This window comes from Sycon ciliatum, chromosome 5, assembly GCF_964019385.1.
Source record: "Sycon ciliatum chromosome 5, ocSycCili1.1, whole genome shotgun sequence".
Lineage (NCBI taxonomy): Eukaryota > Metazoa > Porifera > Calcarea > Leucosolenida > Sycettidae > Sycon > Sycon ciliatum.
The window spans coordinates 23,570,370-23,636,435 of NC_088647.1; the positions used below are offsets into that span (position 1 = coordinate 23,570,370).

Genomic DNA, 66,066 nt, shown 5'->3' on the forward strand with positions numbered 1-66,066 from the left:
GGTCCACCGCAACGTCCCGCTGGGCCTCAAAGAGTGGGAGGGAACGATGCGCCCACCACTGAAGAACCCCAACAGCCAACACGACCAGCTGAAAGGCGCCCAGTAACCGGAGGTAACTATCATGCTTTGTGCCACGTACATGTACAGATTTCTTTAGATATCCATCGCACTTCAAAGCAGCTCGAATTCAATGGACGCAAATCACGGAATCTTCACTGTGACACGAACGCAAGCACCGGGGGTCCATTTGAATGAGGCATTATACTTCTTAGTGACCTAGTTTTGTGTGTAGAATTTCTTCTTTGGGGCAGTCTGCATGGCAATTATGCTGAATTGGATATAGTGGATTTAATGATGAAGTCATGGCTTGAAATTGTAATACCGTGTTCTGTGCCCTTTCCACTCAAAGGTGGCCGTTGCTCTCCCAATCCGTGCAAGAACGGAGCCAGCTGCCGGGCGCGATCACGCGACCATGTCTGCGTGGGCTGCAACCGAGCCGTGTTCGGCCGTGGCAGAGACTGTGAACCAGGTAAGCCTCGATCGGACAAAACACAGTACTGAAGCAAGTTCACTAGCTTTCGCTATCACTCACTCCTTTACTGTTTCTAGCCCCCTACTGGCATCATTTGGACACTGAAAACGGTTGTAGTAAACTACAAGAAGCAGCAGTTGCCTTCAGTGCTGATTATTGTGTATACGTCTGGGTGTCCTGTATCGTTTGTGAATCCAGTTGAGAACGACGCCGGCCCGTGGGGACAGTGGGGCGATTGCAGCCCGCGCAACGGCTTCCGCCGGCGCCGGCGAGACTGCGTCAAGCCAGTGTTCCTGGGCCAGCAGGGTCGCTTTGTGTGCAACGCGCCAGTGTCCGAGACGCAGTTCTGCGCCGTTGGACTGACCACCAGTCCACGGGCAAGCAACCAAGGTAACCCTTCATCATAGTGGAAATGAGTTTCAACTTTTACTTTGTTAGCTGAATCTAAGAGCATCTACATGTACATGTATATACTTCTTTCGAAGTACTATGAGTGATTTCATCTTAAATTGATGGACGGTGTTGCTGCTGCTGCTCCTGCTGCTGTTGTTGTTGTTGTTGTTGTTGTTGTTGTTGTTTTTGTTGTTGTTGTTGTTGTTGTTGTTGTTGTTGTTGTTGTTGTTGTCATTGTATAGATCTAACGTATATAACATTAGGTCATACCAGTTGCTAATTTTTGAAATGCATTTTTGCTGTTGCTGCCGCCGCCGCTGCTATTGTTGCTGTTGCCCGCACAGCTCCAGATCCCTGCTCCAGTCATCAGTGCAGGAACGGTGGCCAGTGTGAAGCCTACCAGTACTCCGACAACTATCGCTGCGTGTGTCCAGCTGGTTTCGGCGGTGACCGTTGTCAAGCAAGTAGGTTACTAGGATCAGTTTAGTAATTTGTATGGTTGCTATGACTACTTTGTAATTCAAGCAGCCAACATTGCAAGTCTACAAATTTTCGGCGCGTATAAATTCCGGCCTCTCAGGGCTAAAACACATCTCGGCCTCATTAAAATGTCAGCCTTTACTGCCTTTACTGCCTGTATACACTGTCAAACTGAATCTTGCAAAACAAAATTCCGGCCGCCATAAAGTTTAGGCCAAAAAGCGCAGGCCGAATATAGCCGAAAATAAATAAACGCCGAAATATTTATTGACGTACAGTACATGGATCCCTGCTAGCCATTGCTCTTACACGTCTCTACAGCTGTCCCCATAAAGGCTCTGAATAGTGCATAGCTGAAACCGGCAAGACATGCATCACCACTGGCCGTTCCTCTTCCACTTTCTCAACTGTAGCCAATGGCAACTTGAGTTCGGAGGTCCGAAGAGGTGATATGGGTTTCTATTTTATGTTTTTGAGTGCACATGCTTACAGAGGAATGGAAAGAAAATAACAAACGATGAGAACCTAAATAAATTGGAAAACAGCGTGGCACTTGGTACTAGTATACGAGCGAGTCGTCGTCGTAGTTTGTTAACTCAGTAGATTATGTGCTGCTGTCTTTGTGTCACTTCCTGGGATAACAGGGGAGAACACCGCGCTTGCAGGCCCATGGGGCGCTTGGAGCAGCCGCTGTGTGTTTGGCTGCCCGGGCCGGCGCTATCGCAGACGCCAGTGCCGCAGCTTCAGCCAGAGCTTTGGCACGCGCCGTTGCCTAACCTCCACCACGCAACTGGAGCTGTGCGATCGTGAATGCAGGTATGGTAGCCAAAATTCAGCCGTTGATATTGATGTATGAGTACAGCCAGGTGAATCTTGCTCTTAGCAACTAACCAATACATGACCCTGCGGATTGCCGAGTCTCTAGCCACACCATTTTCCATCACTGAGCACCAATGAGGTTGTCAGCAGCTTAAATCCCGGTGGCAGATGTGATAAAGTTACAGGAAAAATACAAATAACAGGTCTCGGTATGCCCTTTGCGAGAGCATGCTACAACCGGTCGTGAACACTAGCAGAAGACATTTAAAAAAAACCATAGTCAATGCTACATCTGATGTATAAATCTGATATTGCATTATGTGTAGAATTTGAATTTCAGGACATGTTCGCGCAAACTGACTTCATGAGTGCCTTCCTTTGCCTCTGATTGCTCTCCAGCTAATATCCACGCACGAAAAGCCCGGATCGAGTGTGTGCGCTCTGCACGTTCATGCCGGCGGTGATAAGAGCGAGCAGAACATACAGTGACTGAACAAGCGTGCAGGCAAGGAACAGACCAACATGTATGGCCATGCACCCTGCCAGCGTTCCACCCGGATGTGATCTTTCGCGAACGTGTACTTCTTTGCACGCAAGCAAAGATCAGGTGCTTGGGCGTGTGTGTGTGTGTGTGTGTGTGTGTATGTGTGTGTGTGTGTGTGTGTGTGTGTGTGTGTGTGTGTGTGTGCGTGTGTGTGTATGCATGGTATGCATACACACATGTAGCATGCATGCAGGTGATGTTATCCTGGTCCATCGGCATACACTAGTGATTGCTCTTCTACTTCACTTCCTTCGAAGATCCTGATCCTAAGTCCATGCAGGATGGGTACAAAACAAATTCCTCAGCACATCCAGCCTTATTCTAAATTCCATTTCAATTTTTCAATTTTTTTTTAATTAATCCTGATTTGGGCTGGTTTTCAACAAATTTCACAGTATTTGGCTTTTTTATATCCAGATTTCATAATTAGCGCTAAGTGGTGGTCTGTTCGCTCGCTTGCCTGCGAACCATGACGCCCCACAGCAAATTTCACAGTATTTTGGTTTTCAATTTCATTTCCAGATTTCATAATTAGAGCTAAGTGGTGGTTTGTTTGCTGGCCTGCGAACCAGGATGCCCGGATGTCGCGGCGGCGGCGGCAGGGAACCAGAGCTTGTGCGACGACGGCGATCACAAACGCTGTGGTGCGTATGTGACCCAACGCACATGCAATGGCTCACTTTGCTGGCAGCTAGCTGGCCGGCCGTTGCCACCTTGTAGTTTGGCCATTGAGCATAACTACACTGTATGATAGATAGCCAGTGGCTAGCAGTGAGGAACTGCCACTGGCCATGTACGTGTACGTGAAGAAAAGAACAGTTCGCACAGTCCAAAATTGCAGTGCTATAATTGGCACCAAAGAAGCCCCCCCCCCCCCCAATAGTGCAGCTGCTTGGCACCAGGCATTCCAAAACCCAGTCCACTAGCTGGGTTTTGGACATGATGGCCATGCATGTCACATTGTCCTGCATCACAAGCACTGTTACTACCAGGTACTAGTACCATTGCCATGATTATAGCCATGCTCGTTTATGATGATGATGATGATCCCGGCAAAACTGAAAAATGAGGGCGGAAGTCCCAGGAGGCTAACAGGTAGTTCAAACATCCCAAACATAATGCATGAGCCCGCTTAGATACAACGACGTGTTGGAGGGGGAGGGGGAGGGAGGGGGGAATAAAAGTTTGAAGCAGCTTTCCTTTGCCCTGGCGTTGCAGCAGTCAATGCAATGTACAGTGGAAGCATAATCTGTCAGCTTCATCTGGATACTGCACGAGTACTATAAATAATACAAGAGCAAACTACAGCGCACGCTGTATCCGTAATTCCGCACACTTTGTGATGGGCAGGACAAGAAGAGGAAAACGCGACGACCACTGCCATCACATAGACTACACAACTAGTGCATGCTCCATTATACAGAAGCCTTGCTTGGTAGTTTAACATGTTTTTCGATTTTGACAGCATGTTACAAGCACTACGCGTCCTCGCCATGTAACATGCTGTCAAAATCGAAAAACATGCTCCATGTTGCAGTGTGGTCGCACAAGAAGTACCGTGGCTACAGGGTACGTTTGCCTGTTGCCTTGGAGGGGGGGGGGGGGGCTCTTTGATATCAAAGTTCCGCTTTCTATGCAGGAAAACACAGTGAAACGTCCATATAGCGTACCCCCAAGGGCCGTGAAAATCAGCAATACATGTATTGCCGTGTTTACAGGTACTCTTATATCTATGTCCAATGGCTGGTACAGTGAACTGGGAAACGCTTGTGCCGGCTTTATTTCGCGATTTGCATGCACAACAAATTTGCCTAGAAATGTTTGCGATAGGAGTCAATTTCGCAAGGTTTTTTTACATTTCATTGCGTTATCTTTCTAGGCGTACTGTAAGACATGTTGTTATAATGAGTCGCAAATTTAACGATTGTCCAAAATTCACAGGTTAACGAGAAGATATGCTAACGATCTTGCAGTATTCCGGCATAACCAAAACACAAGATATAAATGAAGCAGTATGGCCTCAACGGATCTTATTATAACGAAGAAATGTCATCCGTTAAAACGTTAGATTTACTTCCTCGTTATATATACATGTCTTACAGTATCTGCATCTGTCGCTAGGGTTTATAGGGTTTACCGGGTGTTAGCGGCCGTCGTGAGTTCCCTTCGGGAACGGACACGATAATTTACTTTTTTATATATATATTTTTACTGTACAGTAAGTGTGGGCACGTGCATAGGTAGAGCTTCGTGCCTTGATTATGTACGATACGATTATACTTCGAAATAGGATCCGATCATCAGCACATCCAGGAAACATGAATGGACCACCTTTAAGTACCGTACTTGCGACAACGCGTACTTCAAGTACAGCTTCTTTTGCACTTTCAATCTCCGGCGGCTAGGCTATGCATGATGGCATCAGTGAGCCACAATGGCGGAGAAACACTACAATCATGTAGTGTCTCACAAAGCGGACAAAAAAGTATGTCTGCAGTGGGCCAAGGAACCATCAACTTGCACACCCCTGGCTGTGTATGTTTGCTGCTGTCGACCTGGCGAAAGCCAACAGCAAACGAGAGTGGGTAATACACGTAGCACACACCTCGTGTGAAGGCAAGCACTAACGGCCCACAGTATAATCATCACAGCACGTTGGTCAGAGTAAAAAATTGACTGGTCATGTCAGGGTCTGAAGGGAAACAAGCGGAATGTCAGCAAGGTAAATCAATACGAGTTTCGGACACTCGGACCAACCAACATCAAGAAGCACATGTGCATGCATGCACACAGGAGGAATATTGAAGAACTGGATAAAATGAGTGAGAACGTGTGCATTGGGTGCTGGGTCGGGGGAGAGCGCGCTGGGTGAGCGGAGAAAGCGGAGCATGACAATACTGGGGTCTGAGCATGTGTTTTTTATGTTCATGGCTGGAAAATACCAACGGCTGCAGCGGCAAAAGAAAGACTGTGCATTCCCATTCACTCGCGCGCCAACACAAACCGTTTGGGGAAGCGGTGACGAACAATCAGATGCATGCAAAAAAACCTAGCGATTTACAGTCGACTGACGGGCATGGGAACAGCAACCAGCGACGGTAGCGGCGGCGGGGGAAGTCGAAAACAGAAAACGTAATCTCGGTGTTTGTAAATAGTGTCATCTTTGTTATTGTTCTAGTCAACGCTCGGTGCTAAACTGTGATAGCCGTTGCTGCTGCTGATGCTTCCTTCACGTTGATCGATGCTGCTAAAAAACTACACGGGCAGCTGATTGCGTAGGGTGACATCAGGTGAAGACTAAAGGTGGGGATGCACGTGCTGGGGCCAGCCAATCAAGGACAAGGCGCGGAGCTGACGGACAAGAAGCATACCACACTGCGCATCGCAATGCCGTGGCAGCCGGACACTGGGGAAGAGCAACCACGCCTAGGATACTGCCCTTCCTCTTTAGCTAAGCAGCAGCCGCCACCGCCGTGGCTTTTCGATTGCAAAAAAAAAGAATTAAAAACAAACAAGATGTATACGGCACTCGCAGCGAGTGCCGTATACACCAGAGAGAGAGAGAGGGAGAGAGAGAGAGAGGGAGAGAGAGAGAGAGAGAGAGAGAGAGAGAGAGAGAGGGAGAGAGAGGGAGAGAGAGAGAGGGAGAGAGAGGGAGAGAGAGAGAGGGAGAGAGAGGGAGAGAGAGACGGAGACACAGAGAGAGAGACAGAGACACACAGAGAGAGAAGCCTGTACAGTTTATTTAGTTCGTGCCGGTCGCACTTGCTCCTCAGCTTACCCACAGCATCCACCGCTACTGCTCGGTGCCTCGTCCTCTGTGATCTGTACTCCTGCACTGGAGCCCCCTACCATCGGGCCAAGGCCACCTTGCCGTGCCGGCCTATCTGCCTTGGCCGACAGCATGCGCTTGGTCAGGTCCAGGAAGACATCGTCGATGCCACGGTTCAGCTTTGCAGACGTGCTAAAGTGCTTGGCACCCACTGATGCTGCGTACTCCTCTGCCTCCTCCTTGCTGACGTGACGGTTCTTCTCCAGGTCAGACTTGTTTCCGACGATCACTAAGCTGATGTCGTCTCCAAGCATCTTTCGGAGCTCCTTCACCCAGTTGCGCACTTTCTGGAAGGAGTCCTCATCGGTGATGTCATATACAAGTAGAGCACCGTTGCTATCACGATAGTAGATGGGTCCCAGTGCATGAAACCTCTCCTGGCCTGCAGTGTCCCATATCGCCAGGGTAACACGTTTTCCTCCTACATTCAGCCGCTTCGTCAGGAATGATGCCTGCAGTGTTGTCAAATGCTTGTCATTGAATTTGTCTTCACAGTACCGGAGAACTAATGACGTCTTTCCTACACAGCCCTCACCCAGCAATACAATTTTGAATTGGTTATTATCACGGCCAGCCATCCTCGGCGAGGTGCAGTGCACTACGAATCCCGTCCTCAGCTCACACTGCTATGTGATCAGCACACAAACAACGTCTGTAACGTCGACAATGGCTGTACCACCAGGGGAGGCCACACGAACAACACACGTTGATTACTCAGCGATGTTCAGATAACAGTTGAAGGTGAATAAAAGAGAGGGAGGTGATCAGCTGCTTCCAAACCTGGCAGGTACTGATGAGCAGTGCTAGCACAAACTACAGTTACTGGAATATAACGCTTTCGGACACAAGCAAGCCTCCATCCAACGCGATCTCCAACAACAGGATCAAGGAAAGTAACTCCTATTTCGCCTTGTTCATTTTCTTGGTTTTCATAAAAAGAAGAAATCATGACATTTACCGGTACTACTTGTGCAGCATGCCATATGCTAGCGCAGATCTGCAGAGGCTGCATGCATATGCAGGCATGCAGTGTCGCCGTAGTCTTGTCACTTGTCAGGCTTGCGCTTGTGCGTGTGGGTGAGATCTCTTTGCAGAAAATGCGAAATGCCAAAAATGACGACGTAGATCTACGTGACGATCGATTTGATGACGCATCTACACGTGATCGACTATGAAAGAGTAACCATGACAAATATGGTGGAGGAGATAAATGCAAGAACTCGTGACCGCTCTACTGTGTAGGGAGTCGTATATATACGACTCTCTGGTGTAGACTGTGTAAAAAAAGTGCCCGCGCGCCTGCCCGCAAAAGTAACAACGACTGCGCGTGTCGTGAGTACTTACAAAAAAGTTGTAGTTATACTTCACGCAAGGCTAGTACATGTATACAGCGCTAGGCGCTATGCCTTATGCATGTACATGTACAACTGATTACATGGATTATTTCCCTGGCTATTTTTTTCTTGCTTTTTAATTTTTATGGATAGGCAAAGGGAAGGGCGAATGTTGGTCAACAAACAACTAGTTAACTGCAACTGGTGGTGGTCGTCGTTTCAAGAGCTGCTACCCAGTGTGGCTTTGCTGCTTTGGAGAGTCGCTAGTGAATGGTTTTGGAATGAGGCTGCCCCGCACGGGTCGAGGCACAAGGATAATAGACATAGGTAGTCTTTGAAAACCGCTTTTCACTGGTGCTACAGCTTCGGGCTGGTAAATCATGGTTCTCATTGGTGGAAAGATATACAAGGACAAAACACGGCGAGGCCCAGGTCCTTACAAATCACGCTTTGTTGACGTGGCGAAAGAAGCAATTCCTCAGCATTTGACTTTCAAGTATTTCAGCGGCCTGCTCTTTTTTACCCTGGTGCTCTCGACACCCCTTTACTATGGTAAACAGTACTTGTACGAGAGAAAGGTGGAGATTGCCGAAGAACTCAAAGAGGTGGAGCACAGGAAGATGCTGGGAAGAGAGGCGCTGAAAATGCAGACTGTTCCCGCAGGATCCAAAGCACGGACAGCGGCTGGCGATCCGAAGAAAACTACAATGTAGCTGAGTTTGAGAGGGCTGCTGTAGCGGACACGGCGCAAACAGCCCGTGTAGTAAGCATGCCGAACAAGTCGACACTGGAATCATCCGGGAGATGGTGAATAGTGAACTGCCACCCTCACGAATACTTCATTCAAGTGCATGATTGATTGTACATGCCTACGCGATGATGCTCCCAGAGTTGAGCTTGAGGCAGCTGGATGGAACACCCAGACTTTAATGGCGACAAACAAACATGCCAGCCGCAGCTTCGGAAGTTATTTGCACCGTCCATCTACAGAGGCAACCGTTATGCCATGATCAACATGCCGCACAAGCACTGAACCCGGCTGTGTTCTTGAGTCTGTTTCCCTGTATGACGCGATCTGCAAGGAACACGGATGGTGGCTGTAAATCAATGCGGCCGTGGCCTAGCCGCGACCATTCGAGCATACGTGATCTCGCTCCTTATATGTTGGTGATGACCCAGTTCAAGATGCACACAGCGCGAACAAGCAGAGCAAGAATCGAACATTTAATTTAAAAAATGATTTAATTTATTGACATCCGCGGCGAGCCGGCCACTTACATGTATGTACAACAGCAAGGGAGTGCATGTAGTCCAAACTGCTGTGCCGGCTGTTGTAAAGGATCCGAGGAGGAACCGCCATCCATGGCCGTCACGAAAACTCAAATCGCGTCCGAATCGAACATGCTGAGTTGTAATGCCGGTGGTGGCTTCAGAAGCAGGAAGCCCAAGTCTCCCAAGTCTCCCAAGCCTAGCAGAGTACACTGTGATGCACACACGTCGTCAAGAATACGTACAATGCTGAGTCCCATGGAGTTCTCACCGCTTCCGAATAATGTGTGCACTGTACCAGCCTGCCTTTATGAATTCACTGCGCACACGTTTCTCACAACTACCGGTATGCCGCTGCCACGCAGTGCCAAACAGAACAATAATTATGATGTGCCTGTGTCAGACTTGTGAGTGAAGTTCATGCAATGCCCTCTCTCTGTCTCTCTCTTTCTTTCTCTCTCTCTCTCTCTCTCTCTCTCTCTCTCTCTCTCTCTCTCTCTCTCTCTCTCTCTCTCTCTCTCTCTCTCTCTCTCTCTCTCTCTCTCTTATTATCCATAATTTCACAGAACTCGACCCACCCACTAACAAAACATTTTCGTGTAAAAGATTGGTAATAATGCGCAAACGTTTTCTGTCGTCCCTGAAACGAACATTGTTCATTTCGTACTTGGACCCCTCCCCTCCCTCTGTATCGAACACAGCTTGCTATGCTGGACGACGAAAATCGCATGCATGTACATGTCCCTTTCCTTACACAGTGTCGGTCGACTTGCGATTTTGGCTCGCACCCCCCCCCCCCCAAAAAACGAATCATGTTCGTTTCAGGGACGACAAAAACGTTTTGCGAATACCCTAACCATTCCCAGGTTTGCTGAATTGTTAATTCCTACTACGTACACGGTGACCAGGAACCCACATGAGATGTCAACAACTGCATGCATGACGACTCCCTGACGAACACACTTGGCTTCTACGCTGTAAAACTAAATCAGGGACAAGTACACTCCGTCTCAGCCAGCACGAGTACATACGGGTGCCAGGCCCAGGGTGCAACGTGCAAAAAAGCAGTACAAAATTAATGTACAGCTGCACTATGCGCAATGACGTAATTTGTACCATAAACACCCCACATGTACGTAGCCACCTGGTCGTGTGGGTGTTTAACAGTGCATTGCTGAATATCGAATGCTGATCACATGCACAGCTTTCTCAGTGTACGAGTACTACTCACATGCATTACTGTACTTATCTTCCATTTTTGGCGAGATCCGATCCAAAAGAAGTGCAAAGCTGGTGTCTTGGACGACCATCACTGAATTTTTGCATGTGCACAACTGGTATGTCCAGCAGCAGTTTCCGAGTTTGAACCACCTGGGCCATGGAAGTCCAGGCGAGGCGGCGCAAATATGCACTTTCGGTCAGAATTCACCTACAAACTAAGGCTCTTTCGGTCAGAATTCACCTACAAACCCGTTGTCAATGCTTTATACATTACCTGCAATCATTCACACTGGCATCATGCTGAAGCATCACTCACGAGGGCCTAGGGACAGATATTCAATGAATCGTTTTTCTGGGCATCAATCAGATCTCATCAACCATGGCGCTGGACATGTACATGTATATATCTGGTCATAGGAAAAATATACAAGAGAGTCTCGGAAGCGAATAATCAACCAGTATGACGGCGATGTCAGAATATAATGTGCTGCAAGCTCAACAGCATTTGTTGTTAAATAATAATAATAATAATGGACACGGTACCAACTGTCAAAAAAGAGCAACAGCGATGAGCGACGACAAGTCACAGGGTAGAGGAATAAATAGCAAAAAGGAAGAAAGAAGAGGAGACCGGTAAATACTTTAAATTCGTCAGGACGTACGCCTGTTGAGAGAGCTAGACGGGGTGGATATCACTCAAGCCTGCGTGGGCGGTGGTGCACTGCAGCATCGGGTAGTTGCACAACATGACAGACGGACGGGAATGACGCCTGCATTCTCTCCGAGCACTACGGGGTAATGAAAATATGAAACTAAGCTAGAGCAGGGAGGGGAGGGAGGAATGCAGCGTTGGAAATCCGTTTTTCGCTCAGAAACAAACCCAATAAAATTCAACACAGCGGGGAAAGGGGTTCAAGCCAGCTGGGTGGTTAGCAATGTTATGTATAGGGCTCTGTATAAAACCACCAGAGGAAATGACAACTCAGACCTAGACATCGAGAAACACAAGAGAAATGTTGGCTAATAGTGCAAATAAGGGGACAAGGACAAAGAACGGGGCGAACTGGTAAGTTGCAAGGCAGCTATACTAAACAGGGGGAAACACCACGTTGGGCTTGGCTCACCAGGACCTATAACCTGTGGACAAACTTTAGGCCGAGATCATCGGGAACACCAATGTCACGCAGGTCACGGTCGATCGGCTTGTAGCTGAAGCTGACGGGCAGCAGCTCACTGATGTCCAGCATGAGCTTGGACGGGTCGGAACGGCCCTTGAAGTGAGCATTGACAGCCTTGATGACAGTGGCCGGCACTCGCTTCTCAAACTCGTTGGTCGGCGTGTACATGGTCAGCAGTTTCTGGATCTGTGCAGATAAACCAGCAGTGGTGCATGGGTTAAGACATGTGGAAACTGCACAGCATGCAAGCAAGCATCACCTCTTCGACTGTAATCCCAAACATAGCATCATGCCCCCCCCCCCCTCCCCACACACATACACACTCAGACGCCATGCCCACCAGCAGTACCGGGCTTCCAGTTCCCGTTCGAGGGCGACAAAGCTTACCTGTACAGGGTTGAGCGAATGGCAGAGCTCGATAATGGCGTCGACGTCAGACGGCGACTGCTTGTTGATCTGCAGCAGCTGTGCTGCCTGTGTGATTGGGTGCAACTGCTTGATGGCACTGGTTGGTACCGTCAGACGCTCGTACGACCATTCCTCAAGCTGAGAAAGATTGTAGCTAAACAAACGGGACAGACAAAGGAAGTTCTTAGACTGACATGCTTGACAAAGAAAGTAGTCAGACATGCTTTCTGTCTCTGTCTCCCCCTCTCCCTCCTCAAAATGGCCACAGACTGTGTACCCATGTCTCTATGTGCAAAAAGGTGCTTGTATTGAGTCGTCACATGAATACATACAACCCCTCACTACTTATAAAACATTGACTGGACAGTTGTGCAAAGCAACATAATGGAGGAGAGCGACTTACCGGATCTGTGGTCCGCGTGACAAGTGGCAAAGGTCCTTGCGCAGCAGCATGTTGTTCAACATGTATGCGTTGATCATTGAGAATATCTACAGGAGGATGGAAGCAACACATAGAAGTGCGATACTCAGGTAATGCTAACATTCAAGAACTGACGAGAAGGCTGCACGAGACCACAGCAGCAGCATTGACACATGCCAACACGAAACCGTCAAGTCAGACCACCAGCACGCACTGAGGCGGCTAGAAGCTAGCGGTTAGCAACGGGATGCAACAGTGCAGTACTGGCGGCGAGGAACATACCTGTACATAGACCTGGTCAATGAGATCCTTGTCCAGACAGTGGTCCACCATGTAATGGAGCAGAGTGTTGAACTGCAAGCGACATAAAACAGCACATAGCAGGACGAGGTTTACGACCGGCACGGGTTGTATGCAATTAACACCAATCAAGCTTCGCTGTGAACATAGCCAAGCGAAATGATCCGCTGTTAGAAGTGTGCTCTATGCTACGAGGCATAGTGAACGCATACAATAATGCTTCGCTGGTAAATGAGACAGCTACACGAAGAACATCATTATAGACTGGTGCCTAGATAAACACCCCAAATGTGTGCATCTCAACATCAAGCCTCTCTGCTGGCCATTCGGACCGGAACTCACCTCCGCAACAATATCGGCAGGAGTGTAGGCTGGTCCCTGCTCCTTGCCACGACGCAGTCCCATGGGCTTGGATGGCCACATGCCAGGTATACCGTGCTCCAGCATACCAGCCACTGCACAGTCAAATACACACACGATGCGTAAAGTGGTAAGAAAATATGAAGGAGAAAAGTGTAGACATGTGCTCATGTCATACGAGACACAAACACACACACATATACTGATTCCCACCCCGGTTAGATGCAAGTACAGAAGTCCACAAAATGTCAAAAATAGTCAGAAAATCAAACCCTCCCCCAACACACACACACACACACAGCTACTCACCGATCATAGGCTGAATCTTCTGCTGCACCAACGAGACAATGTCTTGGTAGAGGAAAATGCACAGGTCATTCAGCACCATGCGGTAGTCGGTCAGGTCAAAGTTGTTCAGACACAGGCTAGCCAGCAGGTGATCCTCTGACAGGAAAGTCTAGTAGAGAAGACAAAAGAGTGAGGTAAACACACAGGTTTACCAGGAGCCAATCCTCTCGAGGACACAGAATAAACAACATTAGATGAATAGTACTGGGTCGCAGCACGGCTGGGAAAATTCCTTCCGCTTCCAAGCAGGACTTGAACCTGGTACCCTCTGTTAATTGGGAACTCGTGGCATGGCACGAGGGTAACATGGATGCAGTTAATGAGATTTCGGTCTTTGACCACTTTGTGGTGGGTCTGATCTACTCACCTCCCACCGCTTAGGCGCTGCATCTGCGCCTTGATCCTAGAGGGTGGTGGCGTTCCTACAGATGCGGAACCGTGAAATCTATTTATTTAGAATAGTACACTACCCTGACACAGCACACCAATACTGTGACTTGTTTACTGATACAGAACAGCACACAGCACACGCATGCTGGCTCGTAGCTCCATTTACCTGGATGCAGAGAAGTGTCTGCATGCTCGGAATGACCATCCCAGTGCTATTTCAATGCAGAATGCATGCAGAGTGCATCCACTGCACATTCGCTCACCCTTTCTCCCGAATACTGCTTCATGTAGGTCAGCAGTGACGATGTGTTGCTCAACCAGAACACCTTGAGAGAGACATCCTTGGGCTGGTTCTACGTAGGCAATCAAGAGCAGAGAGAACAGAGCACAATTTATAAGATACGCTGGAAAAGATGGAGACTGAGGGAACACAATGAAGGTCTGTATTGTACTCTAAACTGCAGTCAAACCTGCCAAGGCAACCACTCTGAAAAGGCGACCACCTGTCCCAGAAGACCACTGCAGATAGGACCAAGGATACTATTTCCAGTCAACTGGCCCTGGACAAGGAGACCACCTGGTAACTTTTTACACAGTGCAGCAGAATGTAGACGAGGTTGGGAACAGTAACAACGCGAGCCCCACGTCACCTGAGCCCTGTGCAGCAAAAAGGATATCCATGGTGACCAACTGCAAAACATCCACCACCAGCACACAAACTGTACGTACCTTGACCACCTTGCGGATGCCGCTGATGGAGGTGGTCAGCAGGCTCTGCACACGCCGCTCGTCGTTGATATCGTCCAGGTAGCGCAGGCACATGAACAGAATGGTGGCCGGCAAACAGGGCAGCTTGTCCACCATCTGGCCGGGCTTCATCTCAAGAATGAGGCGCTTGATGAGGCGAGGCTCATCCGACGGCTCATACTTGAGCAGACCCTGGAACTTGGGCTGCGGAAAACAAGGAAATGGAACACACGCACGCACAAACAGAATGAATACTGCAAAACATGCCACTATTGTATACCAAACGCTGCGTACTCAGCGGGGATGTAAAACGAAACAGGCAAGGAAACAAAAACATTGTTCATAGTCATTGCAGGCACAGCAGACAGGGTACAGTGTGGTGCTAAAAAACAAGGGTTTGCACACCTCAGACCTGCCCATCGTAGAAGCGATGATAGCGAACAGCTATGTTAGACATAGCAACTTGTGCTGGGATTACACCATTCAACAGCTTGCAAGGCTGATGAATTGACCGCCACCAATTTTAGCCTGGTCTACACCACAGAGCTGATTGAAGTGGCACGCGCGCGCGCGCGCACACACACATTAATGGAAGCACATAGCAAACTCACTGCCCGTGTCACTATGCTGACCATGCTGTTAGATGATCTCGCACTGGCTGCAATAGCTGCACACAAACATACACATGCACACCCACCAAATCACACACAGAAGAGAGAGAGAGAGAGAGAGAGAGAGAGAGAGAGAGAGAGAGAGAGAGAGAGAGAGAGAGAGAGAGAGAGAGAGAGAGAGAGAGAGAGAGAGAGAGCAGGACATCAACCAACTCTTAGTATACGAGTAGCAAGGCACTATCAAAGGAAACAGAATTTACCGGAACAGTGGAAGGCCGTGGGTGTACAACTTATTACAAGCAAGAATTGGTCCCATCGCAAACAGTTATTAATAATGCAGACACGCACGCTCAAACATTGTGAACACACTATTACATCATAAACAAAAGGAGAGGGCACAGTGCTACATCCCACACCACGGCAAGCCACCCCGAAACCCGATTGATTGCGACAGAACACCAACACAGAACACAGAAAGCCGCAGCGCGTTGCAGATTCAGGAGTGCCATGCTAGTAAATGCAATGCAGCCGTTACAACACATGAGTTTGGAGTGCATAATGCACCACCACCACCACCACCACCACTACGCAAGTACAAAAGAATCAGTGTCACTCACCGTGATTTCGATTCTCGGCCATTGCCGTCAGACTTTCTACATCGCTTCCAGTACTGTCATTGCGACCGGTGAGGCGAGACTGGAGTCTTTCAACCTCCTCTTGAAGATCCTGGACAGCACACAACACACCATCAAGACAAACACAATTTATGAACATTTGCACAATATTATTACAGGTCTTCTCTGTATAAACTGTTTGCTTCCCAACAGGGAAAACGCAGAAATGTTCAAGGCAACGCAGACGGCGACCCTTGCCAAGCATTGTTCGTACCTGGAAATAATCGTGTACCTGTCATTCGAACGCCATGTTCCAGGGTGTCACACAAATCATACAATGAAACTACTCTGCGCTCCAAAACACAGCAGGCGACAAGCACATTCGATCGAAAATAACAGGACCACCGAAACTGCAAACTGCACGAGAAGCCCTGAAGCATTATAATGATTTTTCGCGACGTAGATCTACGATCTTCCAGCAGATCAACAACAAGATATACGCAGGAAATCGGCGACACTCGTAGCTAGCCGCTGCCATCGCGTCTTAAACTTCACAGATAAGATACGAGCTCCGGTCAGCTAGCTGCTAGAACAACTCGAAGAATCTGCCCTCGTCTTGGTCAGTACTTACATCCATGGACCAGACGTTGCAAGAAGTTTTCTTTACAGCAACTCCAGACATTCTCCTGGCCATACGGCCTGCTTCTAAGTTCATATCGCTCTCAGCCATTCTTTACCGTCCACAGCGAAACACTTCCCTTGAGCACTGGCACTGGCAGTAGGGCCCGATCGAACAATAACCAAGGTTTTCAAGGCATACGAAGCGGAAGATCAAGAATGTATGAACACGATGAACGGAAGAGCAGTGTCACTATCAGCACAAACACCCCCGCGGCCCCGTCACTGCGTCAGTGAGTAGGTCCACATGGCATGGCCCTATCATCATTCTACTGAATCTGTGCCGAGTGTGCATAGGACTCGCGTGAGTCACCTGTCACAGTGTCAGTGTCACGCTGTTGGTATGCTCGATGCACCCTGATTATCATGATGATCCGCAATGACTAGAGATCTACATGCATGACCGAATGAGGTCTGCACCCCCCCCCCGGCCCGGCCCTTCCTTGCCTTGGCCTTGCAAGCTTGCCAGAACCCCAGTAATATATTTTTCGCCCAGTGGTGGAACCATGACAAGTAAAGACTCGTACAATGCCAGTCATCTGGCCAGCTGGGAGCTTCAAGTAAATTCTAAAAAATCGCGTGGTGAGATCAAAAGTGTATTCAAAATGGTGACTTGCCACTTCAGCACCACTGTTTCAGCGGGATACATTTCAGCGCCAGCACTTCAGCGCATGATTTCACAGCGCCAGCTTCTTCAGCGCCATGGCTATCAGCGCGGTAAAGTACAGCGCCAGCAACTCAGCGCGAAAAAGTAAGGTGCGGTAATTTACAGCAGGAAGCAGTTCAGCGCGATCACGTACAGCGCGATACAGTAGAGCGCAAAGACTATACATGTACTTGTACAGTCATACTCATAGTCATTACAGGCGATGTTTATACATACATACATACATTGCTCAATCATACATTGTATAATAAAACGGCTCTGAGAAACATGGCGCTTAGATCTGTGGCGCTGAGAAAGGTAGTACTGAAGTATATGGCGCTGAGATATTCGGCGCTTATCTGCTGGCGCTGAAGGATACGTAGCTGAAATTCGGCGCTGTAAAATTCGGCGCTTAGGTTCACGGCGCTGAAAAGGTCGCGCTCACCTGGTTGGCGCTGAACTCGAGGGCGCTGAAATGGCATGGAATCTTCAAAATGATACCACTATACTAGTACTGTACAAAACACATACAGCACTATCATTGGATTTTCTGTCAAAATCGGAACTCTCTTTTCGCCAAATTTTCAAATGAAGGGTGAATTTTCGGACAGTGTCCGATATGTCGGACGACCTGGCAACACTGAGGGTGCGTTTGGTTGGTACGATCTAGAACAGGATCGAACAGCAGGTGCACATGGAGCAGCCTCACGCCAACCAAACGGTACTCCAGAAACAGAGCACATTTGTGTGAAAAATATGCCAAACTTGGTGCATTCTTCAAAATGTTTATGGGTCACCATGGTCACTGTGTACGGTACGACGAGTCCAACCCCAAAGCGTATGCACGTGATCATTTGGGACCAAAATCGATGTTCCCGCCACGTTTCACTGTGAAAAAGTGAAACAGCTCGGTCTGCTCCGGCCTCGAGGCCGGAGCAAGCAAAACATGTTCTGGCCGACCCAGAACAGGTGCAGTAATATCAATCGATAAGCTGCACCCCGTCAGCATTTGTTCAGTTCTTCACTTTTTTTACACAATCATGGAGAAAATACTAACAGGAAAAACTGCAGAAAGCACAGTGTTGATGACGTGCTGCATAGCGGTAACTTACCAGATTCTCCGACGTGAGGCGAGTGACCTCCTGCTGCAGACGAACGTCGATGGTCGCTCCGACGGACCGGGGAGGCTCAGTTGACGACACACTCTGCACAATGCACGATCATACATCACAGTTACATACTTGAAGAAGCAAGAACGAAATCATCCGCAGTGTCTAACAGAATAATTATGTTTGCCGGATTGTTAACTGTCTGTGATGCATGAACGAGTTAAAAAGATACCAGTCAGTGAGCACCAAGGTGATGATTGCTGCAGATGTCCCCACATAGTAAACAACTTTTTTAAGAAGGCGTGCGCTTATCGAGGTCTAGACATAGCACACAAGCTGAAAACCCATACTGCGAAGTACATGTACAGTAGTCGGATTCGAAATTTAAATACGTCATCACATTACGCGCGGGGCTTACTTGTCTCTCCAGTCGAGTGAGGTCGGCTTCGAGCTGCTTGTTTTGTGCCTGTGCCTGGTTCAAGGCATCGAATGTCTTGTCCAGTTCGTCCTGAAGAACAGCATTGGTCTCCTTCAGCGCAGCGATCTGGTAACGGTACAGAAATACAAGACACAACGCGGGGTCAGCACAACATTTCTTGATTTTGCTACAATGAAAAAAAAACTGGAGATGCATCCATACAGACAAGAGAAGGGAAGTCATGCTCCAGCTGCAAGCACGTACTCCTTCAGCCACACGCCATACAATCACATGTAGACGAAAACACACGGTGTAGATACCATATGTTTCATACAAGGTCTCAAATCTAAGCCACATCATCAATACATGTGCTAAGTACTTCAATACAAAACACATTCAACTACCATGCGGGCACTGGTGGTGCATGAATAAAGTGCATCGCCCCAGCTAAAAAAGTAAAATGACATGTAGTAGGTTGCCATGACATACGCACATATTAACATGGAAGCCAACAAAAGCTTTGCATAGAATGAGCAGTGGTTGATGACAGATGGTGACAGAAGGAGAGAGAGAGAGAGAGAGAGAGAGAGAGAGAGAGAGAGAGAGAGAGAGAGAGAGAGAGAGAGAGAGAGAGAGAGAGAGAGAGAGTGAGTGCATTTGGCAACAGCAAGCAGAGCCAAACCTGCTGACGGTAGAGCTCAACCTCCAGCTCGATCTGCTCGACAGAACGCCGCGACAAACCCTGCCACGTGACGATGGCCAAGAGTTGTGTGAATGCAGCATATGGACCGTGGAGCGCAAGGCATGGATCATGACAGGACACACAAATCACGGCATCAAAATGGCAGCAGGGCAAAGGCCAGTGGCATGGATGAGAATGGCGCCCACAACTACGACACAAACATGGGCTCGGGGAACGCTGGTGGCTATACAAGCCTGCAAGCGTGCGTGGCAAGACTGGTGACTGAAAGACTACAGTGCAATCCAAAGTTATCCTTCAGTTCATAACTAAATCGCTGGAAGCACAATGTATGAACATAGAGCCAGTTAAGTGGATGGTTCAGACTTGTCGAACATTGCCCCGGAAGCCGGTCAACCTGCGGTAGATGGTATACATGTGTCCGTTCTCAACTTTCACACACATACACACACACACACACACACACACACACATACACACACACACACATACACATTCTGATGCGCACTTGTAGTGGCACACCCACACACAGACAAACAGACACACAGCAGCAGTATTTAGTACCGACCTGCATGGGTACGTCGAGCTCCGAGCCGCTTTCGCCGGAGTGTGGCACATCACGCTCATGTTCCTGGAGCACAGCAGTGATATCCATGGTCGGGTCACGGCTCAGCAGTGCCAGCGTCCGACTACGCAAGTCTGAACGCAGGCTGTTGTTCTCACGATTCAACTGCACCAAAAGACAACCAGTGAAAAAGCCATGAGCATGGAACGGCAGAGCGCAGTGAGAAGGATTGGGCATGCAGCTATACGCCCATTGCGCAATGACATAATCTGTTCTGCGAACACCCCACGCAGCCACCTGGGCATGGTCGTCTGGGGTGTTGAACAGTGCATCCCTGATCCCAGTGTGCTCACATGCATTACTCATATTTGGCAATGCACAATGGGCTTATTGCAGATGCAGCAGGCTGTCAATACTTGCTGCAGAACCAATACATGCACACGGCCCGACTGCACTGTGTTACTTCAACAATATGGAGGGAAGCAGGTCCTACTGATGGATGCAAAAGTCATACAAGTGTAGTCGACTGGCCAAGCACAACTCAGCCCACTCCTTCGGCAGCTGAAAAGTCAACCGTTCATCTCAACTGAATTGGTGGCAGTCAAAAGGCGTGCCATGGGTGCTGTGTAACTAAAAAATAATAATAATAATCCAGCCAGCTGAGTACACCAGGTCGATGGGGAAAGGGAAACACAACGCACACTCTACTTGTGCCTACAATGGCCCTGCATTATTTTTTGCTGACTGTCAAAGTTGGTCTCGAGGGTCTTCCTGGGAAGGGGGCAGGGGGAGAGATTAAAAAAGGAATCTTGGAAAGATAAGTCAATTGGCTATCGAGCCGCCTGACGGCCTTGAAATCCAGAGACACTGATTGTACTTGAGTACAGCAGATGTGTCCCAAGATGGAAGCAATTTCCAAAAGCTACAGAAACAATCTACTGACAGCTGATGGTTTTTGAATCCCTGGAATCTTGCTTGACAACTAAAATTTGGTTAAACGGAGAAAAGAACATACCCGGTTGAGCTCGGTGGCCAGTTGCTGCACTGCAACAAGCTCGGCCTCGCCGGAAGCCTGGTCGCAGGATGACTCGACGATGCGATTGCGGAGCTCAGAGAGATGCTGCCGCAACTCCTCATTCTCCTTCTGAGTGGCAGAGTTCAGGTACTGGAGGAGCGGAGCAAAACAGACGGACACGGCCACACAGATCAGTGGAGGTGCCCACGGCACAACAGCACAGATACTGACACATGACGCACATGCACATTAAACTACAATACAGATTACACAAGCAAGGCAGGAATTTCCATACCCAGCTTCGACCCAAAGGTGCAGGCCCGCCGGAACCGGTCTGGTCGGTCAGGCTATCACCGGATCAACTAATATTACTTTCAGGCCACCAACACGTGCTGGCTACTGTGGAAGGCACGTGTACCCGCCATATCATACACAAAGCGTGAAAGGCCCCGTTACTACCGGACCAATCAAAAACTGCTTCCGGCGGCACTGAGGTGCTAGTCAACACTAGTGTAAGTGATAATACGGATGTAAGGGTTTGGAGACGCTCGCAAACCAGTCCCAATTATCTGGTGTAGAAGTCAACACAGCGTGTCACCACTTACGGCTGTAAGATCGCTCATGTTGAGTTCACTTGCATTGGCACCACCGCGCACGTTAGCCTGGCCGCCGCATAGGGACATGGTCTGACTGCGTTTGTTGCTCTGTCGACGCTTGGACGTCTCAGACATGACGGACGAGATTGACGCCTGGCTCGAAATGCTGTTGCGCGCCTTCACTGGCGTGCCTGGGGTATCTCTTTCCTGACGCAGCTCGTTCATGGAGGCCTGCATTTCGGTGACCTTGCAGCTCAGCTGGTTACGCTCACCCTCCAGCTGTGACACACGTGATTCAAGACGCCTTACGTTCTGCAAGGCAAGTACCGTATGCGTGCATAGGAACGAGAGCAAGAGAAAAGAGCGAGAGAGCAAGAGAGCGAGAGAGAGAGAGAGAGAGAGAGAGAGAGAGAGAGAGAGAGCGAGAGAGAGCGAGAGAGAGAGAGAGAGAGAGAGAGAGAGAGAGAGAGAGAGAGAGAGAGAGAGAGAGAGAGAGAGTTAGCACATCATTCGTGTAATGTTCTTGGAGAGGGGATGAGGTGAGAGAATAGCTAAAGTGGCAGCCATAATGGTCTGAAAGAGCAAATGCTATAACAGTTAACCGTAGTACGTGTATAATATCCAGATACTATAGATACTAATAAATGCACATCATGCGCTAAATATATACATGGATGGCAACTGCTGTCAGAAAGCATCCAGCCACAGATGTTGCATGAAAATCAGGGCAACCGCGGGCGTCCGAACTTAAGCGCTCGTGTCCATGCCACGTCACTATAGTACCCACCTCTGCATCAGCGTTCATGGCTTCGGCAAGGTTCTTGCGAGCGGCTTCGCTCGCCTCCTTGGCGGCAGCTTCGTCGTTTCCCTCGGCGAGGACGTTGGACAGCGTTTCCGTCAGCTCCGCAACCCGTCGCACCAGGTTAGTGCGCTCAGTCTCTAGCTCGGAGATGCGCGACTTCAGGCGGATCATGACCTGGCGAACCATATTAGTGCAGATCGTAAATGCATGCCATTAGACCAGGTTATAAGACTAGGCACGAGCTATTGGTTCAGTTCGGTTGATCAAGGACCTGTATCAAGATGGAATTTCCGTGTATTCCCCCAAAATAGTCCCGTTTGTATCAGAAACTAGGCTTCAGCTGGATTTAAGCCCCAAACCAACTTACATATTGTATAGTTTGAGGCGTGGGACCTGCTTTTCCATACACTTCGCTATGATATAGCTGTTCTAATGTTGCAAAAGCTACCCAATTTCTAACGTAATGTCCCTTGGCTTTCAACCTCACACGTAGCAAAGAAGAAAATTGAAATGGGCAAAAATGCAGGATGTACATTTCTTTTCACTCCATCTATCGTTACTGGCATAGTACTGGCTATGCAGCACTCGCGATCAAAAAAAAAAAGCAGAAGAAGACATCTACCTTAGGCCGTGCCCAGTCAAGTACCTGTTGATTTGATCGGCAACCTTATAAAGCATGCACAGTGGAGCACCGTGACTCACATCCTGGCCGCAATATATAGACTACAAAAAAACCCACATACCCAGGGTGCATTAGTGTACTTCCTCCGCAAACAAACAAAATTGGCGACCCTTTTATCCACATGCTAAGACAGGTGCGTTGGAACCCAATAATTTTGTCCTGTGATTTCCGAAGCAATGAAATATGGGCAATTTGGGCCCAATTTCCTTTAAAATTGAGGGCCCCGGGGATCCCCCGCCTTTTCACGGTTGTACCAAAGTATACCGTCCGACGCCTCTGTAAGGTATTGTTTGAGTCTTCCTCAGAGTCACCACGGCTTGATTTCTTAGAGCCCAGTTCACCATTGCAGACAGGTCGATCAACATCATGATTTTTTTCGTTTCCGCACAAAGTATGAAAATGAAGGCAATGATGACTATTGGTATTGGGAAATGCTGCGCACATACCTCAGCATCTTGGCTCAAAGACCTCACCAGATCCGGGTGAGACTTGTTGCTAGACTGATCGCTGCTGGGAGACACAGGTGCTGGGTCGCTGCTTGTGCGGCGATCGTCGCTGGTGGAAAGGGTGCTGGGATAGGGCGAGCGCGGGTACCCCGCACCCTCGTGAATGGAAGTGGTAGATTCAGAGCGCTGCAGTGCAAATACACACAGACACAAACACACACACACACAACAAAAGAAGACAACGAGTTTGGCACAAAGAGTCAGTAAAGCTGAGCACAGAATTGAAAGTAACGTGCACACATTCAAACCACTAGCTAGCTCCACGTCCTGAGCAGCATGGGGTCCAGTGGATCGTCTAATCCCCAGAGGAGACACAAATGCTCTCCTACTGTTGCAATATATAATTATACTCCATGCAGTAAGTACACTAGGATGCTCATTGTTACGAAGAGTACATACACAAGAATGCACAACTCCTATCTTGAGCTACGATGGACTCACAGCCTGCAGAGTTCTGGGTCTATTGTGATATGTTTAGCTGAAGTACCAACGTTAGTTTGATCAAGTGCATACTTAAAAGCAGGCCCTTCAGTGTTTGTTAAAAAACTGGGGTGTTAGTTCATCAGGTCCAGGCTGCGTAGATTCCGGCCTGCAGCGTGTTGCTCTGCTCGGCCCATCACAACCACGGAGTAATGCAGAGCTCACTGACTTGTCAGTCTGAGCACTCTGGCAAGGTATGTTCGGGCCTGGTTTAAATCTGGCTTTGGAAAATTTATTTTTCATTGCTATCAGGTTCGGCCTCATTTTCTCTGTGCTGCGCTGATGAGTTCATAAAGGACGAAACAGTTCTGTCCGCAGATTGAGTAAAAGTTATGTACATAACCCCCAAGATTGTACGACTTCAGTTATGGGGTCTGCGATGGCAGAACTTCACATCAGGTGACGAACCCGTACACATTATTCGCACCCCATATAATTATATGCATGATGGATGCAGGGTTGCACGCACTCTGCTTTGGGTTCAATTCTCTTGTGGTCACTTCGCCTTGCACTGTTTGTCAGCATAACCTATAGAAACAGGTCACGTGATGTGAAGTTCTGCCGTCACAGCACTGGATAGAGACTATGCAGACAGGTGTACACTCTTGGGGTGAAGTACATGTACTCTTGTTGACATCCAAAGCAAACCATGAACAATACCGTAAAGTACCGTTGATCCGCCCCCTCTCTAATTCCCGCTCCCTGTCGATGTTCTACCTGTGGAGCGACTTCGGCGTATACAACGAAATACGATGTTGAACCGACGCATGCACTGCTGTACACAATATGTGCCAATCCAGGATGAAAATATGCACAATTCAGCACATCGAGTCTGATCCTCTACGTTGTTGTACATCGTACTGCACTCGACAGCCTTGATCCATTCAGAAAAAGATGGACTTCTAGCTTTTGGCCATAAATGGGTCAAACGTTGAGTTTTTTAAGAATTTTTTTCTGCAATCCCCTATGGAATCCTCTTCCAATTATGTTTCTGAAGTCTATTTCTCCAAAAAGCAAGCGATAGCAAGAATAGGATTTCGGCCAGGTTTTGCCCCAAGAGCACTGAATTGGGAAACCCATCAAAATCCAGGCCGTTTGACCCTGCCTGCAACAGTGCATTGTACAGTTCGAACCCCAGTTCAGGTATCCTTTTGGTCCCTTTTTCAAATTTCACAGCACTGCACTGTGCACGATAAAATCTTGAAAAATCGCCTAATACGGGAGCTCGCCAGAGCCAAGGCCCATCTTTTTGTGAATGGACTGTAATTCCCGCCCCCTGCCGAGAATCCAGCTGGGAAGCGACATGGCGTGGGGGGGGGGGGGGGCAGATCAACGGTACAAACTGACAGGCGGGGGGGGGGTCCTGACATGCCTGGAAGACAGTACAGTCCTACATGATTTATACTGCAATGCCAGTGGACCAATGGCCGCGTACAAAATGAGATACGTGCAGTTACATTAAAACCCATCATATCACGGCGATCACTCGTCCCAGAGGACCACTACAAATAGGATCAATGGGTGCTTTTTTTGCGGATACCGAGACCGCCTGTACGCAGGGATCACATTTGGAAAGTCTCTTGAGTGGTCACCCAGGACAGGTGTCATTGTAGTTCGTAATGGACTTTGAAGAACAAAACCCTGTGTTCAAGTGAAAAATACCGGACACACCTCCTTGGGGATTTGCCCAGCCGGTCTGGTCCGCATACGTGGTAAAAGGATTGTTACAAACCAAACTCAAGTGCTTGCCAGCGTCCCAGAAAAGCATAGGCATACACCTGGAACATGCAAACGCCGACTCACCGAGATCATCTGGTTCGCCTGCGCATACACCAGCTCCTCTTGCAGATTCTCAAAGCGCTGTTGCAGGCGGTTATGCTCCTTCAGATGGTGCTGGTGGTGGCGACGCTCTTCGTCAAGCTGCGCCTTCATCTGATCGACTGACTGCTGCAGTTCGGTGTTGTTGACCTGCAGCTCGGCCGCCGCCGCTTGCATGGCAGCCCCGGTGCCCAGGCTCTCCCTCCGGTTGCCGGCCATGAGCGCGGTGGACGAACTCTCGCGCGACAGCGGGTGCTTGCCGACCGCCTGAGTGGTAACGACAGCAGGCGGCTGGTCGTGTAGCTCGGTCACCTGCACCTTGAGCTGGCTGATCTCGGCCGTTAGCGAGTTCTTCTCCTGCACGGAGACAAAACAAGTACAGGATGCGCGTAAGTAAATCTGTGAGTAAATCTGTCGAGTGGATGACTGACGATCAACAAAATGTACCGTGACATCAACACCAATGCCAATTCTACACACACACGCACGCACGCGCACGCACATACACACACACACACACACAATGAAATGTGTGTGTGTGCGTGTGTGTGTGTGTGCATGTGAGCACCTAGATACACTGTGTATGTGTTTTAATCAGGAGTATGACGTACTTCTTGATGCTCTGTGACCAGACGTTCATTGCTGGCCTTGGCGTTAGACAGCTCTGTCTCGGCTAACTGCAGCTGCCCGCGCAACTTCGTCAGCTCCTCCTCGTGCTGGTGAATGATAGCTGATGAAGCTTGGTTGCTGGAGGCTTGCTGTGATGTGGACTCGCGTAGCTTGTTGAGTTCATTGTTGAGCTGTGTGTTCTGCTTCTCCATGTTCTTGGCCTCACGAGACTGAACAGATACAAGGAAAGAGGGTCAACAACGTGTGAACACGGAGCAACGGTACTGCAAGAGTACTAGTGCAATGCAAAGAAGAATGAATGTGCTTACTACATTTAGGAGCACGTGAAAACAGTGGAAGTCAAATAACTCAGCACCTTCCAGCATTCAGCAAACAGTAGTCAATTGGCACGTGGAGATGTTCTTAGACTGACACGCCTCTGCTTGTGTGTGTGTGGCCTGATTTACTGCACGACAATTGTGCTTGCTGTCACATTCCCGAGCCTCACCTGGTCGTCGACCTTTTGCTGCAGTTGGATAATCTTCACTTCCATACCCTTGGTTATCTCCTTCAGCTTGCCAACAGAGCGAGCCTCCACCTATGCAAAGAATGCACAAAGCAGGCATAGATTTGTGACCGCCTCACAAAAATAATTTACCGAAGTAATTCAGACGGATTCAATGCAATGCAAACACAGGCTCAGTCATGTGATAGAGACCGGTGGTGCGTCCTCTGCAAAAAGAGTGCAGGAACGGCAAGATCGTTTCGCTCAAGTCCATGGTGCAGGTTTACCGCAGCATCTTGCAACAATACAGCACCATATCAAGTTTGCGCAAATAGGTCGGTCCAGTTCATTCTAGTGCTGTAACAAAAAGCACTCAACGGAGAAGACGGACATGCCCCTGTAGCCGGTGAAGCGAAATCAAACAAACAAACCCAGACTGAAAAGTAAGGCACACTGCATACCTTAAGCTTCTTAAGCTCCTGCTTGGCTTTGAAACGTCTCCAGCAGGACTGCAGCAGAACGATGCCGCGCATCGTGCGCTTGTACTTGATGCGCTGCAGCCAGCAGCGGATGTTGGCCTGCAGCACGGTGGCCTTGGTCTCGCGAAGGCGAGCGCGGAACGCGCGCCGTCCAAACATGCCGCGTGTGTAGCGCTGGATGACCTGGATGGCGCGACGGGAGCGCGCGTACTTCTTGCGCGCCACAAACGCACGGACGCATGTCTGGATCTGCGTTGCCGCACGGGTCTGGCGCATGTGGTGGCATTGTCTGAAAAGAGGTGACGCACAAACACACGGATGCACACACGGACACACACACACGCGCGCAAGCACACATACAGCGAAGGAAACTGTGTGCTGATACTCCACAACAACGTCAATGACTTGCACTCCAGCAAACGAATACGCAAGTATGATAAATTGATGGTGAGCGCTGGTAAACATGTGAATTGCCACTTACTGTCTTGCCAAGCGTCCACGCAGGCGTGCCTGCACGTACAGAGCCATTCTGCGAATGCGCACGTACTTGCGGCGATGAATGAACGCGCGCACCGTCTTCTGGATGACTACGCCGGCCTTGTTTAGCTTGTCTCCACGGAGACGCTCCAAATAGGCCACCTGTGCCAAGAACACAACACGATAACAGTGTGGAAGTGGCCTGTCGAGCATTGAATGCATCCATAAGATTTATGCCTGGCTTACACTGCCAAATTATACAGATACAAATAAATGAGATGTGTGAGTTGTGTCATACAAAATTCCGGAATTATTACAAAACCGGCCAAGTGAACCTGGACTTTTACAAATCGGCCATGTCAACCTGGAACAGCTACAAAATCAGCAACTTGAAACTGGCAATAATGAATATGCATCAAACAATTTAAAAAAACATTTGCAGAAATGGAGCATCACCGACAGGTGCAGGAGGGGATTACATCAGGAAATGAGAAACTGGACAGTGCCATGGAACGACACTAACACAGAAAAGCAGATACGACGACGGCACCGGACAGACATTAGGGAAAAAAGAACAGAACTATATCAACAGCCTCGTAGAACAGTACAAACATGGTTCTCACCTGTCCTGCTCTGAAGAAGACCTTGTTCTTGCCAAACTGATACTTGTCTTCATCCTGCGCATAGCATAGCACCAACACGAAGACAATACGTTCAACAAACGATTCTTCGAGAATGCCTAAACCAAACATATAACCAAGGGGATCCCAGGGGTGTCTGAAGGTATTCTTCATTGCCTGGGGCCTTCCCGGGTAAATTGTGGGCCCGCATAGCCAATCTTTCAATGCTTCAAAAATCACAGGATAAATGATCGGTGGGGCTTTGGCTGCAGGTTGCACCTGCCGCACAGGTTCCGACGCCCCTGGAAGCCTACAAAGAGTTACATTCAGAGAGAATTCAAATCGTCCCTGATAGCAGCTTTTTATTATTTAAATTTCAACCCCTTTTGTCAGCATACTGCATTTGCTTATGGGAAAGGAAAAAGAGAAAGAACAAAAAAGATGTTGTTACTTGTAGTAGCAAGTAGTCTACACGAGCGATTCTTACCTGAATCAACATTTTGACAACAATCTCAGTGCTGGCCCGTGCGTCACTTGGCTTGAGCTTCTTCTTCTCGCACAATGTACTGTAGCGCATCAAAAAGTCACGATATGTCCACCTGTAGAACACGCACACGCACAAACACACACACGCACACATACACGCACCATTATCAATGTAACGGAGTTCAAACACCTGTGGATCTCACAACCAGCACAAGACAGCTGCCATCACCGTGCTGAGCTGAGGTTCAGGATTGACAGTCCTAGTGTCAGGGTTACAAGCTGAGTCTGCTGGGTTATTTGGGCGTATGCAGTACGTATGAATACGCACACAAACGGCACAATGTGAACGAAATGTACGCTCCGCCGAAGCACATGCAGACAGCTGCAGTCACGTCCGTAGTCTTATAATAAACTCTTATGGCATGTGGAGGACGGGACATGTGCATGACGTGTTTGCAGCATTACCTTGAAGGGTAGCCGGCAGAGCTGATGCGAATGGTTTCCAGCACACCACAGGCGCGGAGCTGCTCAACAGCGCGATTCGGTTCAAATCTGAGCACAGGAAATAATTGAGCACAAAAACACGGTTAGATTCATTCCCGCGCCGATACACTTTCATACAGCAAAAACTGTGTCAGGTGACCACTGTAATCAGAGGTCCCCTGTCTTGGGAGGCCACTGTAATCAGAGGTCCCCTGTCTTGGGAGACCACCCCCGTGAGAGATCAGTCATTGCAAACCATGCAGACAATCCATTGATTACTGACTTTATTGTGAAGAAGGACCCTGCCGTGATCCTAAAACAGCCAGATTTTACAACAAAACTTAGCAAACAGAGTCTGAAGCCAAACAGTACTGCGCATGCTGATTCAAGGAACACAAAATCGCATTCGGAGATGTTGAAGTTCGCCGAAAACACTAATTTTGCCCAAAAAACTGAAAACTAACTGTTTTGCAATACTACCCGGAAATGCGATAGACCGGCAACGTAGATATGACGAAGAGGCAGAGATGGCGTACATCATATTTGCAAGCGCAGAGAATACAGAACACGAAGGCGAACAAAAGTCTCCACGTTCTCTCCATGATTGCCACCGCCAGTGCACTCAACTTACTCGAAAGCGGCCTTCAAATCATTAGGCTTGATGCAACGAATGTAATTCGGCGTCGTGCTGTTGAGGGTCTCCATGAGCGCTGTCAGTGATTCACGGAACTATAAAAGAACAGAGAAGAGAGGGACATGATCAGATGGTTCAAGAAACAACTTGATATTGGACGATCTCAGAGAAATTCCTGCTCCAAGCTATACACATGTACCGCTCTCCAGCACGGTATCAGCAGACTAGGACACAACGTCTATGCCTCTGCGTGTTTCTCTCTGTCTCTCTGTCTTTGTAACTGTATCTGTATCTCTCTCTCTCTCTCTCTCTCTCTCTCTCTCTCTCTCTCTCTCTCTTTCTCTCTCTTTCTTACCTGCGCACCAACACTGCGACTCTTGCCCCCGCCGCCACCCCCGGGACCACCTCGAACGGACTTGCTTCTGGATATCGCGGATGAAGCTGAGCTGGCCTTTCTGCTCCTTGTGGCCGGCGCGGCTGGCTCAGCGGCCTCCTTCTTCTCCTCAAAGAGCTCAGCTACCAGTGCATACTGTAGAACAAAAGAAGTCGGCAAATAGCATACTAATTATTACGATGACATCAACTATAAAATTAGAATACCAGTGGTATGAATGATTCAGACCATGTGCTTTGAGAAGAGCAATCACTCTCGCCCGCCTAGATTCTGTTCTGGGAGTCCATTATTGCTCACCTGGAAACGTTGATGTCATTTTCACCCCGTGTATTCCAGAAGCCCTGATCATGGTTGGATCTTGGAAGCCCTGATCTTCCTTCAAGTAGTTTATCAGGTGATGCACAATGTGCTTTAAGTTAGCAGTCTATAAACTACTATGTTACCAGGCCCGCCGGAATCAGTCCGGCTGGTCAGGTCATCACAGACTTCGAAGAAAAATAAAAATAAATAAATAAATGTCACGGTTCGCGTGAGACTCGGCTGGAAGCCGAGTTTTCCGCATCCGCCGTGGGAACGCCACCACCCTCTAGGATCAAAGGCGCAGATGCAGCGCCTAAACGGTGGGAGGTGAGTAGATCAGACCCACCACCAAGTGGTCAAAGACCGAGTAAAGTTTCCATTATTCATATCAAAAGGCAGTAGTAGCTATACACTGTATGTTGTGTATGGTCTAAACTAACCTGGAAGTCAAGTTAAATCCTGTACTAACCTCACTAGCTCTGAGCAAATGCAAATGCTCCTCGTTCATGGCGTCCTTGTTCTTGTCCATGAACCCGTTGGTCGTGTACTCGACAGGAGCAGCAAAGTGAACCACGAAGAACGTCTCTCGTCCGATCTTAGGCTTCTTGAAAAACGGGCACCCTGTGTGCGCCTTGATAAGCTTCTCGCCCCAGTTGTCGTCCGAACCTCGCGGCAGCTATAAAGAGAAGAGCAGAAAAGAGAATGAGTACCAGCAATGAGCATGGTGCGCGCTAGGACTGTACTGTGCAGTACAAGACAACGTACGGAAAGCGCATTACAGACTGGGCCTGGGGAGATACAGAGACCTCCAAGGGCCTAGCAACACGACGTGGATTCAGTACCACGCTGCCAAACCCACAAATTCTGTTGACTTGGACATGTATTACTCATGTAGCCTTTTGCCTTAGCACTCGACTTTACCGCACCTGCCAATGCTGTTACATCTTATGAAAGTAACAGCAGTTACAGACACTGTTAAATGTTGCATGATACAACGAAGTGATACTTCTACGGCAGTCCCGCCCCTACCTTGCACTCTTCGTCCAACATGGCTATAATGCCAGACTTCTGGTGAGAGATGAGCTCGATGCACGGTGCATTGTCGGCATAGTCGATCATCGACCACTGGATCTGTTCGGAGATGTACTCTTCCTGTTCCAGCTTGAAGACGTGCTGCGTGAACTGTTGCTGCAACATTTCGTTCGCGAAGTTGATGCAGAACTGCTCGAATGAGTTCTTCTTGAAGATCTCGAAACTGCAAGCGTACAATGAAGACATGCACACACAGGGTTTAGGTAGGGAGAAGACAATGCAGCTCACAAGTTAATGAATCCACTTCCGCAGCCAGGGAAAAATCCAAAACAGTGATAACAGTGCGCATGGACACCCTGCGGTTCCATTGGGAAATAAGTCCATTGCAGTGCTGCAGTGAGCTCCCTGTTGCTATGCTGAGCACTCACACACGTACACACGTGTATGCATGTACGCACGCACACACGCACGCACACACTGGCACACATGAGCGTGCCAGAGTGCACTCTTACCCATAGATATCCAAGACGCCGATGAAGGAAGTGTAGTGCTTGCTCGCGGACAGGACGCGATTGACGACGGCCACGACCCAGCTGAACAGTTGCGAGTAAGTGTGCTTAGCTAAGGCATCTCGCGCTTGTGCGGCCTGCAGTGACAAACACAGCCATGAAGAGAGGGCATGTAGAACGGACAGAGGGATGACAAAGATGTGTACGGGTGCCGAGCCCATTCGCAACACGGACAGCTGCTCGCACACTTGATTCTACTCCACCTCCAAATTATTTAGTTCTGTTCAACTCATTGCTCAAGCTTCGGTTCCCCACCTCTCCTTAGAATGAAAAATCAGAAAAATACAAAGTCAAGGAGAGACTCTTGCATCTTCATTTCATAAGAAAGTACTTGAGCTGACAAGTTGAAACACTTTCCTAGTACAATGTTGAAAGACAAACAGACAACTTGTGAATCGAGGATAAAAAGAACCAGCCATGCACAAACGTGGTGACCATGGGTGGCATCAAACACCACCAGAGATGATGCAGTGCATTGCGTACCGCAGTCATTGTGAGCGGTGAGACCATGACTTCGCGGCCGGTTTGGATCTTGCGATTGCACAGCCACTTCTGCAGCTGGTTCTTGTCCACGCCCAGCAAAGACGCCACCATGGGGAAATGAGGATCATCCGCCTGACAAACAAGACAGAAACCCAGAGAGAACAAGTGTCGACTTAGACCAGCAAAGGCATGATATAAATCATACACATAATTTTATAGCATTAGCCGAAACAGTTAGCTGTCTACGGCATTGGGCATATAGCATCAGTGCATAGATCATGTGTAACAGAACTTGGCAACGTTGTTGCAATGACTGCCAGCAAGGTCATGCACACACCCGCACATCCATTATCTCAATGATGAGGTATTACTACATCCCCCCCCCATTCCCAAACGAATCCCCAAATCTGCTTATCTATTGGCAGGGAGACGAACGCATTCAGCCCCGAAAACCAGGCCGGTTGCTAACAGTAGCAGGTCACACTCACCGGGATGACAGCGTCCTCGCTGCTGCGAGACTTCGCCTTGTACTGGATGTTACCCATGTGCAGAACGGCGGCAAGGATGCGCAGAATGACACGCTGCACGTCCGGCTTCACGCCGACAATCCCGAACGCGTTCAGCATGGCTTTGAACTCTTCTTTGTCGTCGATGCTGTCGACTACTGGGCATTCACCTCCGCTTGTATAGATGAACTCTTCGCATGATACTAGAAGCAGAAAGAAATAGAATAAGATGAGTTTCAAGCATAAGCTGAAGACCGTGCAGACCGTGCGAAGCAAAGAAAACCTCAAATAGTTTCGCTTCAAAGGCCAGTTGATATTACTACAACACTATCTGGTACCCAAGAACTGGGGGTTCAGAGTCGTAGCCTAGGCTGTTCTTATGTTTCATGCAGAACTGTTTACTATTATGCAGCTGAGCCACCGTGTACATAAGGGTGCCCTGCACCTGGTAAAATTCTACCCTGCCTGTTCTTCGGTGCATCGTTCTTCAGCACCCGACAGTGCTGTACTGGGAGCAGGGCAGCTGGACATTTTGGACCACTCACTGGTGTTTATAATTACCGTAAAAGCAGAAATTTTCAGTGGTGTAATATTTTCGGTATTCTCCAAAATCGGCGGTTCGCTGGAGGGAAATTTTCGGTAAAACCCGTTTTTCAGGTACGTGTACTAGTTCTAAATGTATACAGTACCGGTAGTACCGACACTTTCGGTGCGTTTTATTTTCGGTGAAAATTGGCGGCTCCAAAGTTACCGAAAATAAAACACAGCCGAAAATTTCTGCTTTTATAGTACTAGGCCTAATAGATGCCATGCCTTCACTAGCATGGATGCAGCACGTGGAAGTTCAGTATTTTGGCCTATGGCTGGCGGATCTGACCCATCTCTACCTATGCATTGAGATCTGCATTAGACCCCGGATTGTGATGTGGTGGAGTGTCACTGAAGCAAAAAAGGCACTTCTTCTTCCCGGTACACTGGAATTTACTTCCCTACAGCACACTCGTCGTTAGGAGGTCTCGTGTTCCCACACCAAGGACCATGGCACACTACTCAGATTAACTTAACCTGACCCAACGTATTTTTCAACGAGTGCACTCACGCAGCTTCAGTTCCTCCATGTCGGGATCGTCACGCATGGCGCACAGCTGATAGAACACGTGATAGTTACGCTCCTCCTCGGCCTGGAAGACAACACGCGTCTTCTCCAGCAGGTACGTGCGCATGTTGGCGCCCATGATGCAGTTCTTCTTGTCGAAGCTCAGCTCAATGTATTTTCCAAAACGACTACTGTTGTCGTTCCTGGTTGTCTTGGCATTTCCAAGAGCCTGGTTGGAGGAGGAGATGCAGAAAAGGGCACGGAAACACACACACACACGCATGTAGCACAGCACAAACACAAGCATGAGTACAAAACACACAGGAGGGTCCATAGATCAATGCAGACAGTTGGAAAGTTGGAACACTAAACGCCAATGCCACAATCGGTCTGAATACTGCAGCATAATAGCACTTGAAACAATTCCACGAAGCTCAGTTACTCCGGATTGCAATGCAACCATGCTTGGAGCAAGAGCTTCAGAAAGAAGCAGCAAAGACGCAAAGACTTACTTCCATGACAGGATTGGAGGCAAGCACTTTGTCCTCAATGCGCGTGTCACCCTCAGCTCCGCCGACCGTGGCAAAGTATCTCATGGCAAACTTGGCCGACACAGTCTTACCAGCACCGGACTCACCGCTAATGATGACGGACTGGTTAAGCTTGTCTCTGCGTGCGGACAGCAGGAGAAAACACATTGGAATATAGTGTCAAACTCCATTCTTGGTGAGGGGGCATGGGTTGACCCAATTCAGGTTCGGTCTTGTACTCACATGAAAACAACTCATTTCTCCACACCCACAAAAGCAAAATTGAAATCGGCCCCGAACAATTGCCCAAGAAGTTCTTTCAAAAGCAACAGAATGCATCCTTCTAGATCAGGGACTACTAGGCGGGCCAAACACATACTCACTCTATTTTTTTTTAAACTCAAATGTACCGGCAGTATAATCAGGTTCACATCAACACAAGACAAAAGCGGTCGGTGAGTGACATGCATGGCAGTGGCCTTGGTACCTCATGTGTCTCGGATGGTCCGTGATTGGCACAGCGAAATTTCTGATGGCAGAGGTGACAGTGGCAGAGGACAGACAGATGGCAAGAACAGAAATATGGCAGAAGGCAAACAGGTGAGAGAGAGAGGGGGGGGGGGGGGGGTGATTTAGCAGCGATGAAGGATATACAGTTTGAGTCGCAGAGATGGCCAAACGCGATAAAGGATGCATATTACTGTCTCTTTTCTTTCGCAAGAAACTAGTAACTCTATCCAACGTAATTCAAAACAAGGACACTAGGAGGTCCCACTAGCACCACCGCAAGAGTAACACTAATCAGGGATTCAAAGGATTCTGAAACGGCCTCAAAAATGGGAAAAACCAAAAAGTTGTACGTTACGGGAAAGAGTGGCAACCAGTTGCAACCTAGCTACGTGCAGTTCAAGAAGCCATACAGCCCCGAGCGGCGTACCGAGAAAAGCATCAAGTAATATTGGAGAGGTGCAGTAAATTGAATTTCTCATAAACGCTCGAACGAAAATTTGTTTCGCCGACATTCGTGAACATATGGTGTAATCGATCTACATTCCTGGAGTTTAGTTGGGCGGAAGTGTATGTCCTGCTCCAGGCCACTTTAGTCTTCAGAACTGCGAAAGTGCAGAAAGTACGGAGGTTGCAACGAAGTTTCATTAATAATTTTGCAGAACATGCATCACAGACCCTCTCTGTTAATCATGCTTCGCGAGTTTGCATCGATTTGGGGGGACACATATCACATTGTGTCGCTCGTCTCATGGCAAAATACTTCTGCGGATGCGGCTCAAGAAGTAAGAAACGATGACAGCCGCGGATGATCACTAGAAAGACATACTAGTAACTGTTCACAGTGGAGTACATACATCAAAGAATTCAATATTTCGATCTGAAATGCAAAAAAATTCAACCGTTCAACAGCTTACCTGGCCATTTGCCGGTATGCCTGCTCAGCAACAGCATAGATGTGAGGGTCCACGCCTGTAATATTTTGTCCATTGTACACCTACGCAGCATGCAGAGAAACACGAAGACAGGTCGTCAACCCACCGCACGACAGAATAGGACGTATGAGGAGGCAATTAGCTATTCTCAATCCTCCGCAATAAGTCGTATCGGACGGTGACTAAATATTGGGGGTACGGAATACAACATATAGGATGTTTACTCCAGCCAGGACTGACTCCACACAACTGTGACAACAGCCGAGTTTACATAATCCAAAGTATCGTTGACAGCCTTGTGTAGCTAGACCCATCCTAAGGGGCTCCCTGTTAGGAGATAGAACTTGAAACAAAGTGTTCCACTGGTGCACAAGATACACCGCAAAGCAACACGAGATAGACCGTACCTCAACTTACACCTAGGGAGAGGAAGAGTGCATGACTAGGTGGGACAGAGATCATTAATTCCCGTAGCTATGCAGAAGATGTGACTTTAGTAACGTCTGGCGCTAGCCAGGGTCCACACAGCTTTAATTTGGTGCTTGTTTGTTTGTGTGTTTGTGTCACGCCTGGCGCTATCCCGTATCTGTCCCGTACCGTACCGTACCATCAAACACAGCTAGCTGGCCACATACAGCTGGCCGCAATATTCAAATAGGGCTTTCAAACGCAAGATCATAACGTGAAGCAACTTGGAAGAATGAGTATGAATGCGAAGTGTATGGGAGAATGCATGTGGGGCGATAGTGCGGATTCGAATCCCAGGTAATGCCTGAAAAAATAGGAGAATTGAAAAATTTATAATATCCCTTTTCTTTTGCCGTCATCAAGGCGGTAGACGGTGTCGTATTACCCTCGACCGTACCTGTCCCGTACCGTACATTCAAAGACGGCTGGCCACAATGCATATTCAAATAGGGCTTTCAAATACAAGATCATAACGTGAAGCAACTTGGAAGAATTAGTATGTACAGTAAAACCTGTAACTAACGACCACCCCTTGGTGCCCGGAAAAGTGGTCGTTAGTGGCAGGTGGTCTTTAGTTAGAGGTTTGCACCGCGCGACCATATATGGATCCCATTATATTATGTATGTCAAAATGCAGATAATACAATCCCCCACCACTTGCGCACTGACATTCTTCTTTCAGATCATACAACACTTGGAGAGAGAGAAAATCAAGTTTTTTATACACTGGAAGCGATATGTCGACTCACTGGATGTAGTGTAGCGTAAACTGTACTGGTGTGTACCGGTACATGATGCGGCGATGTTGCGAGTTTTCGCACCTTTCACTGGTCTGTGTTCCGTACAGGTGAGTACATAATACCGTAGCATGCAGGGAGTCGGGACTCCCTGCCTGGTACTGGTAGCATGCTAGCTAGCCAGCACAGACTGTCAGTGTGACCTGGTGTAGTGGTGAGTCTGGTGACTGAGCTGTGTGATTGCACTTCGACAGAGAGCCGCTCAGTCTTAGTTTCTCCTTCGAGTAGTAACATCGATCAAAGAGCGCTTTGGATGCGTTCTCCAAGACGTTTCCTATCATGTTTGTTCTTGACAGCACTTGAAATTATGACAGGTGTAGTGCAATCCACACTGATTCCACAGTAAAAATGAGACTGCGCTCATTTGTCCAGCTATAGTATCGAAACGACCATGGAAAATCATCAAAATTTCGAGAAGGAGCTTCAAGCAATGTTTGATTTGCTACATCGCGGTCGCTAGTTACGGGTCAAAATTCGACATTGGGACAAGAAAAGGCGGTCGCTGGTCGCGTTCAGCAGGTAGTCGCTAGTCACAGTGCATTTTGAATGTGAGACCGTCCGTGCCTGACAAAGTGGTCGGTAGTACCAGGCCGGTCGCTAGTCACGGTGGTCGTTAGTTACAGGTTCTACTGTATGCGAAGTGTATCGGGGGATGCATGCAGGGCTATAGTGCGGGTTCGAATCCCAGGTTATGTCTAAAAACAAAAAGTAGAAACTTATAAGAATTTATAACATCTCTATGCTTTTTTGTCTAGGTCATCAAGGCAAAAAAGCATAGCGTAGGGCCCTGAGCTTCCAAGCTCTCTCGTTTTTCTTTTTTGACCCCGGGTTGAAGGGGAGTAAGTATGGTGAACTGGAGTGTAAGGCTGTTGCCCCTGCACCAGACCACCGGTGTGTAAGTGTGATGCTCGTTTCCGCCCTGATGCCGCTATGCTGTATGGGTACAGATTGACTGTACAGAGCGCAATGTCACTATTGCATGCATGGTGTGTCCAATGACCTGGATGCAAGATTTAATCATCCAACCCAGCCTCCAAAACATCACCATAAAGGCGTCAAGGTGGTACAGTGCTCTGCCGGCACATGACAGGTACAAATTCGGCAAACCACTAACACACATACACACCTGAATGACATCACTTCCATAAATAGGAAGTCTTGCGTAGGGATTGATAGCAACCAGCACGATTCCTGAGAAAGCAAAAAAATAGGGAGAGAGATAGAGATAGATAGATAGAGAGAGAGAGAGAGAGAGACGAAGGGAGAGAGGGAGATGGAGGGAGAGAGAAAGAGAGAGAGAGAGAGAGAGAGAGAGAGAGACGAAATGAGAGACGGAGAGAGAGACGAAGAGAGAGACGAAGAGAGAGACGGAGAGAGAGACGGAGAGAGAGGAGAGGTGAGTGTGTCGGTTAAGATTACACATCGACGGTGTCCACTGCATGTCAGTGCCTGTTTCTAAACAGAGGTATCACATCTGACCCATGGCTGGGACGGTGAGGGAAAATGCTCACAATGTTACTTGACTATATCTGTATGTCATCAGTAAATTCAGCCCCTGAAAGACTTCCTGTGGACTACTTGAATGAAAGACTTCCGGTGTGCTGCAATTGCACGCTATCATGTTGTTATCTTGTGCAAGCCATTTGGATACTCATAATGTGTGTTCAGTTGATGGCGCCTCATACAACGTTGATGTACTTGTGAACGCCATGCAATACCGTGCAACGGCCCGCACAATCCCAGGCCAGCAAATCAGACAGTCTATTCAATACCCATAGCACGGAAGGAACACAATGTGTGTACACGCCACCCAGTCGCTGGCAATGCATGCACTATCTGGGTGTCACTGTCAGTCCACACACGCACACAGCACACAGCGCGCGCACACGCAGCCATGCTAGCTCCCGTCACCCAGCCCGAAACAAACACGACAGCACACACAGGCTTGCTGCTTGAACACGTGCCAGCTCCATGCAGAAATCCACAGCACAGGGTGCATGCAGTCTGTAGATCATGGTAGATGTACGCTGCACTCACCACAGTACGTGTAGATGGCATTCTGTTGAACGAAACGGACGTCCAGGTTATGTAGCACTAGATTCAAAGAGACAGATGAAAACAATGAACAAAACGTGAACAGGCGAATATCGAACGAGCCACGTAACATTGATCTGCACGTCCAACAGCAATTAATCAAATTCAAAGCAGCGCTCGTGATTCATAGGCGTGGGCAGCCGCAAAGCGTTCACAAGCCTCGGACTGCCGAGTACTAAAATGTGTAAGAACCAGAGCTGGTGAACCACCTTGGGGTTTCCCTCGTACATGTATGCATGTGCCATTTTGGGCCTCTGAAATGATCCACGATTCAGGAAGCTCGGCTGAACCAGAAGCCTCGCAAGCTCAACTCTCTGACACTGAGAGGACAGGGCACGAAAAATGCAGGCACCCGAAAACAACACTGGAACAAGTCAAAAGACACAGTCGGCAACTCAGGAGAAGCTACTCACCGGCCGGTTCGTGAAGATAACTGAGTGAAGTCAAATCATTCTCTCCAATCAGAATATCAGGGTTCTTCAGCGGTGGAAAGTCTTCTTTCGTCTTGATGACAATGGTCTGCTCCTAAAATGAGTAACCGTGCAAGAAAATGTAACTTCTTCAATTTCAATACAATGTGTTCGGCCAACCAGACGGACAGGGCTCGGCTCTCACCTCAGCCCCTTCATCTTCCTCGACGGGCTTGACGACCAACTTGTCGTCAGAGCGTTCGACGATTTCTGCTTCTTCCCACACAATATCTGGATGGCGAATCCAGACTCTCGCCCCCTGTTTCAGGGAATGTCGAGTAGAGAGAAAGCAATCACTCGCCGTTTACACTCTATGCCTTCATTGACACGATTACTGGCTGGATTCCAACCGGCACTCACCTTCGCGTAAAGATCCAGGGCCATGGTCGGCTCTGGATCTTTTCCTCCCTACTCTATGAATCCAAAGTAGACCTAGCATCCATTTATTACAAGCTAAGTGATAAAGTAGCCTGGGAGAAGTAATTAGTTAGGACAGCTTCAACACCGCCCCGGCGATTGCGGTGAAGTAAACCTTTGGGGTGAAGCCAACGAAACGACCCGAATGAGTCCACTACCAGTTTTCAACACAAAAATGTTCGCAACGACAGTTTTCGGCTGACTGTTCGATCGAGCTCGCTTCGTCGACGTGTATGATCCGCAAGTGCTGCCGAGGAATTTGAATTTCGGTGCGAGTTTTGTAGCGGAGAAGTGTAGAAATCTCCGGTTCTCCCGGCCACATCTTCAGCAAAACTGTCAAAAGCTTTTTTGCCTGTGGTTTATGTCACGTGCATGTAGTTCACCATGAGTTCGACGGGGTACACGTGGGGCTTTTCTTGCGGCATTCCTGAACATGTACCCAACAGACTCAGTGAATTGAATGGCCCCACATCATGCATGCCTCATCGAATGTCTGGTACATGTACTACAATTATTATTATTTAAATTTTGAATAAACAATCCCCACAAGCCTAATAAGGCCTTTGTAGAGCCGCATGGTAGGCGCTAGGCAGTGGATAATTAAAGGGGAACTCCACGAAAAAATGAAAATTTGATAGCCTGTAGAGTTTCGGGCGCTGAGTCGAATGGTCTTGGTCCGAAGTCTCTACGAGAAAGCGTTCTTGAGATAATTATTTCAATTTTAGCCACGCCCCATACCAATGTATGTGTGACGTCATTGTGGCATGGTGCGAAAATACTTGGATTTTGAATCTCACTTTCTTCAGGACGAAAGTCACTTCAGAAAGTAGTTTGCCAAGTCGCCTGAGCCGCTGCAATGCCAAATTGTTGTGTTGTTGATTGTGCCAGTATCACATCATCCTCCTGGGGTTAGTTTTCTCAGATTCCCAAAGGATGGAGACCTGGCAAAGCGCCGAGATGTTGCAATGCGTCGTGAAAATTTCAAGCCTATTTTCGCAGCACGAGCTATGTTTGCTCGCTGCATTTATGATCCAGAGGGACTTGAGAGCTGAGTTTTGACGAGTACGCCGTCCAGGAAAGCCCTCATCAGTGTACCAGTGCCCTCCGAACCGTGAGCCTCCAGCAAAGCGAACTCAACAAGCTGCAACTGAGAAAGCAGGGCGAGATACGTCCCATCAGGATCAGAAGAGTACATCACCCCATCAACTCCGACTGCAGCTAGCTGATGAACGATATTACCCCAGTAACTTTGCGCATACCAGTACTCAAACTGTGCACATCTGTCATCAACTGGGACGCAAACAGACAGACCCCCAGCAAGTACGAAGGTTACAGAACTGTTTGCTTGCGATGTGCAGGCAGCATGCACGACGAACTGTCTCACCAATCCTGCCAAACTGAACCAGTGTAAGTTGATTGCGTGGATATGTCTCTATTTATAACAGCTACCCTACTTCTAGGCATGGTTGCATGAATACCGTATCACTCAGAGCAGTTGTTAGAAGTCTGGACAGCCTAGGAATAGTGCAAGCAAAGTGAAACAAAAAATTATTACACTCCGAGTTCCACGCTTGCGGGATCACCAGGCCAAAAAATCCAATTTCGAACAAGGAGTGGGTTCTGGTTGTGTGCGAAAGAAAAGTAAGTGAAGACCTATTGTGCAAGGAATACAGTGGGAACTACACATATTATACACATGCACTCACACCTTCACCCACATGCGCGCTTGCGTGTGCGTGCACACACACACAACAACACACACACATACGCACCCACATACTCAAACTCACTCCCACGCACGCTAGCCTAAGGATAGTACATATGCTGTAGTAGTGGTGTACTTAGTGAAATGACTATGTGTACATCTAATGATGCCGCCACTCCACACCAGAAGACAACAAACATCTGCTGAACATTTTTGCTCCCGTCTCTTATGGGCAACACAGGGAATGAAACGAACAATGCAATTGAGAACAAGAGTCATCCTGTACGGTGAAGTTTCCATTTTCTCATACAGCAGTATATTGTCTAAGCAAGTGTGTTTTCTCCACATTCTTTTTGCCATGCAGGTATATCACAGTGTCCTGCCAAACTACATTCTCAAACGCATTCGTTTCTCAATTCTGGGGATGATTGGACACGCACATCTCGCAGCTCTTGACGACGTCAATGTCAACCGTCGCCACAGCACAACCAAAAAGACCAAACCCACCCACCCACAAACGAAAACATTTCGTTTTGAAAATATTATTGGTAACCTTGGACGGCCCCTAAAGAAGACTGGCCAAATAGAAATTATACGACAGAAAGAGCTATGAGTATGTTGACAAGCTCATGTGTGAGGTGGTAGCGGTTGCAAATGGCAACCTCGATGTTCCTGCCTTGGAGAAGCGAGTTTCCCTGCCAAATTCCAGGTGGAAGCCTCCTGAGAAGGCTGAGGTGGTGCAGAATTTGGATATCTTTGCCTGATGGTATTCACAACGCAGGCTGGAAGACGACAACGAACGTGCTTGCCCAATTTGCCGTGTACATAGTGTGTACTGCCTGTGTGCCGCATAGCGTAGAGATCTACACAAACACAGAATGTCATATGGAATGTGTATGATGAGTGCTTCGTGCTTGTACACATACCACATTGCTGTACCGTAATAATTATTATAGTCAAATACTCATTTACTCTACATATGCGCTGTATTGCACCTACCGGTACCTACCTGCTCTTTCAGTGCGCGCGCCATACTAATTTAGTGTCCACTGGTACAAAGATGGAGGGTCTTGTAGAATTTACCATAATTGCTGATTTCAAATTGAATTCCAATGATCTGGGGGATGAATACTGATTAGGACGCGTTCGATTACCTACTAGTACAGAGATGTCTTGGTCAGAAAGTACAGATTTCTTACTCTCCTGCCAGAATTTGTGCATTATTTTGGTGTACACTTTCTTGACCCCACGCTTGTACGTTGCATGCCATGGTATACTAGAAAACGAGTTTATTGACAAAGTCTATCGCTTGAAACGATAAAGTATGGGTTCAGGTGTGATCAAATGCACCCATGGTGCTCATAAACTGTGTGCAGTGCCCTCTTCACCAACAGAACACTACCTACCATACTTTGTAGATCTCGTACCAATCCAAGGGAAAATGACAAAGACAAATGTGAGTCATGCATGAAAACTTGTGATAGCACCATAGTTACGTTGTTCGTGCTATGCCTGACAACAATAAGTTACACACAAAACATTACGCGCATCGATCCTCACAAGATAAGTCAAGACATACTCGGAGCAAAGAGAAATTTGTTTGTGTCATGCATGGAACTTGTGATAACTACCAGTACAATGTCTTTCTTGTGCGACGCCTGCTGTAGTGCGCCTGACAACAATAAATTTCCCCAAAAAAATAAGAATAAGTGTATCATGCTGATACGCGCTCCTCACAAGACAAGTCAAGGCAAACTAATTGAGGCTTACCTAATGTCAGACTCTTCTGTCACTGGCATTGGCGGCTTCTACATGTCGAGATAACCTCGAAGAGCAGTGATGGGCACAGCCTAATGCAAGGATACGATCTCGTAATCTGCGAGGTCCGCTACGCAAGAAACCTTGGGCCGTCTTGTCGACAACGACGGCAGCATCCTACCAGCAAAATCATTCCCGCAGGCTGGGCATGGCTATACACTTTTGTTCACGCTCGCACCAGTCGGAGTCCCAAACGAATCGAGATTCTGGTGGCCAAGCTACTCGTCTTCTGTCGGACGCAGCTGCTGAAGCATCTTCTTCCTCAACATTTGTTACACGCGATGGCAGCTCCTCAGCAGAGTATCTGGGCTCCCTGCCCCAACCATACGCGGCGGTGGGCTGTTGGTCGTCCTCACTGGCCTCAGCATCGCTGCCTTCATTGCTGGGGACAGAGGATTGTTCGGAATCGCCCATCTTCCCTTGAAATACCAACTAAAATTAGTGCTTGTAGATTGGCGATGAGAAACGACTTTGCCACAATGACGTAGGCAGCCCGTGATGATGTAACCAAATGGCCGCATGACGTCAGGGCGCGGCCCCCGTTTTTGCAATTTCAAAGTGAAATATCTCAAGAACGCTTCGTCCTAGAGGCTTCGGACCAAGACCATTCGACTCAGCGCCCGGAACTCTACAGGCTATCAAAGTTTCATTTTTTCGTGGAGTTCCCCTTTAATGTTCGCAGCAACTGTTCTGTGTGTTGCCGAATGTTGGTGGTAAAACGTTCTCTTCGAAACTACCGTTTGTTTCTTCATCAACTCGATCGACTCTCCTCCAAGAGGCAAGAGAGCGGGGTGTGACCCTCCAAGACAAATGCAATCACTTTTAAAACTCTTCAGGAAGGGCCTAGCCGTTTGAAGAAAGGATTTAGATACGCCTCTCCATGGCATCATGACGAACGTTTGAAGCTTCGTCACAACAAGCCTACATACCGGTAACCATGATAATGTACTCTTGGTCGGAAATCATCAGTCACAATCATTGTTATTACCAAAACAACCAATAAAGTCAAAATAACATTACTCAATCTCCGACAGCTGTAGCTGTTTAGGATCTTGTGAGATCTCGTCAGCGGAGCTACTGGCTGAACTGATCACATCACTTGATGAAGTCCAATGAACGACAAAGCACTTCTATGATCTATCGCCGGGCTCAAAGCATCACTTGAACGATCAAAGCCGTAAGCAAATAAAGAAGAGGAATGGACTCGGATGGAGATGGAGGGCCAAGCCAAAAAAGAAGATTCTCAAGTTCACACCTACATGTAGTCCTAGCTAGGGTAGGAAATAGCAGCAGGTACCAATGAAGAAGCGCGGATCACACCATACTGTATACCTGTACATGCATGTAACTAACCAACACATGTTATTATCGAACGCCCCGGCTCCCTAAAGAGTGAGAACGTTGCTGGTGCTGGCACGGTGATAAGTCTACACTTAGTTTATTACATGCATAGTATTAATTTATTTATTGTTCTCAACCCACACACCCCTCTACTCTGTTATCATGGTTATGGGCCCTCTTTAAAAGTGTTGTGTTCCGATCACTGTAGAGGCTTCCCGGATGGAAAATGAAAGAATACTACTACTACATGGTGCGTGGAGATAAAGATGCCACCTAAAGTGGGGCTGCAGCCGAAGAAAAGTATCAGACGGCGGGGCATGCAGTTCTATAATTATGTAGTGCGGTACACGGGAGATGAGCTGTTGGTATCTCCTGCTTCTGTCTCAAAGACGGTTATCGAATGTGACCAGCAGCGCTTGAAATTCAGCCTCACTGCGAGGCAGCTGGGGATGCAGAGGTTGGGAGCACCACGGTGGCAATCTCCGGAGGAAACCCGATGACAGGGTTCGCGATAAACGCGGTGTACAGAGCCCGAAGCGCTCTGCAGCCACCGGCGAGAATGGAGATCGTCAGCGAGGCGCCCTCAAGAGTCTCGGGAAAGTTTTCGGTGAAATTCAAATAGCGTGGACCGCGATAGAGTCACTGCACTCCCCACGGCCCAGCCAGACGGATATCCGGATGGCAGTCCAGTTGGGGTCACGGTAATCCGTATTTCCGGTCAAGGTTGGCTTAAAGAGCAGGCTTGAACGTCTTCATATGATCATCCCAGATCTCGGGCATATGCAAAGAAAGACGTCAGCAAACACTCATGGTGTGTTTACGTAAATACTCGTACGTGGCAAATTCAATTGGCTGACCCACCAGACGGGATACATGTACAGGGTCTAGGCAGCTGAGATCCCGCCTGGTCCGGCGGGCCAGCCGCTGACAACAACCACCTTGACATCGACATGCCACCAGCTACCCACGGCACTCAGGGTGGGTGTGGGCTTTCAATCTCACACGACCCCCGGGGCCGTGCCACCTGATCTCCCACGAATAACCACCCCGGGTCCCCGACCCGGTGCCTTCCATATCGCTTGTACTTGTAGTTGTACATTACTCCATTTCAGGGAGTTGTAGCAATCATTGCATGGGCCTGAGGTCCGCTCAAGGCGCTCATGAGACGAGAGTCACGAGACACTGTCGAAACAGCTACAGTAGCTGACTACTACAGTAGCTGTCCAGAGATTGGTGCTCCCTCGCCTCGGCTTTGTTGAGCATTTTTTTCTGGTTACTGTTAGCGTCAAACTCATCTACTAGTACAATCATGTACTTTGATGCAAAACTCAAAAATACTTTGCTCTTCGATAGACATTGCGATCTGAGCTCCGCCGATGCAACCTGACATACATGTACAAGGTGGCTACTAAAAGAGAACCGAATGGGAAACCGACGCGACGCGGACGTTTGGAACGTAACACAACTGTTTGTGTCGCTCTTCACTGATGCTGCTCGTTTCAGTCGGGGCAGAGTGGATTGATGCAGCATACCGGTAGTCTTTTGTTGCGTTTTAATAGTATGGCATCCAAGTCTGATCGTGTTTGGGGCAGGTTATGGCCGGGGATTGCGATCGCGAGCTACCGTGAGTTGTAGCTGCATACGATTATGAGTACAACTACGAGGACGTATCTTGCCGAATGGACCTACAATTGTAGGGTCTGCACGTGGCGCCAGCGAGCAGATATGCAGAGCAAAGTTATCATGGTTATAGTACTGTCAGTAGAGTAGACTGATGCTCTACTTCCTTGTTATCCCGGTCGGCGCAGCACTTCCAAATTGGGACTTTCGGGATTCGCTCCTTGTACTATGGTCACGCATGTCGCCCCCGATCCCTAATCCCTTTTGAGCTGTAGATGCTACACCCCCCCCCCCCCCCTTGCTGCAGCGCTGTACCATAAACACATGCAGCCATCCGCTGATCCAGATCGTCAAGATCGGGGGCTACTGCAGGCGGTGTTTGACACGCTCCTTCTTCTCTTTCTATTGTTCCTTCCCTCTCCTCCCGGCCCCATTTTTCCATTATTGTGCTAAGTTGCCACACTGGTCGACGACGTTCTGATCCGCCAGAAAAAACTGAGTGGTTACGGCTTTTCGGGAACCTGCCGTCCTAGGACAAGCTGGCAAGGTCAAGTACACGTACGTGTACATGTATTCGGAAACCTACTGGGACTTGCTGGCAAGGCCATTCCGGACCCCCCCCAAAAGACCCTTGGCTTGCTGGTAAGGCCAAGGACGCCCTGTTTCGTGCGGGCCGGTCGCCAGCAGCCAGTCGCCGATGGTGCCCGCGTGCAGGGAGGCAAAAAACCAATGTGTACCACCGATTTTGCCTAGCCTAGCGGGTAATGGATATGGTAGGAAAGGAGGTGGGACAATGGAGGATATGGGGATGTCGCGCCGGTGCCAAGGCCAGGTGTGCACCCCTCCCCCTCCCCCTCCCTGAACCCCCCCCCCTCTCCCCACCCCTGAACCCCCCCCCCCTCTCCCCACCAGCTTCCGGGCCGGAAAAGAAGAAAACCTCTTTATTTTCGCCTGCCTCCCTTCAGGCTCTTGTACTACGAAGTAGACCAAAAGGAAACACACACACACACACACACACACACACACACACACACACACACACACACACACACACACACACACACACACACACACACACACACACACACACACACACACACACACACACACACACACACACACACACACACACACACACACACACACACACACACACACACACACACACACACACACACACACACACACACACACACACACACACACACACACACACACCTGGTCCTGGTAAACACTGCCATTATGGTCACATGTCCCCTTGCCGGGCCGACAATATGGAACGACGAGCGACGCCCATGTTCAATCGGCACCACGAGAGAGCCATCTCCGGCAGCTATGGATTTGGAAGCCACGAGTAGAGCGGCAGTACCGACCACAGGCCCCACAGTGGGCCTTGCAACAGAAAAGGGCGAGCCGGACATGCGGCGGCGGAGGAGTCGTCTGAGCAGCCATGGTGGACACCGCTGTTCGGCACGGAGCTTGAGATGATGTCGTGGGGAGCGTCTGGGAGTTTCTCTCTCTCTCTCTCACACACACCTTTGACCTTTGACCTTTGACGCCCATCGCCGGAGGCGATGATAGCAATGCTACGGCAGAAGCCATAGCAACTTGTGCCGGGATTGCACCATTCAACAGCTTGCAAGGCTGAAGAATTGACCGTCACTATTCAGCCTGGTCTACACCATACAGCTATTTGAAGTGGTTTTTCTGGCCAGTGAATCCCTATTTTTGGTCTTTTCATTTTCATTTTTTTTTCTTTTTTCCCGCACACACATCACACCACATACTCCGGCATGCACTGGCTGTTGGTAACCACCCAGGAGAATGAAAGAAAAGTCAGGAAGAGTCTGAGAAAGAGAAGAAAGACGTGTGTGACCATAATCGTCGGGAATCGAACCCGCAACCTATCGATTGGAAATCGCTGCACATACCACTGCACCATATGGGACACACACACACACACACACACACACACACACACACACACACACATACACACACACACTCACACACACACACACACACACACACACACACACACACACACACACACACACACACACACACGCACCATTTGACTATTTTGACGCCCATCACCGGAGGCGACAGTGATAGCGATGCTACAACAGAAGCCATAGCAACTTGTGCTGGGATTGCCACGACCATACACACACGCGCGCACGCGCACACATACACACACACGTACACACACACACACACACACACACAAACACGATCAGACATGCCTGGGTGGGAAACTGGAAGCACTGGAGTAAAAGAAGAGAACGGAGTGGTTGCTTTTTTTATGCAAGTATTATGAATATGAGTGTCGGTACATGTATCATGAAATGTTAGCGGCTTTTGAACAACATGTACCCTGTATATAACTTGTGAAAAGAGGATGCAACGTCCAAGTTTCTTGCTACAAATCTTCCCACGAGATTAATTCCCTTGTCGACTAGCTCTTAACGGATGAATTCTGTTCAAAAAGGCAGTGAAATTGGCAGAACAAACATTTTACCAGGCACTTCCTTGAATTTTGCTGTATTTTTATCCACATACCAAACATGAATGAAACGTACCAGAAAAAGCACCAAATTCTCACCAAGGGCTTTTTTTGTTCGGAAGTAAAAAAGTTGATTGATGGATTCTTATTACTGTACTTCTCTAGTCTGTAGGATATCACCAAATATTGCAAACTGGCACAGATCGTGTTGGTATTGAGCGGCTTACCTATGGAAAGAAGTGAGTTGTGGCTTGTGGAAATAATTGTGGTGTACATCATCTACGATCACGAGCGTACTCGATCGACTCCTGTACACCACTCAAAAGCTACCCCCCTACAAACTCCTGGTAGTCGACTCGAACCTTGGTTTTGAGGTTTTACGATTTGTACTCCGCAATACAAGTGTTATCAAGAGTTCATAACCCGGTTGGTGTTATCCAAAAATCTGCGGATCGGCTGATACTGCCTGCGCGATCATCACTGCATGATCGGCGATCGCGTTGATCCGACACGCCGACAGCATTTTTATCGGCAGGCTCGCATATTTTCGGGTTTTGAACAAAGAGTTCACACCGCTATGACATCACGAGTCTTTAACTTTTTGCCATTTTTGCCACTTTTGGCATAATGCAGGGGGGGGGGGGGCCGGGGCCGGGGCTGTATTTGCGTAGATGTGTAGCTTTTGGCTTTCCAACGCAGTACGATAGCAAATTAGTCAGTTAGCTTGGTGCTTCTTGTTCGCAGGTCTGCTTTCGGCTAGACAGCTTTCAATCAAAGCTGTGAGTGCGAGCAGAGCCGCCTTGTGTCTTGCAAGGGCCAGCAACTGATCTTCTACTGCCCAGCTTCTGATTTGTTGTCCGTGGATTTCCAATGACGATTTGTGGATTCAATTTTTCAATGCACCGGGAATGCTGTTGAGGACCAATTTCAAAACGTGCTGACATGGAAGAGATACTTCGGGACGAGCGCTATGGTGTGTTTCTATGGCCGTGGATAATCCCTACATGTGGAAGGCGTTGACATGCTGGAAAATCTGGTCCTTTTGTGCGTGTTTATGTCGTTGCTGCAGCGCTCCTACCCTATTGCATCCGCAGCTTTGTCTGCGCGATGGTGCATGGGATGGATGAGCACATTGGGCCTTGGGACGTCCAGAATGTTTTGGCGTTCTACAGCGGAAAGCCGGCAAGAACGAGAAATGGTAGCATTGTGGACACCGTGCCATTTCGTCCCACTCGCCTCGTCTTCCAAAACTTTAGGTTAGTGTTTGTGGAACGTGAAGCATTTAGTTTATTTGACCGTTTTGGACATCTCCACCAAATACGGCCGTTTATCCTTCATTTGTCATCAGAGATTGGACTCGATAGTTATTGAAGCCAAGGCGTCAGCCGAAATCCGTGCACTAGCTTCTTTTTCAAAACAATCGAGTTTGTTTCAAGCGTGCAACTGTTACCACCCACCCAAGCGAGCCCACTCGCCAGCCCGTACTCTGTGCATCTACTACAATATGTCATGATGTAGTAGTCCATGCCTGCATTCGAAGAGCGCGCTCAGACTATGCTGTCCACACAGATGTATCCAACGTCGTGAACTCAAGCCTTACGCACTCCCCCATGACTTCCCCTCATGTCTATCCAAGGCCAGGGTAGGTGGCTGAAATGACCTCCTGGTGTGCTGCAGTCGTGGCAACTGAAATCCAGACCCAATTTTGATCACCTTGGCCTTGGGCACACCTGGATTTCACTTACCACGACGGTCATGTTCAGTTTGAGACACTGTCGTTTATGAAGTCAGCTTGCAGTACAGTCAACTTTGCTAATAACGACTGCGGATATAACGTCAATTCGCGAATAACGACAGAATTTCCATGCCCAGAGCAAAGTCCCATCTAACTGTAATACATATAATGAGACTTTGGGTATAAGGATACTTCGCGAATAAGGACACTTTTCTGATGCCCCGTCGAGTGTCGTTATATGCGAAGTTGACTGTAATCAAACACAAATAATAGTGTTCGGCGTGTGATTTTATTCGAGTTTTGAGTAAGGAATATTATAGATCATGAACAAAAAAATTCGCGCTCGCTCCAGGCCGTGATTTCAGTGTTTCTTTTGTCGCCGCTCAGTCAAATTTTATCCTATCGTGAAGAACTCTATATCTCTGGAAGGCTGAGCTCATGACCTTTCCAACGGTGTGTCGTTTGTGGAGATCGGATGCTCTTCACAGAGTAACGAAAGTTTGTACACTGGTCTTTTCACCGCGATGCACGGCACAAACCGTGTATACACGTCATCCGCACGCAAAGGGTTAAACCAGGTTATGAAGTGTACGTCATGGAAATATAAAACCGTGTACATCCGCAGCGCAGCTGTGTTGGAGTTTGCATCTATCTACTTCTAAAGTAATAACAAGTTGAAATGCCGACAAGTCCGGTTACCGAAATTAATAAGTCTTGCAAAGGTAATATTTTCGCCCGGGGAAAGGACCTGTGGATATTTGAGTTCGTCGTAAATCTTCCCAATAGCCATCACATGTGTTGATTCTCGAAAGTTCAAAAGTGCATGTGTGTCAGCGAGCATCTGCATGTGTATTTACGCACACTCATGCAGGCTGAGTGAAACATTCCCGTCTGGCAACTGAAATCCAGACCCAAATGATCTGTGTTGCCAAACCTACTTCTATTTGTTTTTCTGTTTGTTCGTTCTCAGCGGGCTCACATCGTTGGTCGACTTGGCATCCGCCCGGCAAGTTGCGCACAACCTGGGAGGCACTGCGTGGATGAACAAAATCCAGCCAGCTGTTCCCATCGACTTGCTTTTAGAACAAACGCTGAGCCCGGATAACGAGGCTGCCACTCCGAGCAACGAGGAAGAGTTTGCCCGCTGCCGGGAACGCTTCATGTTCCTCAAGTGGGTGGCCACGACCTTCCCGAATGTCCGTGTTGTGCCGCCCAGTTCCAGTGTTGTTCACCAGACGGCGTTGGAGAGCTTGTCGGGACTCACCGTCGTCAAGCCCAGCTCGACGATTGTGCCCGATGTCATCGTGGGCATTGATAGCCACATTGCCATGCACAATGGTTTTGGCACGCTGGCCTGGAGTAAGTGCTGATATGGACAGAATCTCACCAACTTGCATTTATTTTTTTATTAAGAAAGGTTTGCTCCCCACACCGGAGCTCGCGCTATTCCGCCGACTTTACTTGACACTTGACTGACTCACGACTGCCATCCAGAGCACACGAGAAGTCCATCGCACCTTCGACTCGGCAAACCTGCAAGAAAGCACCACTCCCTGCTCAATACACAGTGTTTCGGGGAATTCACCCCTCATCAGTTGAGCTTGAGTAGGCTGAGGAAGATTGTGCCTGAAGAGCACCACTTATATAGTGCTCTCCAGGCACAAACATCACCAGGGATACAAACTTACAGAGACGCTCCGCTTCCAGCGCGACAAACACCTCGTGAACACCAGATAGCAGCGTGAGTCAGTGTCGCTCCTGGACGGTGAGACAGACGTCGAGGACCCTCGGTCATTCGCAACGCTGTCACCTCCAAACCAACTAGTCGCCAGCCCGCGCTGGGCACAACAGTACGAAGTAGTGGTTGCGACTTCGGCGAAGTCGCAACCACTACTTCGTACTATTTTTTTATTGACTGTTCAATAGTAGCATGAGTGCCGAAATGGAGGGGGGTGGGAGGGGGCGCTAGCCGACAACCCAAGAGAAGACAAGGAAGAAGAGAGACGATAGGATAATAGGGAGGAGCAGGAATCATGCTACAGTAGCTGTCATTATAATTATTGAGTAACGGGGGGGGGGTTACAGTTACGAGCCACAAATGAACTCTATCGAGCTCGACACATCCAAAACAAGAAAGAGAGGCACAACACTCAAAACGATGCGATGTACTGTAACTACATGTAGAGCTAATTGCAACGTACTGTCATAGCTTTTCATTTGCTTACTCACTGCTTGCTCTCTCTCTCTCTCTCTCTCTCTCTCTCTCTCTCTCTCTCTCTCTCTCTCTCTCTCTCTCTCTCTCTCTCTCTCTCTCTCTCTCTCTCTCTCTCTCTCTCTCTCTCTCTCTGTCTCTCTCTCTCTCTCTGTCTCTCTCTCTCTCTCTCTCTCTCTCTCTCTCTCTCTCTCTCTCTCTCTCTCTCTCTCTCTCTCTCTCTCTCTCTCTCTCTCTCTCTCTCTCTCTCTCTCTCTCTCTCTCTCTCTCTCTCTCTCTCTCTCTCTCTCTCTCTCCCTCCCTCCCTCCCTCCCTCCCTCTCTCCCTCCCTCTCTCCCTCTCTCCTCTCCCTCTCCCTCTCCCTCTCCCTTCTCTCTCTCTCTCTCTCTCTCTCTCTCTCTCTCTCTCTCTCTCTCTCTCTCTCTCTCTCTCTCTCTCTCTCTCTCTCTTCTCTCTCTCTCTCTCTCTCTCTCTCAGGTGTCAGTGGCATTGAGCAGAGTGTGTTTGTGAACTTGCCGATTCAATTCAAGCTGCCCGATGTCATCGGCTGCAGGCTTTTCGGTGAACCCCTCTTCTCGCCACTCCTACCGATCTTGTTTTAATTGTCACCAAGGTGAGGTGCAGTAATTGTTACATCTGTCTAGTCAACTCTTGGAAGTGGTTGTGTGCTGGTGTCGTGGGCTTGCTGTGCTCATTTATGTCAGGTGAAAGCATTTTCATTGAACCTGGCTCGTATTGTGATATAGTCGGTAGGTGTTTGTGGATAGTAGGGGTGTGACCGCTTTAGGTAGCAAGCATGTCTCTTACTTTCCTCTGCCTCTCTTGCGTGTTGACAGCGGCTGGTGGCAGTGTTGTGTGTGTGTGTGTGTGTCTGTATGTATGCGTTAATGTGCTCTGCTGTTCGTGCTGTACAGTTCTCAAGTGCCGTTTGCTCTGTCGATGTGTAGGGTATGTTAGCAGAAGAAAAAAAGCAGTAAATAGCCAGTTACTTTTGTTTCCGTATTTTGATCTGTGTGTGTCTCTCAGTACTTGAGAAGCCAGGTGAACTTGGCTGGCTGTATCGTGGAGTTCTACGGTCCGTCTGTGAAGTTCCTGAGCATGGCGGATCGCATGAGCATTGCCAACATGGCGGACGAGTACATGGCAGTGGCGTCCTTCTTTCCGATGGATGAGCACACGCTCAAGCACTTTGCCAAGTTTGGTAGTGAGTTCGTTGTGCCTGCTGTTGTTTCCTATCGGGTTTAGCTGTAGATGTGCACCTTTAGGAATCACTTGGCTGACACAGCACATCCTACTATGTACCAGCTGATGTTGAAAATGATTCATAAAACTGGGCAGATCTATATTTAAATTGTTGTTCTATATTGAGGGAGTTGAAAGGGTACCGTCATCACCAGGACTCCAACCTGGATCTGTATTTTCCTACCCATCATGGCACATCTATGCCTGTCCTTGTGCATGCTGAGTGATCATGCCCGTATTGGGCACTTTCCTCCAAAATAGAGTAGTGCTCCTTATTCGTGGTATGGGAATAAGATGGCGCACGTGGTTCCTGTCTGGCCAGGCTCGCCTATCATCAGTTCACATGGTTGAGCTCTTACGTTTGCCACTCAATACAAACCACATTGCACGATGTCATTCGCATATGTGACTTATCATGTTCCAAAGAATAACATCGTTGTGTATAAGCACCCGCACCCATGGTACTGCGCCTTCCCACTTCAGTATTTTTGTTGATTGGTCTGGATCTAAAGATGGACCATCACATCTGATACGCTTTGTTTCCACTTCAATCTTTTCTTCGCGCTTTATTTTGTCTGTGCGGTGTTGCAGGCCGGGGCAGTTCGTTCAGAGACAGCGAGGATGTGCTGCGCAAGTTTCAACTCGTCTCCAACAACACCATGCACAAGAGCATGTATTTCAGCGATGTGAGTGCCCGTGAAACCGACCTGACCCAACTGTAATAATGGCACTCCACACACACATGTAGTACTTGCCTACTGGCCTAATTCCCTGGAATGGCAAATCCAACATTGACTGCATGTATATGATAATAATCCTCATGACGAAAGTTCCAAAATAATAACAACTAATGCCATTTACTATGTCTCCATCATAACCAGAGATATTTGTACACATTGGGTACAGTGGAAAAGTCACTCTGTCTCTACTCAGATGTTCATGCTACGACGTTATCATCATGAGACTTGATTGCTAGATTTGTTAACATACATGTGGTAAGTGTAGGCTTTGTTACATGTACAGTACTATGGCAGTCTTACCCACAGCAAAGATCCTCTCGGTGACGGGTGTTCTGATTTGTCTTCAACAGTGTCCTGTAATAGTCTACACTAGTCTTATTGCGGGGTGTGTGTAGGTGTGTGTAGGTGTGTGTAGGTGTGTGTGTAGGTGTGTGTGTAGGCGTGTGTAGGTGTGTGTGTGTAGGTGTGTGTAGGTGTGTGTGAATGTGTGTAGGTGTGTGTGAATGTGTGTGCATGTGCATGCACATTTTGTATGTGTGATACTTGCCACTGCTGACGACGGGGTGTTATATGTTCTTGTCGTCTGCAGACCCTCGAACTGGACCTGAGCTCTATCAATATCACCGTATCCGGACCTCATCCGTCGTGTACGCGGACGCCACTATCGGCGTTCCCCAGCGACTTCCGAGAATGCCTATCGTCCTTTGTAAGTGGAGCAACCTGCTCTATCTGCCTAAGCTCTAACACATGGACTTGTGTGATGTTCAGTGGTGTAGTGGTGATGATGCTGATCCTGGTTGGGGTGCTGGTGCTGATCCTGGTTGGGGTGGTGCTGCTGGTGTTGGTGGTGGTGCTGGTGTTGCTGGTTGGGATGCTGTAGTTCTCAGAACTTCTCATTGGAGTGGGTTTGTCGGGGGTGGTCTGGCAGACAGAGACTTTGCTGTTGTAATATGCAGAGAAAAAACGTTCGTATGAGTTACAGATGTAACGACTACCAGCTGTTGAAAGCGAGTCAATGTGTCAATTGTCTGATAAACAAACCTTGTTTTTCGTTCTCTCTCTCTTTCTCTGGCATTCAGGATGGAGAAAGAGCATTCAAGGTTGACAACCTGAAAAAGACCTTCACTGTTGACTACCAGGGTAGCCCCATTCAACTCAGACATGGCTCTCTTCTTGTTGCCTCGGTAACGAACTGCACGAATGGCAGCCACCCGTCTACCATGCTGACAGCCGGTAAGTGTGTAGGTGCTAGTCGTATGCGTGCAAGTCTAGTGTGTCACACCGTGTGCAATTTTTTCCATTTATAGTCAAAGTAATTTTTGCTGCCACTATTTTTTGCCATAAAGGTATTATGAATGAATGAAGAAGTTTTGCCACAGGCATGTTGTTGCTGTTGCTGCTGCTGTTTGTTGTTGTTTGATGATCGCATGATGAGTGTGCAAGCCAGAGTGCTAGATACCAACTTTCCCCGCCTTCCTGTCCTCGTGTGGCTAGCTCCGCACCATGTGCACTGAGCCCCTGCTGCCAATGGCCCCTATTTCCCGTGACTCTTTCTTCCAATGGCTCCTTCCTATTTTCATAGACATGTGTGTGTGCTCACACTGTGATTCTGGTTTTGTCCCTGGCAGGCTTGCTTGCACGAAATGCCGTGAACCGAGGCCTGACCGTTGCCAAGCATATCCATGCCTGTGTGAACATTGGAAATGGCCTGACGCACACCTACCTGAAGGAGGCCGGAGTGCTCGAGTTTCTGGCATCTGCCGGGTGAGTGCTCCACTTCTCAGTTCTGTTTTAGTGTGCGTGTGTGTGCGCATCAGTGTGTATGTGTGCTCTCTGAGTTCGTAGGGGTTGAGAGTTATGGAAGCCCCCCCCCCCCCATTTTGGTTTACGTTCGTACGTTGTTTTGCATGTTCGCCCATAGCTGGATGCCCCCCCCCCCCCCCCCCCCCGAAGACTTCCTTCTCAGGTAACAGCTAGGTGTCATATACGAGGTAGGGAGTATCGATATCCTTTATGTTTCTGTGTGTTGTCACAGAAGCCAACTATATGCAGGTGTCTGGATTTTTTTGGTTTTGCTTCACTTTTGGGTTTTTGATGTTGGCATGCCGCTTCCCTTGCATTGCTTTCTGTACAGATTCCGGTGCAAGGACTTCTCATCTCATCGTATCAAGGAAGAACTCCCTGAGGACTGGCTGACGCTAACGAAGCAAGCATCAGAGGTTAGTGCGAAGAGTACTGCTTCTGTACTGTAGTGGAAGATTCATATTTGAGCTGCACTGGGCGTTTTTATGTTTGAAGTTCTGCTATGCATGCTACCCAAACTGTTGTCTGTGGGTACAACACAGGCATATTTGTAAGTGCAGATTGAGTGTAAGTGTGTACGGAATTGTCTGCATGTCGATTCTTCCATGCTGTTCCTGTGTCTAGTGTGATTACTCTCTGTTATGAACTTAGGATGTCAGCTTGCTGCGATTTCGTAACCCCTGGTCTATCTTTGTTTTCTTTCTTTCTCTTTCTTTCTCTCGGTCGTTCATTTTTTAGTTGATAACCGCCAGTATGCTATCAAATAGCCGGGGCAACGACTGCTGCCTACAGGCTGCAAGCAAGACTACTGCAAGATACATTGCATCTCCCCCTCTTGTCATCGCCTATGCGCTTGCTGGACGAGCAGATATCAACTTTGAGAAGGAGCCGATCGGCTTTGGCAACACGGGGAAACCGGTCTTCCTCTGTGACTTATGGCCACAGAATGCGGAGACGCGCGAGGTGCAGAGGAACATTGTCCATCCTGCAGTCGTGCAGACTGTTCATCAGAGAATGCAATCGGTAGGTGCTGGTGCTGCGCCTGCACATGCGCACCCACACAAGTGTGCACTCTCGCTCTATCTATCTACCTCTCTCTGTCTCTCTCTCTCTCTTTCTGTCTCTCTCTTTCTGTCTCTCTCTCTCTCTCAAATAATCTAGACCGACAACCTGCTTGGTAAATCATGCACCTGCTTGTACAGGTCTCAGTCCTCATTTGTTAGACTTACCTGTGTTTATAAATGTAACTCTCTCTCTCTCTCTCTCTCTCTCTCTCTCTCTCTCTCTCTCTCTCTCTCTCTCTCTCTCTCTCTCTCTCTCTCTCTCTCTCTCTCTCTCTCTCTCTCTCTCTCTCTCTCTCTCGCTCTCGCTCTCTCTCTCTCTCTCTCTCGCTCTCTCTCTCTCTCTCTCTCTCTCTCTCTCTCTCCTCTCTCTCTCTCTCGCTCTCTCTCTCTCTCTCTCTCTCTCTCTCTCTCTCTCTCTCTCTCTCTCTCTCTCTCTCTCTCTCTCTCTCTCTCTCTCTCTCTCTCTCTCTCTCTCTCTCTCTCTCTCTGTCTCTCTTCTCTGTGTGTGTGTGTGTGTGTGTGTGTGTGTGTGTGTGTGTGTGTGGTGTGTGTGTGTGTGTGTGTGTGTGTGTGTGTGTGTGTGTGTGTGTGTGTGTGTGTGTGTGTGTGTGTGTGTGTGTGGATGCATTCCATCTGTCACGCATGCACTTTTCTCTCTTTATCTGGCAGGAATATCCTTTCACATTGGTTTCTTGTTGAGTATGATAGATACTGGTGTGTTTGTATTTCTGTTGACTTTACAGGGAAGCACCCGCTGGTTCAGTTTACCTGTAATCACTGAGCCTCTGTTCCGCTGGGATATATGTCAATCCTACATAAAGATGATGCCTCTACTAACGGACAAAGAGGTCAGTGTCCAGGATCTTGCTCTTGCTCTTCTCCTCTGGTGTTTGGTGATCGCTGCCCATCCTGACAGGAAACCGGTTGCACATAGCAGCATGAACATTACGAAATATCAATTTTCTGAACTTCGAGACCACAAAATTACAACAAACACACGATATATCCCCATACAAATGCTGACTGCTTCTTGGAATCCTGGCGGAGATTGTCATGGATATCTGTTTTTTTTTTTTTTCTTCGTCTGTCTAGCAAAAGGCTGGCCAGCTGTCGATCAAGCAACCACCCTGTTTCCGCAGCATGTACAAAGCGGCGTGTTTGCTCATACTCGGCGATAACATCTCCGCCGACCACATATCGCCAGCGGGCAGCATATCGCGTAACTCACCTGCTGCTCGCTACCTCAGCTATATCGGGTATGCACTAACTTGCAATGTTCCCTTCGAATTGCTGTTGCCGTCATTGTTGTTGTTGTTTCAAATTTTTATTCCCACGTTGTCCTGTGGCCAATAACAGATGTTGTTTTTTGAATTCTTTATTCTCACGATGGCACCATCGCCATAAGTTGTTGTTGTTGCTGTTGTTGCTGTGGCGGTGGCTTTGTTTCTCTGCAATTGTGGCCGTGGGCATGCTAGTACAGCCACTGTCCTGGTCTGTGCTGGACAATAATGCATGTGGACCATATCGTAGCACACCACATAGGTTCTATAAACATGAGTGTCTGAGCGCATAATAATTTTTAAGCAAGCGAGAAACATACTTCAAGTGCATTCATTGTGCACACTGTCTTCCCAGTCGTTATGCTGACCCTCGTCGTATCTCCGGTCTGCTCTTGTCCTCTCACACAGACTGCTGCCTCGCGAATTCAACTCCTACGGCTCTCGCGTGGGCAACTTTGAGGTAATGCTGCGGGGAGCCTTTGCACACAAGCACCTCGTCAATCAGATGATGAGAGCCGGTAAACCATTGCCAAAGACATTCTATCTACCCACCAGAGAAGAGGTGAGAGTGCTGCTGTTTTTGGCGTAGTGTTTGTCATGATCAGCAGCCACTGCTGCTCTGCTTCCTTCTCTCTCTCTCTCTCTCTCTCTCTCTCTCTCTCTCTCTCTCTCTCTCTCTCTCTCTCTCTCTCTCTCTCTCTCTCTCTCTCTCTCTCTCTCTCTCTCTCTCTCCTCTCTCTCTCTCCTCTCTCTCTCTCCCCTCTCTCTCCTCTCTCTCTCTCTCTCTCTCTCTCTCTCTCTCTCTCTCTCTCTCTCTCTCTCTCTCTCTCTCTCTCTCTTTTTCACGTCCCATGTGACGTGGGATTTGAATGTGTACTACCCTCATCCCTCCCATTTACTGTGCCCTGTCTCTATTGCTAAGCAGCTACCTATGTTGCCACTGTAGTGAAATGCCTTGGCTCTCTGTTAGATAATCACGACCGCCCCAACTCACTCCCAGACACGCACTCGCAACAACGTCCACAACGAGTTCTTTGGCGAACAGTGTTCATTTAATTATTGGAGAAGAAGCAGAGAATGTGGGAGAGCGAAAAACACAAGTTTGTTCCACCGCCAACTCTAAAAACTAACTGGAACTGACGTGGTTCTTCGTTGTACGCACTGTACGCATGAGAGCACGCCAGTTGCATGCCAGCGCGCAAGCGAGCGATAGATGAACATGAAACGGACACCAGAAGTAAAAGGATCTGGCGGTGACACAAAGTCAAAGGGAATGTATTACATGTCGGGAGACCATCAATGAGCCATGGTAGCCGGCGGGTGCAACAAGGAATGTAAGACAGAAGTTAGAGCCACGAATACCATGCATGCTCTCACATCTCTTTCCCCAGAGCAAAGCTATTGGCTTAGCATGTAATATTTGAAGTATGGAGTTCGTCACTTTTAAGCTAACAGACTCTCTTGACAACATGTTAGGCCCCTCTACACGTTTGACTTACAGTAATAGGGATCTTGCTCTGTGCCACCATCTCCACGCAGTCTTGCTGGTGAAATCACACCCGGAGTGAGGCATCCCAGGGCTCGTAACACCCCTTTCAAGTTGTGACTTGTAGCACCTTTATCTACTGGCGGCTGTGTGAAGTTCTACGAATACTATGCAAGAGTGTGTGGCGGCACCCACCCAACATAGCGTGACCATTGTGCGTGCAAGCTCTTCACTCTTGGAAAAGAGGTGTGATATTTAGATGGGCTGGAGCTGTGCCTAAAAAGAAGAGCACGATGCTTTGCCCGATCTTATTCTCATCACTCAGCAAAGTGACCGGATTGTTTCTGTCTTTCTTCCTGCCTTGGTAGTGAAGGATGAATTTTGCTGATTGTGTCTTGTGAGGGAAGACGCGAGCCTACTGATCCAGTACTACTGTGTACAACCTGCCTGCATGCAGTGCATGGTAGAGGTTGTGCCAGTCACTGTATGCTAGCAACACTGTTCATTGAGAGCAGTGCTTTGTATACTGGCATAGTGTATACACAGGCTGGATCCAACCTAAGGCCAAGGCAGCTTGAGACATGCTTTAGTCCAGACCTTGATATCCTTGCTCTTCTTGGTGTTCTGCTTGTGTTGTGTTCTTGCAGCTTGATGTGTTTGATGCTGCCGATCGCTATCGCAGTGTTGACATTCCCATTATCATCTTTGCCGGCCATGACTACGGCTGCGGATCGGCACGTGACTGGGCAGCGAAGTGCCTTCTCCCTCTGGTGAGTACACTGTCTGGGCCGAGCCGTATCATTGCAATGGGCAGCCTGTATTGTATTGTAGTCTGCTGAGCACTTTTACGGGTCTGTTTGCTGTAACTCGATATGCGCTGGTGTGACTGATTACGTGTGTAGTATGCACAGTCAGCCACATCTCTCTGTCCGTCTCTTTCTCTCCCTCTCTCCCTCCTCTCTCTCTCTCTCTCTCTCTCTCACACACTCACTCTCACTCACTCTGTCTCTCTCTCTCTCTCTCTCTCTCTCTCTCTCTCTCTCTCTCACTCACTCACTCACTCACTCTCTCACTCACTCTCTCTCTCACTCACTCTCTCACTCACTCTGCCCATGTCATTGTACTTTTGTATTCACAGGGTGTTGGGGCAGTGATAGCGCAGAGCTTTGACGCGGCGCACCGCGCCAACCTGGCCAGCATGGGGGTGTTGCCGCTGCAGTTCCTGCTTGGTCAGAGCGTAGAAACATTCTCTATCACCGGCATGGAGGACTTTACCATCAAGCTACCGCAGCTGCTCACACCCAACCAGAAGGTTGAGGTCTCGGTAAGCCGCACTGCAGGGGTTATGTGAATCAGATCCTTCCAACATGCTGTTGCCTGTACTTATGTTTGATACAGCGACACAGAGGCTTGTATGTTTTCCAATGCTAGCTAGAATAGACTGTGCGCACAATGTCAGTGTGATGTTCTCCATATACAGAACGTTTTTTTGTTGGATGAAAAGAGGTGCTATCCTGTTGTAAAACTGTGCAAGCACCCATTCCTTGCAGCAAGTTTCACTTTAGCAAAAGTGCATAACCTGCATTGAACGCGGTCGACCTTGCGTCTCTCATGCTTGCGTAGAGCTTGTTACACCACGAAAAATGACGTATATCTGACGCGTTATGGCTGCCACGAATCACGAGTTTCCCACTCCGAGTCTGGGAGCAGCTGTGTACTCTTGCTACTAGTACGTGTTTTATCTAATACTGGTACATGCCATGCACTGTAGCGGACATTGAAGTCCGTTGGGAAGTCAAGCGGCCACGGTGCGCTGGCCTTGCAGCCGTTAGCACTGCTGGCCCATTCTTGCAGTTTTACGGGGTGTGGTACACGCTAAGCAAGTACATGTACGACGCCGGCCCCGGTCATTCCACCAGATTTCTATGCCCACAACAGTGGTTCACGTACTAGTATTGTACATGCCCAGTTACACTGTAGCTCTTTTCCTTTCGCTGTCGCCCTTGTACAGATCAACAGTGGGCTTGTGTTTCAGGTGGAGCTGCGCCTGGACTCCTATCTGGAGATTGGTTTCTTCTGCCACCGTGGAATTGTCAACTACGGACTGGCGCGTGCTATAGCGCCGGCACAGCCTACGCCAGTCTACCCGCCTCCCAGCGAGAGCTAATGGTTACGTCACCAAACCAATCATCCGAAGTCCGTCCTTGAGTTATCTTGTTCCGTGGCACGATGGTCGGCGGTCCGTGAGATGCTGATCCGCCGTGCAGGTGTAGTTGTAGTAGACGGACATCTGCACTATGCATGGGCACACTGCTACCACCGCCGAACCCGTGCTCACACCCCCCCTTCTTCCTCTCCCATGCCGCTGCGCTAACATTGCGGCACCCGTGCACCTGGACTATTGTTGGGTCTGCCCCCGCTACGCCACCCGCTGGATCATCGTTGTCGTCGCAGAAAGAAAGAATGGATCTTTGCTCTTCACCTTTCAGCCAATGCCAGGATCGTTGTCTCCATGCATTGCCTGCTAGCCACAGTAAGTTGTGGCAGGCAGCGTGTACATTCACAAGACTGTTTTGCTCTTTTTCAACGCGTAGTAGTGGTCGGCAGTTGCGTTGCCATGGTACCTCCTTTGCTCCTTTGCTTTGCTCCCATATCGGCTTGATAGACTGCTGTTGAGGTTCGGTGCACGTCCGCCCGTACGGTCTGTCAGCTGGGTGGCACCCAAGGGATGCCCGCGGTCAGGTTGCGATGTCCTTGTGCATGTTTGTATGTTGTACGTTTGTGTTTGCACGGTATGTGTGTGTGTGTGTGTGTGTGTGTGTGTGGATTTTCGTTTCCTACGCGTTGTGTTAGCATCTCTCTAGTTGAGCTCCGCCGTCGGTATGTCACACGTGCACTTTCGCTCCTTGCAATTTCACTAGCTCTGTGACACATTGATTCGTGAGGTACCTTCTCTTTTTGCCAGATTCTCCCCCTGTATGTAACCCCATATCTCTTTTGACTGAGGACGAACCAGCTGATCCCATAATCACACGTCCACCAGTTCTTTCTCCTGCCCGCACCCGAAGTTGAGAGCGTCTTCATACTCCGTTCTATTTATTTTCTTCTACTATAAAGCTCCTCCATCTTCCCCCGCGTGTTTCCTAGTTCCTTGTCCAGCAGGCAGGCAGTTGATATTGCTGCCTCTCTCACTCTGCTCCACTTGATTGAGAATCAATGCCTGTTGACGGTGCCGCTTGAGATCCATATTTTTATCGAGCTGTTCTTGGTTTCGGGTTTTCGTATTTGCCGCCTACCTTTTTTATATTATATTTTCTCTGGTCTGCCATGCCGTGTTGATCTTTAGTTAGGCTACGAGTTTTACTAAGGCACTTCTTAGACTGCTTGTTGGCCCAGAGTTCCTGCTGTAGTTATCCCCCTTTTTGCACACTCTAGTTTTCATTGCATTCGGTGCCTACGCCAGCACAATGAAAATTTTAATATTGCCATGGAGTTGGTCCCTTTTTAACTTAGATGTTTTTAATCCCCCCTCCTTTTACAACTTCCAGTTAGACATCCGATATATTTCGTCTCCCCCCCCTCCACTTTTTTACAATGTAGAAGCTTTATTTACAGGTCACGGTTGTCTGTTTTTGTTGTCCAACGATTTGATTGTTGAAGTTGAATAAATCTGATGTGAGACTTGTATGTACTACAGGTGTCAGTGGCCATTCGTAGCATATCCTGGCTATTTACCGAGAGAGGGAGCCCCGGTTTTAGTACTCCCTGCTTGATACTGTACTCTTCTGCTCTCAGCTTTATTATCTGTGCCCGGAGTGTCTAACAAACTCAGGATGATGAAATTCCATCCAGGTGAACTGAAATGAGAATAATTTCTTTTGGAGCAGTGTGCCCAAACTCCACAAGTAGAGTCCGTGCGCTGGAATGCCAGAAGAAGAAGTATTGGGGGAAACAGGCCAGCATGCTTTGATCTCGTTATTGCAGAACTTCTACTGTGAGGTGTTTTCACACAACCAGATTCGTCAGGGTTAATTGCTTCTTCGAAACACATCACCACTTTCAGTTTCATCAATACTGTAGGCGGATTTATCAATTGCGGCCATACAATGCGATGCTTGGGTATTTAGTAGGGCTCAAACGGTTAGTCCGATTAACCGGTTCCAGACCGGTTACGAAGAATTAACGGTTAACCGATAAAGATAACGGTTACGCAGTAACTTTTCAGTCAATTTTTCAAGTATCAGGTCGTTGCAAAGTATGCACTTTCCCAGGCTGTCGCACGCGTACGCAATTTCTGGGCTGTCAACTCGGTCATATCTGGTCTCTTCGTGTGAGAGTATGTATGAATGAGCATGCAAGAGAATATACATGTGTCCGTTGTACTGAATAGTAATTGGGCTGAAAGGAACCACACTTCTCGTGCTTTCCCTTCACATCGCACTAACACATATTCACACTTACAGACACAGCTCTCCACTGGTCTCTTTCGCTCCTTCCCTTTTTACCAACACACTTCACCATTGCTGCTACCCTTCACACATACAAAGATTTCCAGCACTACCGCACCACACAGCATATATACTCGTTTCAGTTTTTGTTGGCTTTAGTTGAATGGTTTTCTTTTTCACCCTGAAGATGGGCCATGCCCGAAAATTTGGTGCATTCAATTTATATCTAATATTATTTGTTTTTTTTTGGAAGTGAAGTGAACATATGCAGCGAAGAGACCGTAGTTGGAGAGTTTGAAGTGAGGTACCCTATAATGTGTGAATGGCTGCAATGGAGTCTGTGAGTGCTTAGAAAAGCT

At 48.4% G+C, this 66,066-nt stretch overlaps 4 protein-coding genes across 6 annotated transcripts in view; 2 read left to right on the forward strand and 2 right to left on the reverse strand.

Annotated features, from left to right (window-relative positions):
- The window catches only part of LOC135818095 (neurogenic locus notch homolog protein 1-like), a 13,382-nt gene extending 10,073 nt beyond the window's left edge, over window positions 1–3,309 (forward strand). The window contains exons 10-15 of the mRNA XM_065331418.1: window positions 1–112; window positions 410–529; window positions 731–922; window positions 1,270–1,389; window positions 2,050–2,221; window positions 2,624–3,309. The exon at window positions 1–112 is cut by the window's left edge and continues 152 nt beyond it. Coding sequence (XP_065187490.1) covers window positions 1–112; window positions 410–529; window positions 731–922; window positions 1,270–1,389; window positions 2,050–2,221; window positions 2,624–2,627 — 720 coding nt within the window. The 3' untranslated portion in view covers window positions 2,628–3,309. The remainder of the gene's footprint in view (window positions 113–409; window positions 530–730; window positions 923–1,269; window positions 1,390–2,049; window positions 2,222–2,623) is intronic.
- A 2,118-nt stretch (window positions 3,310–5,427) lies between these two features.
- On the reverse strand, window positions 5,428–7,548 carry LOC135818098 (ras-related protein Rab-21-like). Its single transcript, XM_065331422.1, has one exon. The coding sequence runs from the start codon at window positions 7,176–7,178 to the stop codon at window positions 6,546–6,548; it is 633 nt and encodes a 210-aa protein (XP_065187494.1). The 5' UTR covers window positions 7,179–7,548; the 3' UTR covers window positions 5,428–6,545.
- Window positions 7,549–10,757: 3,209 nt separating this feature from the next.
- LOC135818097 (unconventional myosin-Vb-like) lies at window positions 10,758–40,852 on the reverse strand. Of its 3 annotated transcripts, XM_065331419.1 has the most exons (42): window positions 40,651–40,852; window positions 40,436–40,549; window positions 40,234–40,345; window positions 39,764–39,820; window positions 38,853–38,917; window positions 36,444–36,523; window positions 35,507–35,548; window positions 35,002–35,158; window positions 34,493–34,718; window positions 33,376–33,596; window positions 32,888–33,019; window positions 32,348–32,481; window positions 31,833–32,058; window positions 31,273–31,479; window positions 30,465–30,638; window positions 30,107–30,204; window positions 29,458–29,544; window positions 28,994–29,105; window positions 28,510–28,563; window positions 27,891–28,048; window positions 27,392–27,698; window positions 26,934–27,023; window positions 26,428–26,655; window positions 25,802–26,173; window positions 23,459–23,644; window positions 22,316–22,504; window positions 21,538–21,840; window positions 20,933–21,082; window positions 19,921–20,082; window positions 19,335–19,394; window positions 18,653–18,778; window positions 18,238–18,330; window positions 15,805–15,913; window positions 15,188–15,243; window positions 14,559–14,780; window positions 14,093–14,182; window positions 13,401–13,548; window positions 13,074–13,186; window positions 12,714–12,785; window positions 12,414–12,499; window positions 11,990–12,164; window positions 10,758–11,788 (listed from the first exon to the last, which is right to left on the reverse strand). In XM_065331419.1, the coding sequence occupies exons 1-42, from the start codon at window positions 40,672–40,674 to the stop codon at window positions 11,555–11,557; spliced, it is 6,051 nt and encodes a 2,016-aa protein (XP_065187491.1). In that variant the 5' UTR covers window positions 40,675–40,852; the 3' UTR covers window positions 10,758–11,554. The 3 variants fall into 3 exon arrangements, with proteins under 3 accessions (XP_065187491.1, XP_065187492.1, XP_065187493.1); XM_065331420.1 differs by lacking the exon at window positions 35,507–35,548; XM_065331421.1 differs by lacking the exon at window positions 19,335–19,394.
- A 9,556-nt stretch (window positions 40,853–50,408) lies between these two features.
- LOC135818099 (cytoplasmic aconitate hydratase-like) lies at window positions 50,409–64,967 on the forward strand. Its single transcript, XM_065331424.1, is given in 18 exon segments — window positions 50,409–50,670; window positions 50,767–50,953; window positions 52,403–52,791; window positions 54,122–54,211; window positions 54,214–54,257; window positions 54,671–54,848; window positions 55,478–55,572; window positions 56,216–56,332; window positions 56,706–56,859; window positions 57,255–57,390; window positions 57,761–57,846; window positions 58,166–58,452; window positions 59,237–59,341; window positions 59,586–59,749; window positions 60,182–60,335; window positions 61,907–62,029; window positions 62,398–62,583; window positions 63,271–64,967. Coding segments are annotated over 18 exon segments (2,682 nt in total). The 5' UTR covers window positions 50,409–50,639; the 3' UTR covers window positions 63,427–64,967.
- Window positions 64,968–66,066: the final 1,099 nt, after the last annotated feature.

Bases quoted from the DNA above. Each gene is read 5' to 3' on its own strand.
- LOC135818098 (XM_065331422.1), bottom strand. From the start codon at position 7,178: ATGGCTGGCCGTGATAATAACCAATTCAAAATTGTATTGCTGGGTGAG.
- LOC135818097 (XM_065331419.1), bottom strand. From the start codon at position 40,674: ATGGCCCTGGATCTTTACGCGAAG. The intron at 18,779-19,334 runs GTTTGGCTCTGC...TACCGTTACCAG, and splicing joins TTGAGCTCTACCGTCAGCAG to ATCGCTGCGCTGAAGGAGAC. The intron at 14,781-15,187 runs GTGAGTTTGCTA...TGTTTTCCGCAG, and splicing joins TCAGCATAGTGACACGGGCA to CCCAAGTTCCAGGGTCTGCT.